The 72089-nt window shown below is 38.1% G+C and overlaps 1 protein-coding gene and 2 pseudogenes across 1 annotated transcript in view; 2 read left to right on the plus strand and 1 right to left on the minus strand.

The window, feature by feature from the left end:
• LOC118022375 overlaps nt 1-318 on the minus strand; it is a 657-nt pseudogene extending 339 nt beyond the window's left edge.
• A 13570-nt stretch (nt 319-13888) lies between these two features.
• Nucleotides 13889-52602, plus strand: LOC118022486 (annotated as a pseudogene).
• Nucleotides 52603-65518: 12916 nt separating this feature from the next.
• ADAM28 (ADAM metallopeptidase domain 28) overlaps nt 65519-72089 on the plus strand; it is an 82536-nt gene continuing 75965 nt past the window's right edge. Inside the window, exons 1-2 of the mRNA XM_035023228.1 lie at nt 65519-65623; nt 66163-66218. Of these exons, the coding sequence (XP_034879119.1) occupies nt 65519-65623; nt 66163-66218 (161 nt within the window). The remainder of the gene's footprint in view (nt 65624-66162; nt 66219-72089) is intronic.

A 72089-nucleotide genomic window follows, 5' to 3' on the forward strand; every position in this document is an offset into this window, starting at 1 on the left:
AAGTCAAGTTTGGCCTTAATAGAAAATGTGATAAGGTTGGTATCAGCCAGGATGTGGTAAGGTGGGTCCAGCTGTGTGTTATCTTGGAAGAATCAACAGAAAGGATGTTGAGGGTCTTCTCTTTCCTTGAGTGCACTGGGATCTTTTCTTTCTTTTTAGATTTTAATCTATCCTTCTCTTTAAGCCTCTGATCTTGGAGACTAAGCATTCGCTTCATAGTCATATACTTTCTTGCTTTCTTTTTTCCCCATGTTCACACCGCACTCTTGTTTCTTTTTTGAAGATGTTTTAAAGAGTAATTAAACTTAGCATGTGCAGAGCAAGCAATAGAACACAAATGAGGTAGAAATAACACAGACATCTCTGATCAAGTTTATGCTGTCACAGGCAATGGTAGATTCCCCCTGACCCCCACCTAGGCAGAAGCAATTGGGAGAAGAACAATAACCAATATCTGAGATGTTAAAATGTAAAAAAATAGTATCTTGGAATTTGGTAATACCAAAAGTGCTTTGCAACTTTTGGTAAACATCATCAGTGTTTTTATTATGTTGGATCAGTAAATCTGTACCAAACTATAGCCATAAAATTAGCTGTGTTTCTCAAAGTTCCAAAACAGAGACTGGCTAACTGTAACCTGTGGTCCATAACTGGCCCGTAGCCTGTTTTTTGAATGACCTGTGAGGTAAGAGTTATTTTTACTTTTTAAAGGTTTGTAAAAGCAAACAAGCAAGCAAATAAAGAACACCATGTGACAGAGACCAAATATAGACTGCAAAGCCTCAATATTTAATGTGATCCCTCATAGATAAATGTGCAGACTTCTAAAGTAGTACAGACTGGATTGTACTGATGGCTAATAGATATATTTTTTAAATGATTAATTCCAAAGTTCTCAGATATTCTTGATTCACTGCATCTTTTATAATCTGATAACTTTCATGGTGTCCCTATGACTAAAGAAATAACTGAAAGTTCTGCTTATTGAGTACTTACGTACAAACAACACAATACATATTATGTGTTAACAATTGATAGCAATTTGAAAAGCATGATACATGTAAATTAAAAGGAAAAGATGGTGTTTTCATTTCACTTTAAATAACCACGATTACTTATTAATGTGCGTGTGACTGTTAGACCTGGATAAATTTAAAGCCTGAAATGAGATTATCATTCTCGTTTCCTGCTCTACAGTGATTTTCACACCCTTTTTAAAAGAGCACCCACTGAAAAAACATCTTCACAGAGATATGTCATCAAAGGAACATAGCATAATCCATTACTGAAACTGTAAACTACCTCTAACTACTATATTTCATGTCAGAAGATATAGAGTCTCACTGCCCTTGCCTAGAAAAGGTAAAATGTACTGTGAGTTTTCTGTGGCAACCTCTTAAGCCCTGGCACACAGTTTGAGAACTTTAGGAAGAGTTGATTTATCCTAAAAAAGTATAAACCTCATAGCTATGCCTGCTGTAAGAACAATTTTTAGCATTTGTCTGAGCCATTTAATTTTTGTCACGTTATGTAAGTATATATGACAATCATAAAAATCTGTTATTAGCAACAACAGTAGCTAATCCTTAGTCTTACTGTATGTCAGGAGAATTGATATCGTAACAACTTTGCATCTTCCAATACATAAACATAGCTTATTTCTCAATTTATTTAGCTCCCTTTAATTTCTCTTACCAGAGTTTTATAATATCCAGTGTACCAATTTCATACATATTTTAAAAAATTTGTCCTAATTATTTCATGATTTTTGTTGCTATTGTATATTGTGTCTTTAGAATTTCATTTTGAATTATTTGTTGATATACATTTTGCATATATACCTCTTTGCTGAGCTTAATGTTAGTCATATTACTTTTATTGCAGATTATTTAAGGCATTATTTGTCTTCTTTAAATATAAATTTACTTCTTATTTTTCAACTTGCAAGCCTTTTATTTTTTGCCTTAATGCACTGCTTAAAACTTCTATGCTGCCAATAAATGTAAGCAGATATTCTTGGCTCATTTCTTATTTTAGGGCAGTATGTTAACTATAATGTTTTCAGAAATGTCCTTAATCATTGGTGTTACATTTTGTCAAATGTTCTTTTTCTGCATCTATTCAGAAAATCACATTTGTTTTCGTCTTCATTAATGTGGTGAATTATACTGATTGATCCTGGAATGTTAAACCAACATTGCCTTCCTGGAACAAACTGGGGTTGGTCATAATGTATTATTCTTTTTATACTAGGTTATATTATACTATTGTTAGATTAGATTGCTGATATTCTTTTTTTCCATTTGTGTCCATGAAAGATGTTAGTCTGAATTTTCTTTTTCTGTGGTATCTTTGTCTGGCTTTAGATCAAAAATAATTCTGTTCTCACAAAATGAGTTCGGAAGTGTTTGCCTCTTAACCATTTTCTGAAGGAGTTTGTGTAGGGTTGGTCTTAATTCTTCTTCAAGTGATTGGTAAAATTCATCAGTGATTTCATCTGGGTCACGCGCATGCATGCACACGCGTGCGCGCACACACACACATATTTATATATAAAGTGGTTTCAATTTCTGTAATAGATATAAGAGTATTTGGATTTCCTTTTTCTTCTTGTATCAACTTTGGTCATTTTTATCCTTCATGGAATTTGTCCATTTCATCTGGGTTTTCAGGTTTACTGACATAAAATTGTTTGTAATATTCCCCAATTCCTTTTGTGTGTTTATAATATCTGTGGTGCTGACATTTATTTGATTCCTGATGTTGATAATTTGTATCTCCTCTCCTTTTTCTTGATCAGTTTAGCGTTAATTGTATCGATTTTATTGATCTTTTTATGGATCAAAAACCCAGATTTTTGCCTTAGGGGATTTCTCTATTGGTTTACCTATTTTTAATTTTATTGACTTCTATTTATCATTTAGTATTTATCCTATTTACTTTGGGTATAATTGATGCTTGTTTTTCTAGCTTCTTTTTTAATTTTATTTTATTATTTTTATTTATTTTTATTATTATATTATGTTAATCACCATATATTGCATCATTAGTTTTTGATGTAGTGTTCCATGATTCATTGTTTGTGTATAACACCCAGTACTCCATGCAGAACGTGCCCTCTTTAATACCCATCACCAGGAGATCTAGATGATCAATTTTATTAATTTTCAGCATTTTATGGAAAGATTTGGTCACTAGGTGGCAGCAATATATAGGGAAGGACACAAGTTCTGACCCTTTTTTTAAAATAATATTCAGCTAGCCAACATCATTAGTTTTTAATGTAGTGTTCAGTGATTTATTAGTTGCATATAACACCCACTGCTCATCACAACACATGCCCTCCTTAATATCCATCACCCTGTTACCGCCTTCCCCCACTCCCTCCCCTCTGAAACCCACAGTTTGTTTCCTGGAGTCCACAGTCTCTCATGGTTCATCTCCCTCTCTGATTTCTCCCCCTTCAGATTTCCCTCCCTTCCCCTATGGTCCTCCATGCTATTGCTTATGTTCCACAAATTAGTGAAACCATATGATAATTGTCTTTCTCTACTTGACTTACTTCCCTTAGCATAATCTCCTCCAGTTCCATCCATGTCAGTGCAAATGGTGGGTATTCATCTTTTCTGATGGCTGAGTAATATTCCATTGTATATATGAACCACATCTTCTTTATCCATTCATCTGTTGAAGGGCATCTTGGCTCCTCCCACAGTTTGGCTATTGTGGACATTGCTGCTATGAACACTGGGGTGCATGTGTCCCTTCTTTTCACTATATCTGTATCTTTGGGGTAAATGTCTAGTAGTGCAATTGCTAGGTCATAGAGTAGCTCTATTTTTGACACTTTCCCAAGGAAGTTCTGACTCTTATAGGAAGCTAACTGTTCAACAGAAGCACAACCAGCTTCTCAGCCTCCCAGTAGATGGTAATGGCCTGAGTTATTTGCTAATTTTCACTTAGCATGCATTTTAAGGCTGGAACTAATGAAGCAAAGCAACAGTTTCCCTCCTTAAACACTCTAACAAGATTCTTAGTATGATATTTGAAAATTTCAAATGCTTTTAGTGAAAAATATTACTGAATGAGCAATAGACTTCAAAATGCTTCCATTGCACTTGGTGCTACCTCTGCTTCAGCTCAGATGGGCCTGTCTTCTACCTGTTTCTGTAGCTCTGTCAACGTCTAGTGCGTTCGGGTCCCTGGGTAAGGGTCTACAAAATCACCAGGACACAGGGGATGCAGAGCAAAGGCAGCACTTGCAACTGCATACTGCCGTTTATTTCTCACATAGCTATATACTCGCAGAGATCAGATAAACATAACAATGTATCAAGCCAACATCTGTGAAGTGAAATATACACGAAATGCAATAAGAACAAAATACATCCTGCTTATGCTTGCAGAATAAAGAATTCTCTTAGCCATCCTTCCTTTGGAGACAACATGTTCTTTGTCTTTAGAAAGAACATTTCTGATTAGAAAGACACACTTTAAGCGAGGCAAGAGCCACTTCCTGCTGATCCAGGCATTTAGGCCTTGCAACATGAGGTAAGGGGAAGAGAACATTTTCTCCTCCTGGCCTAGGCCTGCCTGGCCGACCTTAACCTCACTGCAGTCCTCAAATGACCCTGGCCTGCAAGGGGCCTACAAGCCTATATCATCTCATAGCTCTATCATAAGATCCTGGTGAGGAGTTTCTTTTTCTCCTTTGGCATTTTTAAAAATTCATATACTATCATCATTCTCCAAATTTAGTTATAGTTGTTTATAGGACGTATATTTTTTAACCAATCAGAACAAGAACACAGAACTGGCTATTTTTTAAACTTTTTTATTTTGAAATAATTGCAGATTTACAGAAAAGTTGTAAAGACAGTACAAGGAATTCCCGTACATTCTACTGGTAAGAGTATTTTACCTCCCTCTGTAACCCTGGCAGCTAGCACTATTCCTCATACAGTTGACAGAGAGTAAGGATTCAATAATTACTAACTCCAAATTTGGACTATTTTGAACAAGACTGAACTGATAAAATTAAAAAAAAAAAACCTGATAGGAAAGGAGAAATAGATCTGTAAGCTATATCTATTTTATTATTTATGTTTGTATAAGCCATCTTTTTTCTATTTTTTTTTACTTTTAAACGTATTTCTTTCATTACACTAGAAGTTAATTTCTTAAAGATAGCATACAGTTGGTCTTACCTTTATTCTAGTCTAAAAGTCTGACTTTTAATGAAGTATTTAATTTACTTAAATTTAATGTAATTTTAAAAAATTTTTTATTGTTATGTTAATCACCATACATTACATCATTAGTTTTTGATGTAGTGTTCCATGATTCATTGTGCATAACACCCAGTGCTCCATGCAGAACGTTCCCTCTTTAATAACCATCACCAGGCTAACCCATCCTCCCACTCCCCTCCCCTCTAGAACCCTCAGTTTGTTTTTCAGAGTCCAACGTCTCTCATGGTTCGTCTCCCCCTCCGATTTCCCTCCTTCATTCTTCCCCTACAGCTATCTTCTTCTTTTTTTTTTTCTTAACAAATATTGCATTATTTGTTTCAGAGGTACAGGTCTGTGACTCAACAGTCTTACACAATTCACAGCACTCACCATAGCACATACCCTCCCCAGTGTCTATCACCCAGCCACCCATCCACCCCATCCCCCACTCAAGCAACCCTCAGTTTGTTTCCTGATATTAAGAATTCCTCATACCACTGAGGTCATATGACACATGTCTTTCTCTGATTGGCTTGTTTCGCTCAAAATAACACCCTCCAGTTCCATCCACGTCGTTGCAAATGGCAAGATCTCATTCCTTTTGATGGCTGCATAATATTCCATTGTATATGTATACCACTTCTTCTTTATCCATTCATCTGTCGATGGACATCTTGGCTCTTTCCACAATTTGGCTATTGTGGACATTGCTGCTATAAATATTGGGGTGCATGCACACCTACGGATCCCTACTTTTGTATCTTTGGGGTAAATACCCAGGGGTGCAATTGTTGGATCATATGGTAGCTCTATTTTCAACTTTTTGAGGAACCTCCATACTGTTTTTCAGAGTGGCTGCACCAGCTTGCATTCCCACCAACAGTGTAGGAGGGTTCCCCTTTCTCCGCATCCCCGCCAACATCTGTCGTTTCCTGACTTGTTAATTATAGCCATTCTGACTGGTGTGAGGTGGTATCTCATTGAGGTTTTGATTTGGATTTCCCTGATGCCGAGGGATGTTGAGCACTTTTTCATGTGTCTGTTGGCCATTTGGATGTCTTCTTTGGAAAAATGTCTGTTCATGTCTTCTGCCCATTTCTTGATTGGATTCTTTGTTCTTTGGGTGTTGAGTTTGATAAGTTCTTTATGGATTTTGGATACTAGCCCTTTATCTGATATGTCATTTGCAAATATCTTCTCTCATTCTGTCCGTTGTCTTTTGGTTTTGTTGACTATTTCCTTTGCTTTGCAAAAGCTTTTTATCTTGATGAAGTCCCAATCATTCATTTTTGCCCTTGCTTCCCTTGCCTTTGGTGATGTTTCTAGGAAGCAGTTGCTGCGGCTAAGGTCGAAGAGGTTGCTGCCTGTGTTCTCCTTTAGGATTTTGATGGACTCCTGTCTCACATTGAGGTCTTTCAACCATTTGGAGTCTATTTTTGTGTGTGGTGTAAGGAAAGGGTCCAGTTTCATTCTTCTGCATGTGGCTGTCCAATTTTCCCAACACCATTTGTTGAAGAGACTGTCTTTTTTCCATTGGACATTCTTTCCTGCTTTGTCAAAGATGAGTTGACCATAGAGTTGAGGGTCCATTTCTGGGCTCTCTATTCTGTTCCATTGATCTATGTGTCTGTTTTTGTGCCAGTACCATGCTGTCTTGATGATGACAGCTTTGTAATAGAGCTGGAGGTCCGGAATTGTGATGCCGCCGGCTTTGCTTTTCTTTTTCAACATTCCTCTGGCTATTTGAGGTCTTTTCTGGTTCCATACAAATTTTAGGATTATTTGTTCCATTTCTTTGAAAAAAGTGGATGGTATTTTGATGGGGATTGCATTGAATGTGTAGATTGCTCTAGGTAGCAATGACATCTTCCCAATAGTTGTTCTTCCAATCCATGAGCATGGCACGTTTTTCCATTTCTTTGAGTCTTCCTCAATTTCTTTCATGAGTAATTTATAGTTTTCTGAAAAGAGATCCTTTGCCTCTTTGGTTAGACTTATTCCTAGGTATCTTATGGTTTTGGGTGCAATTGTAAATGGGATTGACTCCTTCATTTCTCTTTCTTCTGTCTTGATGGTGTATAGAAATGCCACTGACTTCTGTGCATTGATTTTATATCCTGCCACTTGACTGAATTCCTGTATGAGTTTTAGCAGTTTTGGGATGGACTCTTTTGCGTTTTCCACATAAAGTATCATAGCATCTGCAAAGACAGAGTTTGACTTCTTCTTTGCTGATTTGGATGCCTTTGATTTCTTTTTGTTGTCTGATTGCTGTGGCTAGGACTTCTAGTACTATGTTGAATAGCAGCGGTGATAGCGGACATCCCTGCCATGTTCCTGACCTTAGGGGGAAAGCTTTCAGGTTTTCCCCATTGAGAATGATATTCGCTGTAGGTTTTTCATCGATGGCTTTTATGATATTGAGGTATGTACCCTCTATCCCTATACTCTGAAGAGTTTTGATCAGGAAAGGATGCTGTACTTTGTCAAAAGCTTTTTCTGCATCTATTGAGAGGATCATATGATTCTTGTTCTTTCTTTTGTTAATGTATTGTATCACGTTGTTTGATTTGTGGATGTTGAACCAACCCTGCAGCCCAGGGATAAATCCCACTTGGTCATGGTGAATAATCCTTTTAATGTACTTTTGGATCCTATTGGCTAGTGTTTTGGTGAGAATTTTTGCATCCATGTTCATCAAGGATATTGATCTGTAATTCTCCTTTTTGATGGGATCTTTGGTTTTGGGATCAAGGTAATGGTGGCCTCATAAAACGAGTTTGGAAGCTTTCCTTCCATTTCTATTTTTTGGAACAGTTTCAGAAGAATAGGTAATAATTCTTCTTTTAATGTTTGGTAGAATTCCCATGGGAAGCCATCGGGCCCTGGGCTTTTGTTTGTTGGGAGATTTTTGATGACTGCTTCAATTTCATTAGTGGTTGTAGGTCTGTTCAGGTTTTCTATTTCTTCCTGGTTCAGTTTGGATAGTTGATACATCTCTAGGAATGCATCTATTTCTTCCAGATTATCTAATTGGCTGGCATAGAGTTGCTCATAATATGTTCTTATAATTGTTTGTATTTCTTTGGTGTTGGTTGTGATCTCTCCTCTTTCATTCATGATTTTGTTGATTTGGGTCATTTCTCTTTTCTTTTTGATAAGTCTGCCCAGGGGTTTCTCAATCTTGTTAATTCTTTCAAAGAACCAGCTCCTAGTTTCGTTGATCTGTTCTCCTGTTCTTTTGATTTCTATTTCATTGATTTCTGCTTTGATCATTATTATTCCTCTTCTCCTGCTGGGTTTAGGCTTTATTTGCTGTTCTTTCTCCAGCTCCTTTAGGTGTAGGGTTAGGTTGTGTATTTGAGACCTTTCTTGTTTCTTGAGAAAGGCTTGTATTGCTATATACTTTCCTCTTAGGACTGCCTTTGCTGCATCCCAAAGATTTTGAACAGTTGTGTTTTCATTTTCATTTGTTTCATGAATTTTTAAAATTCTTCTTTAATTTCCTGGTTGACCCATTCATTCTTTAGTAGGATGCTCTTTAGCCTCCATGTACTTGAGTTCTTTCCCACTTTCCTCTTGTGATTGAGTTCTAGTTTCAAAGCATTGTGGTCTGAAAATAGGCAGGGAATAATCCCAAACTTTTGGTACCAGTTGAGGCCTGATTTATGACCTAGGATGTGATCAATTCTGGAGAATGTTCCATGGGCACTAGAGAAGAATGTGTGTTCTGTTGCTTTGGGATGGAATGTTCTGAATATATCTGTGAAGTGCATTTGGTCCAGTGTGTCATTTAAAGTCTTTATTTCCTTGTTGATCTTTTGCTTAGATGATCTGTCCATTTCAGTGAGGGGGGTGTTAAAGTCCCCCACTATTATTGTATTATTGTCAATGTGTTTCTTTGCTTTTGTTATTAATCACCTTATATAATTGGCTGCTCCCATGTTAGGGGCATAGATTTTTTTTTTTTAAAGATTTTATTTTTTTATTTGAGAGAGAATGAGATAGAGAGAGAGCATGAGAGGGGGGAGGGTCAGAGGGAGAAGCAGACTCCCCGTTGAGCAGGGAGCCTGATGTGGGACTCGATCCTGGGACTCCAGGATCATGACCTGAGCCGAAGGCAGTCGCTTAACCAACTGAGCCACCCAGGTGCCCCAGGGGCATAGATATTTACAATTGTTAGATCTTCTTGTTGGATAGACCCTTTAAGTGGGATATAGTGTCCTTCCTCATCTCTTATTACAGTCTTTGGTTTAAAATCTAATTTGTCTGATATAAGGATTGCCACCCCAGCTTTCTTTTGGTGTCCATTAGCATGGGAAATGGTTTTCCACCCCCTCACTTTCAATCTGGGGGTGTCTTTGGGTCTAAAATGAGTCTCTTGCAGACAGCATATCGATAGGTCTTGTTTTTTAATCCAGTCTGATAGCCTGTGTCTTTTGATTGGGGCATTTAGCCCATTTACATTCAGGGTAACTATTGAAAGATAGGAATTTAGTGCCATTGTAAGGTGACTGTTACTGTATATTGTCTGCATTCCTTTCTGATCTATGTTGCTTTTAGGCTCTCTCTTTGCTTAGCAGACCCCTTTCAATATTTCTTGTAGGGCTGGTTTCGTGTTTCCAAATTCCTTTAGTTTTTGTTTGTCCTGGAAGCTTTTTATCTCTCCTTCTATTTTCAATGACAGCCTAGCTGGATATAGTATTCTTGGCTGCACATTTTTCTCATTTAGTGCTCTGAATATATCATGCCAGTCCTTTATGGCCTGCCAGGTCTCTGTGGATAGGTCTGTTGCCAATCTAATGCTTCTACCATTGTAGTTTACATATCTCTTCTCCAGAGCTGCTTTCAAGATTTTCTCTTTGTCTCTAAGACTCTTAAGTTTTACTATTAGATGTCAGGGAGTTGACATATTTTTATTGATTTGAGGGGGCTTGTCTGTGCCTCCTGGATTTTCATGCCTGTTTCCTTCCCCAAATTAGGGAAGTTCTCTGCTATAATTTGCTCCAATATACCTTCTGCCCCTCTCTCTCTTTCTTCATCTTCTGGTATCCCAATTTTTCTAATGTTGCTTCGTTTTATGGTATAGCTTATCTCTCGAATTCTGCCCTCATGATCCAGTAGTTGTTTATCTCTCTTTTTCTCAGCTTCTTTATTTTCCATCATTTGGTCTTCTATATCACTGATTCTCTCTTCTGCCTCATTTATCCTAGCAGTTAGTGCCCCCATTTTTGATTGCACCTCATTAATAGCCTTTTTGATTTTGACTTGGTTAGATTTTAGTTCTTTTACTTCTCCAGAAAGGATTTCTCTAATAACTTCCATGCTTTCTTCAAGCCCAGCTAGTATCTTTAAATCATGGTTCTGAGCTCTAGATCCGACATCATACTAATGTCCGTATTGAGTAGGTCCCTGGTATTCGGTACTACCTCTTGTTCTTTTTGTTGAGGTAATTTTTTCCATCTTGTCATTTTGTCCAGAGGAGAATAGCTGAATGAGAGAACAAAATGCTAATGGAGTAACAACATCCCCAGTAAATATATTCTAAACAAATCAGAAAAGACCTGAAGCAGTGGGAAAAGAAAGGGAAAGAAAGAAAAAAGAAAAAGAAAAAACATAAGATAAAAACAAACAGAAACATAACAAAACAAAACAAAAAAACAGAATATGATCAAATATGATCAGGCAGGTGCATAAATCAGTGCCACGCACTAGATTTTGGGTGTATTTTGGTCTGTTAGAAGAAAGTGCCTCCCAAAATTTTAAAGAAAGAAAAACTTATATATGTACAAAAATAAGGGTTGATCTGATGAAGGGATGGAATATGACTGTAAAGATGAATATTATAAAAAATTGTATAAAAGGAATTGATAAGAAGTTGTTTGAGAAAAGAAAGAATAGGTTTTTAAAAAAAAAGAAAAAAAAAGGGAGAGAATGTGATCAGGCAGGAGAGTAGAACAAAACCATACACTAGAGATTTAGGGCATATTTTGATCTGTTAGAAGAAACTATCTCAAAATTTTAAAGAGAGAACAACTTATATATATATGCCAAAAATACGGGTAACTACTATGAAGGGATAGAATATGACTCAAAATGAAAAATAAAAATGTTTTTTAAAACGGGATTGATAAGATGTTGGCTGAAAAAGGGAAAAAGAAAATTTCAAAAAAACAAAAAGACAGTTAAAAAAAAATTAACTTTGAAAGACTAAAGACCCATGGTAAAAAAGCCATGGATTCCATGTGCAGTATTCCCCTAGCGCTGGAGTTCTGTCGTTCTCATTGATCAGTAAACTTGGTCTTGGCTGGCTAGTCTCACTGACCTTCTGGGGGAGGGGCCTGTCGCTGTGCTTCCCAAATGTCTTTGCCGGAGGCAGAATTGCCCTGCCCTTGCCCATTCCGGGCTAAGTAATCTGCTCGGGTTTGATCTCAGGAGCTATTGTTCCAAGCTTTCTGTACAGCTTTGGAGGCCGAGAGTGAAAATGGTGGCCTCCCAATCTCTGCCCCGGAAGAGCCGAGAACTTGGGCCCCTGCTCCTCAGTGCGCCCCCAGAGAAAAGCAATCACTCCCGTCTCCCCAGTCTCCAGCTGCACTCCGTGCTCACCTGGCCTGTGATCGAGCATTTCTATCTCTGGCACCCGACTGGGTGTGGAGTCTCCAAACCCAGCAGATCCCTGTGGTGCGCTCCCACGCCGCTCCTCCCGGGGGCGGAAGGGGAGTCTTCCCGGATCTGCCACTTGTTGGGTCCCCGCTGGAGGAGCAGTGGCCCGACTGTGCTTAGGATCACAGTTTATGGCAACCCCGAGCCAAGAGTCTGCGCCTTGGCTCTGTCTCTGCAGCTGGCTTCCCTGCTCTGATACCTGGGAGCTCTGCCAGGTCTTTCTGTGACCCTGAGGGTCCTGAGACCACACTGTCCCCACAAGGGTTCCACTCCTTGCTTAGCCACTTGAGCAATGTCCCTCAGCAGAGCTGACTTCTAAAAGTTCCAGTTTTGTGCTCCGCGGCTCTATCACTTGCCAGAAGCGGCCTACGGAGGCCCCTCCCCCGCCGTCTATCCTCCTGAATATCGCCTCGGATTCACTTCTCCGCATGTCCTACCTTCCAGAAAGTGGTCGCTTTTCTGTTCAGAGAGTTGCTGCTATTCTTTTCTTTGATCTCCTGTTGAGTTTGTAGGTGTTCAGAATGGTTTGATCCCTATCCAGCTGAATTTCTGAGACCAGATGAAAGCCAGGTCTCCTACTCCTCTGCCATCTTGCTCCACCCCCCAAATTTAATGTAATTATTGATAGAGTTGAGTTTAACCTACCATCTTGATATATAAACTAGCGGAGTTGTTCTCAGTTGGGCACAGTTTTGCCCCAGCGAGGACATCTGGCAATGTTTGAAGTCATTTTTGGTGGTCATAAAGGGAGAGGGGTGGTGGTATTGGCATGTGCTGGGTAGATGCCAAAGGTGCTGCTAACCATTCTACAATGCTCAGGGATGCCCTGACAACAAGGCATTATCCATCTCCACTCAAGAGCATCATTGTAGATTATGGGACAGAAAAAAAAAGTTTTCCCTTCTTAGGAGTTTATGTTCTATAGTCTATGAGATTTGATGTGTATTCTTCAGGAGGGATGTGTATGTGTGTGTATGCATGCATGTACTTGAATGAACAGTTATTTGCTGAATAATTAGGAGAACAAAGAAATATATCTGTAGGGACACCTGTGTGGCATAGTCAGTTAAGCCTCTGACTCTTGGTTTCTGTGAGATCTCAGGTGCTGAGATGGAGCCCCATGTCAAGCTCTGCATTCAGCCCATAGTCTGCTTGAGATTCTATCTCTCCCTCTCCCTTTGCACCTCCCACTTGTGTTCTCCCTCTCTCTCTCAAATAAATAAATAAATCTTTTAAAAAAGAAATATATCTGTAAATTGCTGGGGTGAGATTTGGAAAGATTTGGATTTGCAATGCCACTGCCTTCCTTAAGTCCTTTGATAGACAAAGTTGGAGATTCCCACCATCACAACACTGCCCTGAACCTTTGCCACTAAAACATTTCCTAATGTAATTCAGACGGGGGAAAATGTACTTCTTAAGGGAGGGAGATGTATTGCGAGTGAAATGGTGATTCCCTAAATGAAGGTGAAATGAATTTTATATATATATATATATATATATATAATCTACATATATATTTATAATCTTCATTTCCTGCAAAACTCCTGTTTATTCCTGCCTGAATATTGGATGTTATGCTTCTCCTTTCAGGTGGATATGACTTCTTTGTTCTGGCGTTTCATCCAATCTTCATACAGTTCTTGACTTTAGTTTTATGGCTGACTTTCTAGGTTATTCATCTAGCTGCTGCTCATGTTTTCCTTGAGACATAGACAAAAATAGAAGTAGAGTCCCGCCTGGCCTTGTGTGGTTGGTATAAAGGAGAAGGTAGTAATTACATTCTGGATTGGTCCAAGTCTAAAAAGTGGAGTTGAGGATGAAGTCTGCCTGGAAAATGTGTGCTTATGGAGGTCTGACAGGTGTTGGAATAGAGGAAACCAAAAATATTTCAATCCAAAGAACAAATCTGGGTTGGAATAGTTTAAGGCTGTATGCTCTCACACCTGGCTGATCATCCCATCACCTGTAGACGTTTATAAAATACAGATGCCATGGCCCCACCAAAGACTTACTCAAAGAAAATCATCCAGATTGGGATCCAAGAATCTGTGTTTTCAAAAAACATCCCAGATGATTCTGATGATCAGTCGAATTTAAGAAACTGGACTCTGGGGATTTCTGGTGAAAAGCTGGTTTGCATGGGTGACTACATTTGGTCCTGCCATATCTGGGGATAGGCTTACAGAGTTTGTGAGATGCAGGATATATTGTTGGCCCCTGAGTTCTGTTTAAGCCTGACCAAATCTCTATCCATGTGCCCTCTTGTCCTCCACTTTGGGGCCAGGTCCTTATTGCCTGTGTTCCTGGCATTAGATAAAGTGCTGACCTAATTATATAGATCTCATCAATTTGGATTGGACCCTACTGTATTTCCCTTGGCTTATGCTAGTGGAACAAAAAGAAAAGAGATTAATCTTTTAAACATGTCACAATACCATATGTATTTTTTCCATAAAATTTGTTCCATAAGAAAGGAGTAGTGTCCAAGCCTGGGAAGCCTCTAACAATTGGCATGTGTGTTTTGGGTACTGAATTGCCTCTCTTGAGTGGTTTAGATCATCTCACCACTTGCTCCTGGAGATTTTTAAGCTGTTAGATATTTGTGGTATGATTTTCAGGAAATTGGTATAATTACACACAATGGGAACTCACAATTTAAAAATGATCGTACCCCCAATCCATTTGTAGTGTGTCTTCTTCCATTCATGATTTCTTCTAAAAATTTAACCATCTTCGTTTTTCTATTTACCACACATTCTTATTTTAAAAATTTTCCATTGTATTAAAAAAATCAGTTCTTACAGAATGTATGACTCAAAAGTACCAGTCTTCCCACAGTCTTTTCTGCTTTCGATATATTTAGTGTTCTTAGTTTGAGACCCTGCTATATACATTAAATGTAGTGTGGAAATATACTTAAATATATAAACACGGGCTCATTATTTGAAAACATAAAAATAAAAGCTAACATGATAGAAAGCAGACTTGGAATATGAATCATTAAGTTGATTCTGAGATGACACTCATATACTAATTATATGAGTCGATGAACAGAAAGATGAGCCTTCCCACAGCATCTCAGATGCATACTTTTTGAGTTTGGTATAAAAAATTAAGACTACGTGAGATTACAATGAAACTCCAGGGGTTCCAATCGTATTCTTCGGAATTTCAATTTCAGCCAAAGTATAACTGACATACAACATTATATTAGTTTCATGTGTAAAACATAATTATGTGATATTTGTATATTGTGAAATGATTGCCACAATAGTTACCATCTGTCACCACGCAAAGTTACAAAATTTTTCTTTTTTCTTGTGATGAGAACTTTTGATATTCTCTTAGCAACTTTTAAGTATGCAATACAATAAAATTGACTGTAGTCATTATGTTGTACCATGACATTTATTTCATTATGGAAGTTTGTACTTTCTGACACCTTTTCACCCACTTCACCCATCCTCCCAAACCCCTCACCATTCACAACCACCAATCTGTTCTCTGTATCTACAAGTTTTGTTTTACTTGTTTGGTTGGTTTTTAGATCTCACATATAAGTGAAATCATAATGGTACTTGTCTTTATCAGGCTTATTTCATTTAGTATAATACCGCTGAAGTGCATCCATGCTGTCACAAATGGCAAGATTTCATTCCTTTTTATGTCTGAGTAGTATTCCATTTTATACCATTTGTCTTTATCCATTTATCCATCAGTGTACACTTAAGTTGTTAACATACCTTGACTATTGTAAATAATGTGGCAATGACAATAAGGGTGCATATGTCTTTTCAAATTACTGTTTTTATTTTCTTTGAATAAACAAGGAGTGGAATTGTTGGATCAAATGGTAGTTCTATTTTTTTTTTTTTTTTGGAGGAACCCCAAACTGATTTTGATAGTGGCACAGAAATTTATATTCTCACCAACAGGGCACAATGTCTCCTTTTCTCCACATCCTCCCCAACACTTGTTATTTCTAGTCTGTTTCAAAACCAATCTAACAGGTGTGAATGATATCACATTGTGGTTTTGATGTGCATCTCCCTGATGATGAGTGATGCTGAGGATCTTTTCATGTGCCTTTGCCCATGTTTAATCATGGTTTGTTGGTTTGTCACTGAGTTATATGGGTTCTTTATGTATTTTGGACATTAACCCCTTATTGGATATATGACCTGCAAATATCTTCTCCCACTCAGTGGGTTGCCTTTTCAATTGATGGTTTCCATCACTGTGAAGAACCTTTTTGTTTGATGTCATCCCACCTGTTTATATTTGCTTTGCTTTGTTGCCCTTGCCTTTGCAGATCCAAAAAATCATCACCAAGACTGAGGTCAAGGAGCTCACCACTTATGTTTTCTCTAGGGAGTTTTTTTGTTTCAGGCCTTATGTTCAAGTCTTTAATCCATTTTGTGTTAATTTTTGCATATGGTGTGAGATAGTGGTCTAGTTTTATTCTTTTGCATGTGGCTGTCCAGTTTTCCTAACACCATTTATTGAAGAGATGATCTTTTCCCCATTCTATATTCTTGCCTCCTTTGTCATAAACTAATTAACCATATATGCAGGTGTTTATTTCTGGGCAATCTATTTTGTTCCATTAATCTATGTCTCTGTTATTATGGCAATACCATACCATTTTGATTACTATAGCTTTGTAATATAGTTTGAAATCAGGGTGCATAATGCCTTCAGCTTTGTTCTTTCTTAAAATTGCTTTGGTTCTTTGGAGTCTTTTGTGGTTTCATGCAAAATTTAGGATTTTTTGTTATAGTTCTGTGAAAAATGCCATTAGAATTTTGATAGGAATTTCACTGAATTTATAGTTTGCTTTGGATAATGTAGATATTTTAACAATATTAATTATTCTAATCAATGAGCATGGGATATCCTTCCATTTATTTGTGTCTTCTTCAATTTATTTCATCAATATTGCAGAGTTTTTAAGCTACAGATTTTTCACCTCCTTTGTTAAATTTACTCCTAGACATTTTATTTATTTATTCATTCATTCATTCATTCATTCATTCATTCATCCATCCATCCATCCATTTATTTGCGGGGGGGGGAGAGAGAGAGAGAAGAGAGGGGTAGAGAGAGGGACAGAGGGGAAATGAAGAGAGAGACAATATTAAGCAGATTCCACTGCCAGTGCAAAGCCTGACATGGGTCTCCATCCCATGAGCCTGAGATCATGACCTGAGCCAAAATGAAGAGTCGGACACTTAATCGACTGAGCCACCCAGGCACCCCCCTAGGCATTTTATTATTTTTGATACAATTGTAAATGGGATATTTTTGATGTCACATTTTACGTCTTTTTCTCTTGGAATCCCTTAACTCATTATTGTAGTTATAGTTATTTTTTCTTTTTGTCTTTTAACATTCATACCAGCTTAATAAACTTAATAATCCTTTACTCTATATTTGCCCTTACTAGTGAGTTTGTTTTATCCTTTATTTTCAAATGTTTTCTTGTTACTAATCAGGGCCCTTTTCAGTTTAACAAAGTTCCTTTGACATTTCTTTAAGGCTGGTTTAGTGGTCACAAACTCCTTTAGCTTTTGCTTGTCTGAAAAACTCTTTCTCTCTGCTTCAGTTCTGAATAAGCTTGCTGGGTAGACTGTTCTTGAAGAGTTTGTTGTGGTTGTTTGTTTTCCTTGTAGCACTTTGAATATATGACGTGCTCCCTTCTGGCCTGCACGGTGTCTGCTGAGAAGTCTGAAAATAATCTTAGGGGGGGCTCCCTTATATTTAACAAGTTATTGTTTTCTTGCTTCTTTTAATATTCTCTGTCTTTAACTTTTGACATTTTAATGATAATGTGCTTGGTGTGGATTTGCTTGGGTTCATCTTCTTTGGAACTTTCTGGGCTTCCTAAATATGTTTTTTTTTTTTTTCCTTCCCCAGCTTAGGGAAGTTTTCAGCCACTATTTCTTCAAATAAATTTTCTGCCCCTTTCGCTCCCTCTTTTCTTTCTAGGACCCCTCTAACATGAGTGTTATTCCACTCGATGTTATTCTAATAGGTCCACTGAGCTATCTTCATTTTTTTTAAATTCCTTTTTCTTTTTGCTGCTCTGTTTTGGTGAGTTCTGCTGCCCTATCTTCCAGATCACTGTTCCTTTCTTTTGCTTCATTTATCTACTGCTGAACCCCTCTAGTGTATTTTTCAGTTCGGTTATTATATTCTTCAGTTCTGTGACTTCTGTTTGATACTTTCTTATATTTTTTATCTCTTTGTTGAAGTTCTCACTGTGTTCATCCATTCTTCTCCCTAGTTCAGTGAGCCTCTTTATGGCCATGACTTTGAACTGTTTATCAGTTAAATGACTTATCTTCATTTCATTAAGTCTTTTTCTGGGGTTTCATCTTGTTCTTTCATTTGGAACATATTTCTCTGTTTCCTCATTTTGTGTGGCTCCCTGTGGTTTCTATGTGTTAGATGAAGTAGTTATCTTTCCAATTTTGGAGGAACGGCCATGTGTTGGAGATGAACCTTCTTATTTAATGTTGCCCTTGCTTTTGGTTGTCTCTCAAACCTGATTAATTTTTGATAAGTTATTCAGGGTGTGTGAAGACCTGTCAGTGTTCCAGAGGAAGGATGTCAGGCAGCACCCATTCTTAGGCTGATTGGAAGCCTATATATTGTCCTGAGAGGCTGAAATCATAAACCCTCCTCGCCTCCAGACCCGGTGTCCAGAGGTGTCTCCTTGGCAACTACTGGAAAAAATTCAAGTCTCCAAATGAGTGTATGAGCTCCTTTCTAGAAGAGACCGGTGAGCTATGGCAAGGACAAGGGAGAATACAAAGATGGTGTTCCCCAGCCTATGTTCCCTGAGAGGCTCAGAGGCTATTTCTATAATCTCTAGATATGTGGGAAACCTGAAGCCTGTTCCTCAGGGTAGGGCTTCAGGGCAAATAAATAGGCCTTTTTCATAGGAGTAATGGTGGTGTGTTTTAGTCTGCTGTCTCTGCAATGCCTTGGAGGTGATAGCCTGCCAAGAACTGTCTGTCTGGTTGTTTCAGACCCATCAGGCTCAGAAATGCAAACCCCCCTCGACACCAGAGCAAGGTGCTCAAGGGACATCTCTGTGTGGAATGCATGTGCCTACCAGCTTTAGTGGGGCTATAGGTGAACTCAGGGGTAGGGCACCCTTGCTATCTTTAGTGGGGCCATGGGCACAGTGGCAGGGCATTCTCATCATCCCTACCAAGGTAGAGAGAAATTGCAAAAATATAGCCACCAGTGCTGGCACCAACAAGGTAGAAGGAGAATGCAAAACCAGTGCCCACCAGAGCCTCCTTCCCCAGCAAGTCCCAACAGTCTTCTTTCCCCCCTGCAGATGTTTTAAGATTAGGGTATGAGTCTTCTTTATACACATTCTAGGTGCTTTGCAAGCTGCTGCTTTTACACTGCGTCCCAGGGCCAGTGAGTCTGTACACAGGCATTTAAGAGTGGAATCTACATTTTCTATAGCCCTATGGATCTCCTGGATGTAAGCCCCATACATTTTCAAATCCAGATATTTTGGAGGCTCATCTTCACTGTGCTAGTCCTAAGGGTAGGGGGTACCTGATGTTGGGCACAAACTCCTCACATCTCAGTGAGAAACTCAGTATTTGTGAGATCCCTCTTGACTGTGGGTCACTGTGCTGGGGGTAGGGTTTTGCTAAAACTGTGTCTCTGCCTCTCCTACCTGTCTCAATGTGGCCTTTGTTCTTTTTTTGTGGAGGATCAGTTCAGCTAGCTCTCAGGTCTTTTTCGGAGGGAAATGTTTTATGTGCAATTGTGGTTTTTGTATGTTCACAGGAGGAGGTGGGTTCAGGAATGTCCTATGATGTCATTTTGAACTACTTCCTCCCAGTAGTATTTTATACTTGGGAGTTAGTGCCTTTGTGAAAGAGGCCTCAGAGAACTTGCTTTCGCCTTCTGCCATGTGAGGATAGAAAAAGAAGACTGCAATTGGAATCGGGCCCTTACCCAACCATGCTGGTGCCCCAATCTCAGACTTCCAGCCTCCAGAACTAGGAGAAAAAATTCTATTTATTAGTCATCCAGTCTGTTACAGCAGCCAAAATGGAGTAAGGCACTTATTATAGTGGTCAATACCTGGAACCTATTGAATTTATTATATCATGTTCTCCCTAATACCATCCTAAGTGCTCATTATCCATACCAAATATTATAATTATTTAGTTTGGTATTCTCAGTAGCTTTCATGATCTGGCTGGAATTAATCTTTCAAGCCTCATTTTCATCCCATCTGTTCTCTGAACTCTCTGCTTCACCCAGACTACACAATGACCTCACTGCCAAGGAAAATACCTTTGCTCATGATTTTCCACTCTGCAGAAAGGGCAACCAAACTTTTTTTTTTTTCATACATCTATGTCCTACTTACTATCTAACACCCAGTATACATTGGACCTGAACCAGAAAGCCTTTCTTGACCCCCAAGACCAAAATGTTGTTTCCCAGAATTTCTATAATGTTAAAGGCCCTTTCATTCTTTTGGGCCTAAATATACACTATCTTCATTGTCAGACATCTTTATGTCTGTGCTTATAACTTGTTACCTCAGCTTTGGTGAAAGTCTCTAAATGTAGAAATATGGGTTTCCTCTCTGTATTCTCCCTTAGCATGCAACCAGTGCTTCTCACACTACACTTGAATGTGTATTTAATGGATTAGTACCCCCACAGAAGTAGATATAGTGTATATACAGTTGAATTTTTAATTGCTTATTTATACTAGTAATTTTTAATACATAAAGAAAAACATACTAATATTCATTCCAGTCAAACATTTGTTTCATTTTCATAATATCTTTGGATAACATCTGAGCTTCTCTTTTCAATTGATTCAATAATCCCTAACTTTAAATGTGAAAGCACAATTTTTAAAGATGTTAAATGTAATTCTGACTGAAAATAGCCTCACTGAATGGCTCTGTTCTTTGTACTAAACTTTGGAAAGAAGAAATTCAGTGTTTTTCCTAGAGCTTCTTGTTGGAAGCACAATAAATACTTCCAAAATTGTGAAGAATTATAGCACAGTTAAGTTTGTTTGCCCAGAAGCCAACAATTCAGGGGAACATATGTTTGCAAGCTAGTGGCATGTCAAATGATGGATTTAAATGATCATAGGATAAATCTGTTGCTAAGTCTCTTAGAAGTTTCCAGATGAATGGGACAGGAATTGAGGGGCTGAGGGAATGAACAGAGAGTGTAATTGTGGTCATTTATTCTACATTTCTTTACACTTCACTCTAATTATGTACTCTTCTTCCATAGCAAATAGGCATCTGCTCTGTAATAGTCCATCACCAGTTGGAAAATGAAAAGCTACACATTTCCAGGATTTTTCAGTAACATACTATATTAGAGCCACTCACCATAGCACATTCTGCCTTCAGAGTCAGTTCCAAGTAGGAGGCCATTACATACATTTCTAACTTAATACCCTGACAATTACTGAGGTGGTATTTTCCAGCTATTTGTACTCACCTAAACACCCTGAGAGAACCAGACAGAAGTAAGGGGACTTGCCTTACCCATTCAGTCTTCAGAGAGTAATTTGGCAATTATTTGCTTCACTCTCTGAATTCTATCCTTAAAAGAAAAAAGAATGAAAACATGATTTTGATTAAAAATGGAATACACACTTACAATAGATAATTTGAAAGAAAAAAAAGATAAAGGAAAAGAAAAAAATTTTCTCATATTTCAATCTATCTATAACTACTATTAATATTTTTTGTTTTTCTGTTTTTTCTTGGAATATATAAAATATTTTTATATAATTTGAATCACACAATACTATTTTGTAATTTTCTTTTTAATTTCAAAATACAATGTATTATACCATGTTATTTATTCCATGTCTTCTGTAATGCCATTTAAATATCTTTGTAGTATTTCATTATCTTACTATTCTATATTTTAACTAATATATTTTTTAAAGATCTATTTATTTATTTGAGAGAGAGAGCATGAGCAGGGAAAGAGGCAGAGGGAGAGAATCTCAAGCAGACTCCCTGCTGAGTGTGGAGCCTGGAGCGGGCTAGATCTCATGACCCTGAGATCATGACCTGAGCTGAAATCAAGAGTTGGATGTTTAACTGACTGAGTCACCCAGGCACCCTAACAAATATTTTAATAATGAATATTTATGCTTCCACTTGTAAGTATTATAAATACTTCTGCAGTGAATATCTATGTCTTTGTTTTTTGCTACATTTATGTTAACTTCCTGTTATATTCATATTGCATCAAATAGATAAGTTCTTTGTTCCTCTTTATTATTATTTCTTTCCTGGGCATACACTTTTATTCTGAATTCAGGAGAATTTCTCAAGCTTGCTTTTTAATTCCCTCTAATATCCAATCTAATGTTTCCTGCTCCCTATGCATTTTAGCAGAGATTATATTTTTTTATCTCTGAATTTTCTTTATTTGAGCCTTTTTCCCCTCTCAGAAAGGGCTGGTCTAATTTCAGGATGTAATATTTTCTCAGATAAACTGATAAAATTTAAATGTCTGCTCCCACTTTCTTCCATCTTACAATATGTTTCCTTAGGGCTATTTGTTGATACCTTAGCTCAATTCCTTTCTTTGAATAGCTCAGTCTTTTAATTTGTAGCTAATCTCCCCTCCCCCATTATCTTATGTAATAGGCCATAAAATGAGACATGGGCTCTGAAAAATATTTTAATGCTACTTCTGGGTGACAAAAAGCATACTAAGAGGTCTACCCTAAATGTTACAATTTCTGGGGCATCTGACCAAGTATGCTCTTTAGGTATGGACACTGTCAATCAAATAGTTTTCTGACACTAATGTTTTTATTAAAAAATGTACAGGATTGAAGTTTATACATGAGATTGTAACTGAATCAACATGAGTTTGTTCCTTGGTGAGTTAGAAACTGTGCCAGGTTGAGTTATCCCATAAAGAAAACTTTTATTTGCAGCAAGTAAGGAGATCATGGGAAAGGGCTTCCAAAGCCATGACTCCCCAAGAGAGGGTGAAGGGTTCCTTTTGTTTAGGGTTAGGAGGGATAGTCCTCCTATGTACAGGCGGGCATAAGGTCAGGCATGCACCTTAAGGAAACATGCCTTTACCTCATTCTTGGGTGGAGATTTTAGAATTACAATGAGTAAAGGTAATTGTAGGTCATTCCAGAGTTCACTCAATGGTCTATCTGCACAGGTGTGAGTCAGATTTAGTTCAAAGGGTCTAGGTAATTGGGCTGGTGGGAGGTCTTGTCAGGGCAGTCCTGCCATCACCTGGGGGGTGGTTTCAGGTTTCCTTTGCCTGAGTCAAGAGGAATGAGCCAGAAAGAAGGGCTTAGGGAAAAATGTAAGACAAAGGTTAGTGAGTATAAGCAGGTGGGCAATAAAGGCCAGGTCTTGGGGTCTAGATGGTGACATGATCACTAAGGTAAATAAGAAGAATGATTATTAATGCCTGTTACTAATTATGCCAGCAAATTTTGTGAAGTCTTTTACTAACATGGCTTATGAGTACAATATCACAATGGTTTCCAAGGGGTATGAGCTTTTCATAGAAGAAAGCAAGAAATCTATTCTACCTTGTTAGGAGAATTTTTTTTTTTTTTTTTTTTTTTTGCCAGTTTCACGACCATCTTATTTTAAGCTCAAGACAGTTTTGTTTTGTTTTTAACTTTAGGGATAGAGAAAGAAAAATCTCTATTAATGACTATCATTAGCTACAAATTTCTGAAGTTTTTTTTTCTGTTTTGAGGGGAGAGGGGCCATGAATGTATGTGTCTGGGGGGTGTGTATGTGTGTGGGGGGGTAGATGAGTGTATGTGTGCTTGCACACACACATAGGAGGGAGTAAAAGGGAGAGAGATGTGGAGCGGTTGTTAAGAGAAGCTCTAGTAGAGAGGATCAATGGAAAGACATACTTTTACATTGAAATCATCAGGAATGGTAGCAACTAAAAGTGAATGAAGAGAACAGAAATGACTTGGCTAGCAGTTAAAAAAAACAATGGAGCAATGAATACTCACTGAATTATAACCTTTGGGGGAAAGCAAGTTGACTCAGACAACCAGGCCTGTTATCCAGAGATCAGGCTCTGGATAGCTAGTAATAAATAGTTTATGGTTTACCAACAACAAACAAAAATCTTTCCTATTTTTATTAAAACTCATTTGAGAAAAAGTTATATTATCTCTCTATCTTGCTGTAATATTGTGATATAATAAATATATCTTGATTTTTGTCCTCAGCTTCTGGCCAGGAGCTCCTAAAACCCCTGTAATATACTAAGTGATAAGAGCAAAAGGAGCATCTTTGGTTATAATATTTGTTTTTGTCTCCAGCGCCTGAAATTGCTTTGGAGCTACAAAGGTGAAAGAACGTCTTTTTCTATGCACCACAAGCCTCTTTCCAACCAAGTTTATGTTAATGAAGTGACTTTGGAAAACCCTTCAGGGTGGGAGTCTGGTGGCCAGGATAATCAACCATGTGATTGGAGGGTTGGAACTTTCAGTTCCACTCCCTGACCTCTGGGGTGGGGAGAAGGGCTAAAGGTCCAGTTAATTACTAATGGCCAAACAACCTGAATAGACATTATTATTCAAGAGAAGACATAAAAATGACAAATGGGTATATGAAAAAGTGGTCAACATCACTCATCAGGGAAATGCAAATCAAAACCACAATGAGAGATCACCTCACACCTGTCACAATGGCTATCATCAAAATGTAGGAGAAATAATTATCAAGGGTATGGAGAAAGGTGAGCGCTTGTGCACTATTGGTGGAAATGTAAATTGGTACAGCCACTATGGAAAATAGTAGGAAGTTCTTCAAGAAATTAAGAGTAGAACGTGGTCCAGCAAACCCACTTCTGGATATATTAATTTCTAGACTGTAACTTTCCACCATGCTATTAAATCTTTACTACCTGTGGGGTAGCTAAACAATATATTACCATCCCCATTTTACAAAGAAGAAATGACACTAGAGAATGGGAGTGACTTGTCCAAATCACCCAGCAAGTCAATGGTAATTCCTGGAATAAAGATCCAGTAACTTGACTTCTTAGCTAATGCCTCTTCACCACCTCTTCAAAACACACACGCACACACAGAATTACAGAACAAACTTTCTTATGCTCAGTTCTATTACTGTTCCTATGACTTTGTAGGCTTTAAGCACACTACTTATTTCTCACAGTTCAATTTAAAGGATATCTGAATCATAGGGTAGTTCTATTTTTAATTTTTTGAGGAAACTCCATACTGTTTCTAGCCTTAGTTATCTGTATTAACCAGTAATTTGTTGTGTCGTCTGCACATTACTCTTTTGCCTGGGCCCAAATATTCTAGCCGGAGGTCCAGGTATATACAATTTTCAGTGTTATCAGACATGTTAATTACAAATGGATTCTGATGAGAGACAACCGTTCGCTTGAGGCTAAGCCTCTCAAACATGTGCTCTTTTACAATAAAAATCAGTTTTTGAAGTGACACAAATGTGTTAATCCTTCTTAGTTCCTCAGAAGGTAGGTCCAAGGATTCATGTACAGTGTAAATCAACAAAGACACACCAGTTATCCACACTGTGATAAGCACTATGGGGCAACCTAAGCTCTTAAAGAGTCTTCAGTCTAATTTGCTACCACTAGTATTACTACAACAATGGCTTATGTGAGGCACTGTGTGCCAGGCTCTGTTCTAAGAGCCTGACAGAGAGTAACTCATTTTATTTTTACAATAAACTGATGAATCAGGTATCATTATTACATCCGTGAGGAAATGGAGGCAAAGAGAAGTTCTATAACTATAACTAGTGTGTGATGGAGCTATAGGAAGACACACCCATGGAAAGATCACTGATCTTAAGAAACAAATTGTTCTAAATGCCAAATGAGCATTGGAGGCAGTAAGTCCTTTAGGTATTCATTAGAGGAAGAAATCAGTGTGGGCTTACATGGTCAGGGAATGTGTCTTGGTAAGCACAGGATGTCAATAGGTCTTTTAAGTACACTGTGAATTTACTGAAGCATATTGATTAAAACAATGTGAAGCTCAATTATTTTTAACCTAACCACTCATTTATGGTGTGAATTCAAAGATGGGGGGTGGGACCTGCATTGAGGGCACCTGGCCACTACCCGTACTTCCTGTTTATTCTGCTTTTTTTGGAGATCATGCTCTGTTCCGTGATTTTGATGAAGAAAACACCAGAATCTTAAACAGAAATCAAGGTGAAATAGAGTAGGTTTGAATATGGGAACATGGTGTGTAAGGATCAGTTAAGTTTTGTTTCCCTTCATTCTCTGTGAAGGCTCTAAATAAATCTGAAATAACTTCACCTGTACCCTTTATGATTACCTGAGATTTCTCCTCAGAGAAAAGTGACTAAGTCCACATGGAATGTACATTATAGATGCTAAATAAATACTTATTATCTAGTAAGATGAACTATTAGATCTTGATATTATAGACTTATATAAGGCTGTTGATTGGACCGTATTAGAGAAGAGAATACTTGAATCTTTTTAAATCCTTCTCCTCAAAGTATTGGTAAACTTTTCCTATAAGACACTTTGGTCTTTTTATTTATTGAGATCTAATTGAAATACAACATTATATTAGTTTCAGGTGTACAGCATAGCAATTTAATACATGTATATATTGTGAAATGATCATCATAGTAAGTTTAATTAACATCCATCACCACATATAATTATAGTTTTTTTCCTTGTAATGAGAACTTTTAAGATCTACTCTCTTAATTTTCAAATACACAATACAGTATTACTAAGTACAGTCACCAAGCTTTACATTACATCCCCAGGACTTGCTGACTTTATAACTGAAAGTTTGTACATTTTGACCATTTTCGTCCATTTCACCCACCCCTCAACCCCTGCTTCTGGCAACAGCAATCTGTTCTCTGTATCTATTTTTTTCTCTTTTTAGATTCCACAAAAAATGAGATCACATGGTATTTGTCTTTCTCTGTCTGACTTACTTCACTTAGCGTAATGCCTTTATGATCCATCCATGTTATCATAAACAGCAGGAGTTCCTGCTTGTTTCCGTGTTTTATATGGCTGAATAATATTCCTGTGTGTGTGTGTGTGTGTGTATGTGCATCACATTTTCTTCATCTATTCACCCTTCAATGGACACAGGTTGCTTCCATGTCTTAGCTATTACAAATAATGATGCAATGAACATAGACGTGCAGATATCTTTTGGAGTCAGTGTTCTAATTTGTCAGATAAATTCCCCAAAGTGAAATTGCTGGATCACATGGTAGTTCTATTTTTTATTTTTTTGTGGAAACTACATACAGTTTTCCATAGTGGAAGGTCCACGAGGTTCCCTTTTCTCTACATCCTCACCTACACTTACTATTTCTTACCTTTTTGATAACAGCTATTATAACAGGTGTAAGATGATATGCCATTGTGGTTTGATTTGCATTTCTCTGGGGACTATAGTGATGTTGAGCACCTTCACACACACTTGTTGGCCCTCTGTATATCTTGTTTGAAAAAAATCTATTCAAATCCTCTCCCCATTCTTAATAAGATTGTTTTGTTTTTTTGCTATTAAGTTATATAGATTTATATATCTTTATCAGATATATGATTTACAAATATTTTCTCCCATTCAGTAGGTGGCTTTTTTGTTTTGTTTGTTTCCTTTTAGGTGCAGAAGCTTTTTAGTTTGATGCGGTCCCACTTGTTTATCTTTGTTTTTGTTGCCTTTGCTTTTGGTGTCAAATCCCAAAAATCATTGCCAAGACCTGTGTTAAAGGAGCTTATTGCCTGTTTTCTTCTAGGAGTTTTATGGTTTCAGGTCTTATGTTCAAGTGTTTAACAGCTTTTTCTACTTTAAACCCGACGTTCTTACATTTTGGTTTTCAGTTTCCAAGGGGAGCGTTTTAAGAAACGCTAGCAGGGCTTAAAGGATAGGCTTTTTCTTTATTTGAACACTTATCACAATTGGATCACTTCCTGGGGGACCTGGGTGGCTCAGTCGGTTAAGTGTGTGACTCTTGGTTTCAGCTCAGGTCATGATCTCAGGGTTGTGGTTATCAAGCCCCAAGTGGGCTCCAAGTTCAGCTCAGAGTTTGCCTGAGATTCTTTCTCTGCCTGTCCCTCTGCCCCTCCCCCCTGCTCTCTCGCTCGCTCTCTAAGATAAATAAATATATAAAATCTTAAATAAAATAAAATAAAAATTAAATCACTTCCTATTATAAAACTCTTTAACAATACTCAGGAAGAGAGTCATAATGGCACAATAGGAAAATAAGAACAATTTATCGAAGGAAAAAGAAATTTTTACAAAGGGAAAGGTGTAAGCAGAGAAATAAGACAACCATCCAAAAGGAAACCTCCTCTTACCCTACTTTGTTTTTTTAACCAAGCATATTTATGAACCAAATGGCTGAAATCAATGGTTCCTCAAGACTGGCTGAGCAGTAGAATCATCTAGGGTGCTTTTAACAAACACCAAAGTCTGGGCCTTACCCCTAGAGTATATGATTTAACTGGGTTAGGGTGACATCTGGGCATTGGCATTTTTAATAGTTCTCCAGCTGATTCTAATGTGCAGCCAGGGTTGAGAACCACTAGCCTAGAGACTGTCTCAACTTCCCATTTGAAATATATAGATAACATAATCAGAAGTATATTTTAATGGTAATTCTACTCAAAGTGTGAAACTTAATTGATCTTCAATTTTTTTTCATTTTCGGGAAACATAGAAGTTAAACGCACCTAGGCATAGTAAGACACCATACTGAGTCAGATCTTTGGAGCAACAGAGGCATGGTCTTTAAAATGGCCTTTTTTTTTTTTTTTAAGATTTTTTTTAGAGGGGGGGAAGAGAGGGCAGGGGGAAGGTGTTGAGGGAGAGGGAGAGAATCCTCAAGCAGACTCCCCATTGAGCCTGGAACCCTATGTGGGTCTTGATCCCATGACCCTGAGATCATGACCTGAGCTGAAATCAAGAGTTTGACACTTAACAAACTGAGCCACCCAGGCTCCCCTTTAATATGACCTTTAAATACTATTGCTCAAAATCTCCAACTGGCAATAACTATCATAGTAATAATCACTGGTCTTTAATAAAAATAGAATTGCACAGTTTGTGCTCCTAAGATTAAACATTAACCAAAGCTCTTAACTATAGTAATGTACACATAAATTGGAAAATTCTTTGGAAGGGGCTGTCCAGTGTTCTTTTACACACTCTCTCGGATGTGAAAGGGGTAACACATGAAGAGTACAAGTAGGAATGTGGGGTGGGATGCAGCCCGCATCAAAATTTCCTACACACTGAGAAAACTGCTATAGTTTGAAATGGTGAGGCTGAATGTGGCTGAAGACCCCTAGAGAACATGTCCATAAGCTTCTCTGCTAGGAATAGAGCTGCAGGACTCAGCACGATGAAGAAGGAGGCATGGTGTCCCTACTCAAAACATGAAAATATTTCTTTTATTAACTCTTTATTACTTAATTTTATTAGATGATCCTATTAATTTAACATACTCTGAGGGGTTAGTTGTAAGTCAGCACTAAATATGAATGGAGCATTGACTACGTAGCAGAGTCCCGGCAAATCACCGCTTGCACCAATATATTAGAAGCCTTGGTGGAGGTTGACGTCCAGTTCTTTCCACATAACTTCCTCTTTCCCAGTGATTGATTAACATGAGAGGACCTCCCAGTCTCCTACTCCTCAGATCTGCTATTGCTACCTGAGCTTGTAATCCCTCCTTCCTCTCTGTCCATATCTGAATCCTTCTCAGCAATTGTCAGGGTGCCTATCAAAAATCTCATCAAAATTCTGGCTCATCCAATTAATACTTATGTGACCTTGGCAACATCAGTGGGTAAAGTGGAAGTGATATTACTTGTCTTATGGTTTTTATTAGGACAAAATTATACTAATTTATGGAAGACTATACTATAAACTTGCCACTCGACCCTATGAGAGCTCAACCTAGAAAAATTCACATTGCTTACTTTCTTTGTTTTTACTGTCAAATATCATTGTGGGATGTATTATAAATATACCAATCTCACTGAAGTATTATTTTTTTTCTGTAGAATTTTATTTTGAAAATATTATTTCACCTAAAGATTGATCTAAAAAACATTTTAAGATATGAAAATGTTATACAATTTATCTATTACAAATTAATCTGATAATTAATTCTGCAATTAGGTACATTGTGTTAGTTCACCTACATAAAAAATATTGCACATTTTCATTTTGTCTCCACATGTGACTGATGTCTAAACTGAAAAGAATTCCAAACTATTCCAAATTCTACGAAATACCAACTTTATAAATGTCAGAACTAAATGCACTGTGAAACAACCACTTTGGTAAACATGCATTTATTCACAGTTGATTCATTTCCTCTACATAAATGCATAACTGCTCAAAATTATTTAAGCACCTATGTAGAGGTAGAAGAGCACACTTACAAATCTATTTCTATCTTCATCTTGAAGAAACACTGATCTTGGCAAAAATCTGGCTTATTTTAAAATGAACTATTGTTGGTAAAAAGGCCACTTTTTCATGGCCTGCACCTGCTCTTTTCTTTTTAAATTAAAATTTAAAAGCATTTGTTGTCAGAGATGTATCTGGCTACTGTGGCATAAGTGAATAATTACATAATTACATAATTAGCCTTAAATAGCTAGACCACTCACTGATCGTAATTGTAAAAAATTAACAAAACCAGACCATTTCATGTTATGAAAACAACACAAACCTGCATGATACAGTATTCTTCCACTGAGCTGAGATTATGTTATATTTTAAAAATACAAATAAATATACTGAATTGTGTGTCTTACTTCTGTAATACCCCCAGTGTTTAAAATATGCTTCTAAAACAGAAGTGGATAACTGCAGAATATAGGTCCAGACTTGACTATTACCCATTGACGTGTTCAATGCCAGTCTGTACCTCATTGCTGTTCCACAGTGTGTGAATTTAACGTTTGCAGTCTCCCCGTTGCATTATCTAACATGGCTATTTCATACCTATCCACTTACCTCAAATCTCCACTTCCCCCCCGTTTTAGCTCCTGTGAATAGATGCCTTCTCTCTGTTAACAAGAATGGTTGGGTCCATCCACTGGGGGAGGGGGGTGCTTTAGTTTTTTTCTACATTTTATCTGAATATTTCCCTGGATTTTTATCTTCCCCCATCTTTCTTTGCTCCTGCCCAAAAAGCTCTCTCTCAGATTAACTTGACCGAATCTCATCTCCTGCTCCTAAGTCATCATACTCTCTCTGCTCAGCTTCTTCCCTCTCTCCCTATTCATTGACTTGTTGCCTTCAGACATATTCAGGCCACACCATCCTGATATAAATTCTCCTTCCCCCTGCTTCTACCTTCTATCACTATGATACCTGCCTCTTTCTTGGGCCCCGAATTTCTTAAGTGAGTAGTATTTCCTCACTCCTCTTTCAATATTTTACCTCTTATTTCTCTTCACCTCCTATTTTCAAACTTAATTTTCTGTGGCTTTTCAGTTGTATTTCCTACAGTTCATAATTCCTGTCTTTGTAGCACTAGCACCCTCTCTGGTATCTGTGACAATGGCTGTCCTCAGTTTTGTCTCGTATCTCATGCTCTTTCACTGAACTCATTTTTCTTTCTAGTCCTCCAAGTTCAGTTTTTACACTAAATACATTCTCCAACTATCTTCTCTTTTTACAGTTTCTCACTTAAGATTATCGTCCATTCTCACAAAGTCTAATATGTATGTAACTCTCAAATTTGTTCAATGCCAGTCCTATCCTTGAGTCCAATTCTTGAATTTTCAATTGTTTGATGGTCACCATCACCAAACTCATATATAAAACTGAACTCATTATGTTTCCCTCAGGCACATTTTTTCCAGTACTTCTTATTTCTATTAATGGTATTACCAGCTATATAATGTTAGCACTTTGATTTCACTCAACTACCTACTCAACCATATTTAGTCTAAATGAAATTAGATTCATACTTAAAAAGCATTTATGCAGTCTAGCCATGCAGTAAAAAAAAATCTCCTAAATATACGCTCCTTATGTTTTCTTTATTGTCATTTATTTTCGTGAATAATATGAATATTTAGTAAATATTAGTGTGAAATGGGTTATTATATATTTGATGGAACTGTATTGGTAGAAGAAAGGAATGGATTTTGGTAATCTTTTTTTTTAAGATTTCATTTATTTATTTATTTGACAGAGAAAGACACAGCAAGAGAAGGAACACAAGCAGAGGGTGTGGGAGAGGGAGAAGCAGGCTTCCTGCTGAGCAGAGAGCCCGATGTGGGCTCGATTCCAGGATCCTGGGATTATGACGTGAGCCGAAGGCAGACCCTTAATGACTGAGCCACCCAGGCGCCGCCCCCCATTTTTTTTTGGATTTATGGTAATCTGACATACAACTGTTGTCCAGAAACTAAGCAAATCTGATGTCTAGTATGGCATGAATCACTTTTACAATAATTATTGCATTCTGCCTTTAGTATCTTTTCAAATTTGTCTTATTTTCTATCTTAGATTGTAATGTTAAGTGACAGTAGGGATTATGTACCATTAATCTCTGTTTTTTTTTTTTTTTTAAGATTTTATTTTTAAGTAATCTCTATACCCAGCGTGGGACTTGAATTCACAACCCTGAGATCTAGAGTCCCATATTCCACCGACTGACCAACCAAGTGCCACATCTTTGTTTTATCTATAGTCTCTAGAACAATGCCCTTATATAATGGGCAATCAATAAATATTCACTAAATTCACAAAGACACTCAGTTCTTGAGGTATTATGGAAAAAGCCACCCCAAAAATGGAATGGCTGATGGGAAAACTGCTGATAACAGTAAAGATTGCAAAAAGCAATCTTGGCTTACTTATACATTTTCTCCTAGGCCCAGACATAGCCACGCAGCTTCAGCAAGAAACGGGAAATTAATACACGAAGTGCACATAGTTAGGCCCTACATTACCACCATGTGTTTCTTATATTCCATTGGTTTCCTTTGTGATTGGCAAGCTCTACATATTTAGCTTAACTATTCATTCTGGGAATTCTTCCAGAAATATCATGAGATTAGCTCACTTACGAAACTTGAGCAATTTTACTACATGATTATTACTAGTAATAATAATAATTAGTTAATAAAGAGAAACATTGATTCAGAACCAACAGAGCTCTATGGAATCACTTACTGTTTGAAACATGATTGGAGATGGTGCCTGAAGAGCCAGTGAGCAGAGTGTCGACATTTTAAAGCAGGTCTGAGCCAAGAATTATGGTAACAAACCTTAGGGGAACTAACTTCCAACTCTATAAATTTCCTCATAAATTTTCAGAGTGATTTTTCTGAAAATTTTCATAAAATTCAGCACTTTCCTTTTCATTTTGGAACTGGATTGCTTTAGGATCAAGCCACTAATTTTATCAGACTTCTACAGTTGATTTCATACTGCCTTTTCATTAGTTTTACTGGTGCTGGCTCTAGCACCAGGCCTAACAATGTGGGCATGTCAAGAAAATCCAGTTTTTTTGTTTTGTTCTGTTTTTATTGCCAGCATGTGAAAGCATATGCCCTCACAGAAAACTTAGCAAGTAGTGGATAGTCTCCACTCATTGTGGCAATTGGAATTATTTTCAATACAGTCATTTGCTGAAAATGAATGTGCTGGTGTAGGCTACTGCTTATGCCAACAGGGCATAAAATTAGAACCACATTATAAAAAACCTTAGAATATGAAGACTTTAAATCTTCTGGAGTTTTAAAATTCATAGTTCGATATTTGATATCTTAGACTCACACATGATGTATAGAATGTTTACCAGGAAAGAAGTGGTGGTGGGGGGAGAAAAAGAAAAGAAAAATATAAAAAAATCTTTCCTTTGAATTTTCTTGCCTTTTTTAGCCTATATAGGCAAAGCAAAGTTCATAATTCATTATCAAATATTTATTCTGTGAACTTAAGTCAAATTAAATGAAGACATGCTAGTATAAACATTTTTAAAATTATAAACAGCTAAATAAATTGAATAACACTTAAAGTAATATTAGGCAATAAAGATCAGAAAATGTTTGAATTTTATGACAGATTGTAAGATCCTCAATGCCAGGAAAGATGTTTTGCTTTATCTTTGTACCTATTCAGGAAGTTGGTCTATTTGAAGTGAAGACATAAATGTGAATATATTAATATATAATATGATATAAATGTGTATAATTTATATATAACTATATTTATACATGTATAAATAATATATAAATATATATATGAAATTTACAAAGAAGTAGTACCAACTTAACAAATTTTTATTTTCATCACCTTAATAGTCAACAACTGTGTGCTTCTTTTGTTCTGTGGAAACATAAAGAGTTAAATTCAGAAAAGTGAGATAAAACAGGAACCCAAAATTCTCCAATGTGACACACTGGGAATATTCCTACAAAACAGAAATGTCTATGGCTTGATGTGGCTTACCTAAAAATACAATCCTACAGAGATAATAGAATGAAGAAAACATCTTGGTGGCTTGTTTATTTTCAATAGGTGTTCTACAGTGTATTATAAATGGAAGGCATTCCTGCTCCAAAGTAATACACCCACATTCTTTAAATGAAGTTAACTTTATATGTCTGTTTTTTTATAGAAAATTTTAAAGCCAACTCCTAACACACTTTGGAGACTTAATACAGGTTTACCAAAAATGTAGAATTGACTTTCTCCCCTCTTTATTAATCCTGCCAGACCCTCCAGACCCAAGTCTTGTCTCACCTTCTCTTAGAGGCATCTAAATTGCAGAAAGAAAAATTAAATATCATCTTACTGGCTTAGTTATTTTCCACATGAGAAAACTGAGACATAGAGAGGTTAAATGAATTACCTAAAGCCCCACAGTCTGTTGCTCTGAGGCCAGAACCTAAAACTTCCAGTCAAAGTCTATTTCATTTTCCTGGCTTCCTCACCATCCCTACTGAACTTCTCAGGCTTTGAAAATGACCAAATAGATGCAATATAGAATGATAGTGTTCTAGGAAACGGATGAAATGTTCCAGGACCAGCTGTCCCACCTCGTCAGGAAGTGGGTCTTCCTGACAAAGAAAATAAATGTAGGAGGCCCGTTAGAGGCAAGGCCTCCCTCCGTGCTGGCTGGTTAGTTCGAGGGGGTGATGATGGCAATTACAGCAAGGTAGGAACAACCTCCTTGTCAACATTATTATAGTTTACCTTTAATATCAGGAATCAGTGTACGTTCTAGAACACTGATTTTGAAACTGGATCTATAAATGGACTTCAGGGAGTCAGTTTTCCCTGCATAAAAATCTAGGCAGAACTTTTTTTTTTTTTTTGCATTTATCTGGGATAAAATTCACAGATGTCCCCAAACTTTCTGAGGGGTTTTGTGAACTAAATAAGAGTTAAAAATCACAGATCTAGACTTTCAAAAGAGGTAAATGCTAAAATAAAAATGGTAATGTTGGTATTTATCTTTGGTATTTCCAGCCTCTTCTTTCTGTAATATTTTACCTTTATTAATAATACTCTGTTTCTATCATCCCTTACCATTTTATGTACTCAGCATTCTCACTGTCCTTTTCTCTCTTTTAAAAGAAAAGAAAAAGTACCCCCAAACTCTGGATGCCCCACTGAGATGTATGCCTGATAAGGCAATCATCCATCTATTCTCTTCTGTTTAGTTGAGCTAGGGTTTGAGGAGGGCCACCTACTTCCTGCTTTGGTAATGAGAGGATGTCTTCAACAATCCTTGGATCTTTGCACACCAGCTTTAATGATTCCAGATGGAATATAGTTCCCTTCCTGTGTTTATCAATTTAACCTTCTGAGAACATAGAGTTTTGTCCATGGGAGCTAGGTAATATTTCTAGTATCATTAAGTTCTAAGAATTCTCTAATTTCCCTTAAGATTTGTGTTTGTTTGATCTTCATTTGTTTAGAAATCTGGTTTTAAATTCCCAATCATAAGCCTCCTATAAATTCAATGCAATCTCTATCAAGATTCTAATGGTATTTTTCATAGAAATAGAGAAAACATTTCTAAAATTTATACAGAACCACAAAAGACCCTAAATAGCCAAGGAAATCCTGAGAAATAAGAACAAAGCAGAAAGAATCACACTTCCTGATTTCAAGCTATACTGCAAAGCTATAATCATCAAAACAGTATAGTACTGGCATAAAAACAAAGAGACCATGGAACAGAATGGAGAGCTCAGCAATAAACCTAAATATATATATACAACTAATATTTTACAAGGGAGCCAAGTATACTCAATGGAGAAAAGACAGTCTATTCAATAAATGGTGCTGTAATAATTAGATATTTGCATGTAAAGGAATAAAGCAGGAGGACCTATATCTTACACCATTCACAAAAACTAACTTGAAGAAGATTGAAGATTTAAGTGGAAGACCTGAATCCATGCAGGTCCTAGAAGAAAATATAAAAATTAAACTTCTTGATATAAATTTTGGATAATTTTTTTAAGATGACATCTAAAACAAAGCAATAGCAACAACAATAAAAAAGTGAGACTACATCAAACTAAAAAGTTTCTGCACAGCAGAAGAAACCATCAACAAAGTGAAAAGATAACCTACAGAATGGGAAAAAATATTTGCAAACCATACATATAATAAAAGGTTAATATCCAAAACATGAAAATACTCATATAACTCAATAGTAAAAAATCAGTAAGCTAATTAAAGAATGGGAAAAGGACTTGAATAGACTTTTTTTAAAAGATTTTATTTATTTATTTGCCAGAAAGAGAGAGAGGGAGAGTGGGGGGAGCAGCAGGCAGAGGGAGAAGCAGGCACCCCGCTAAGCAAGGAACCCAATGTGGGACTCGATCCCAGGACCCTGAGATCATGACCTGAGCTGAAGGCAGACGCTTAACCATCTGAGCCACCCAGGCACCCTCGAATAGACATTTCTTGAAAGAAGATATATATGAAAGGCCAATGGGTACACGAAAAGATGCTCAACATCATTAGTCATCAGGGAAATGCAAATTAAAACCAACATGAGATATTCCCTCACACCTGTTGAAATGACCATAATAAAAAAGACAAGAGATAACAAGTGCTGGCATAGATGTGGAGAGAAGGGAACCCTTGTCCACTGTTGTTGAGATTGTAAGTTGGTATAGCCACTATGGAAAACAGTATGGAGCATCTTAAAAAAAATTAAAAATTGGGTGCCTGGGTGGCTCAGTTGGTTAAGCGACTGCCTTCGGCTCAGGTCATGATCCTGGAGTCCCGGGATCGAGTCCCGCATCGGGCTCCCTGCTCAGCGGGGAGTCTGCTTCTCCCTCTGACCCTCCCCCCTCTCATGTGCTCTCTCTCTCCTCTCATCCTCTCTCAAATAAATAAATAAAATCTTTAAAAAAAATTAAAAATAGAACTACCACATTATCCAACAATTCCATTGCTGGTGAGTGCTAGATACAAGGTATTGCTTTGGGACTCACCAGAAAACTAAGCCATGAAAATTTTACAGTACAGATTTTCCTTGATTTACAATGGGATTATGTCCCAATAAACCCATTGTAAATTGATAATAGCCCACGTTGAAAAAAATGCATTTAATACATCTAACCTACCCAACATCATAGCTTAGCCTAGTGTACCTTAAATGTTCTAAGAACACTTACATGAGTCCACAGTTAAGCAAAATCATCTAACACAAAGCCTATTTTATAACAAAGTATTGAATATCTCATAGAATTTATTGAATACTGTCCTGAAAGTGAACTACAGAAGAGTTGTATGGGTACAGAATTGTTGTAAGTATATCAGTTGTTTGCCCTTGTGATCTGGGTGGCTGACCAGGGCCTGTGGCTTGCTGCCACTGCCCAGCATCATGAGAAAATATTATATTGCATATCAGTAGCCCAGAAAAAGATCTAAATTCAAAATTCAAAGTACAGTTTCTATGGAGTGTGTAGCGCTTTCACACCATTATAAGTCAAAAAAATCATGAGTCAATCCATTGTAAGTCAGGGATCATCTGTATTTTGATGGTATCTAAGTAGAGGAGGTAGAAGGATAAGTATGGGTAACAATGTATAAAGTTTTTTTTTTTTGCTTATTTTGATTTTATTAGTTTTTTGACAAATAAAAATTGTACATATCTAAGGTGCTGTGATAGGTATCAGGACATCTCTCCCTACCAAAAAGTTGACAAAATCCCAAATCAAAAACACTGGACAGTGGACTAGGCCAACACTTGGTTGAGTTGGAAAAGGAGTTATATCAGTCACATAACTTGCCTCTAGAACTCTTTTCTGGAAATACAAAGATCTAGACAGCAAGAAGGACTCAGAAAATATCAGAAATCTAACAGGTATGACTGGACCATTTATTCTTGAGTCTAGAAGGGGTAACAATTCCTACTAATAAAGTCTACTGGGGAAGAATAGAGACTATAGTTTACACCTTACATCCTATACTATTTAGGATTAACACAAATGCTGGTATGAGACAGATTGAGTCTAAGGGTGGTAACACCAATAAAATTGCTGTGAAGAGCTGGGGTGGCTAAGGGGAGGGGAAATTTGTGAAGACTACAAAAAAAAAAAAAGACAGAAGTCATGTTTTAGAAAGATCAGTCTAAATGAGAGATGCAAAGTATTCTATAGGAGAGAAAGCTCAAGCTTAGGGGAGCCAAATTTATACACTGGAACATTTCAGAAGTCCAAGCATGATAATAGAAATTGAGAAGGGGGTGATGAACATACCAAAAACTATAGGTGAATAGAAAGTCTTGCAAGTATACGATTGAGAGTTTGGGGATAGATGAGTTACTATATGATTTACCATCCAAATCAAGCCATATTGAGAGTGAAAAGTGGTAATAGTTAGGCCAAGACAAGAGGAGTAAATGGGGGCTTGTCCCAGGTGAGCTAAGATGTATGGTCACCCTGGGTATGGGGTGAAAGTACAAGAAGGATTCTCAGGTTTGCTCAGCTCATGGGAAACTCCAATCCAGCATACAGGGAAGTAGCACTTTACATTCACTCACCCTTTGTATGATGTGGGATCACAGAGGTGTTAAATCACCTAAGTATGTGTTATTTTCTTACTTTTCAGACCCAGGTGAGGTTATAAACTTCCTTCCAGGTCTCAGAGGGAGTGCTCTGAGGAAAAGTTCAGGCTCTGTGGGGAGACCTGGTGTGTGTGATTCAAGCTGATGCCAGACTTGGGTCCCAGGCAACAGCCAGCGCTAACCTCCAGACGTGAGAAAATGAACCTTCAGGTGTTTCAAGCCCCAGCCACAATACACTGCAATTGTATGAGAGATTCCGAGCAAGAACTGCCTAACCCAGGCAAATCCCAGAAACGCGAGGGATAACAATACTCATATATTATTGTTTTGTAAGTAATGAGGTGTGTTAGATGGTATGTTATGCAGCAGGGATCACTGGAACAGATGGTCACCATTCTTCCACCAAAATTAGTTTCATGACCAAATATCTTCTGGAAATTCTAGATAGTATCTTGGCATATAAGCAGATATAGTAACATTGAAGTTCCTGATAAGTCTTTCAGTAAAGAAAGCCTATCTATCATAACAGGTATACACCTCTGCCCCACCTTTTTTGGTAGAAACGGCTCTAAAGATTTTCACAGAGAATACTGAAAAAAAAAGAAAAAAAAAAACTAGAAAAACTCTCTGTTTCCACTTGGTATTGCAGATTGTTACTAAAATATCTCATTAGGGGCTAAATTCATGCTTTTATGAGCATTGCTATGTTTCTAATTTTGCCAAAATAGATACTGTGCAACTGAATAAAAGATTTGCTCAAATTCATCAAATGTCTTTTATGGACCAGTAAAGATCTTTATTTCAAGAATGGGCTAGGGGCACCTGGGTGGCTCAGTTGGTTAAGCATCCAACTCTTGATTTTGGCTCAGAACATGATCTCAGGTTCATCGGGCTCCGCGCTCAGCACAGAGACTGCTTGCTATTCTCTCTCTCCCTCTGGCCTTCCCCTCGCTCATGCTCTCTCTCTCTCTCTCTCTCTCTCTCTTAAATAAATAAATAAATAAATAAATAAATAAATAAATAAATAAATAAATAAAATCTTTTAAAATAATGGGCTAGACAGAACCCAGGGGTGATGGCACAGATTATTAGGTGGAACAGAATAAAACTCAAGTTTGTGGGTAGCCTAAACTCAAATTATCTACCTGGATGTCTCCTGAATCTCTATCCTGATCTCAAAATGCCATCTGAAGTTTTATCAGAAGTGAAGATTAGCAGGCTGAAACAATGCTAGAGCAACAGTAAGGAGAACAGAACCATGACTAATATATACGTAGGGTCTTTGGAGAAGATGGTGAGCAATACACAATTCACTCTGATACGAAGCTTTTTTTTTTTTTAAATATTTATCTATTTGAGAGAGAGGAAGAGAGAGCACAAGCAGGGGGAGGGGCAGAGGAACAAGCAGGCTCCCTGCTGAGCGAGGAGCTGAATGCCAGGGCTCGGATCCCAGGACCCTGAGATCATGACCTGAGCTGAAGTCAGACGCTTAACTAACAGCCACCCAGGCACCCCTCTGATATTAAGCTTTAACAAGAAATGATAAAGAGAAGTATAAATTAGTCATGACTCACTTTGTAATCTGGTACAGGCCGCACCCTCTTACGTAAAATACAGCAAGCCTGTCCCTCTTTCCCATACACAACTACTGGGAACAGATGGCTTCGGAGAAATTTGTTTTGTACGATGAGCTTCTGAATGGTTTAATGCACTTTTTTACACAAGCTTTACCTCTAAACACAAGACCTTCAAATCCTTTATTTATCACACGATTAGGGGATGCCAACTCCTCTCATTCTACACTGACAAATCTCATGCCCTGGCCCTGGTCCATTTCTGCCTAAATTAACAAATGAAAAATGCTATAACTGGAGAAGAGGTTTGAAGGAAAAAAAAAAAAAGCTCTTGATTGAGAGGTAGGAGAACCGAGTTTATTTCCTTTTTTGGCATGAACTGATAGTGGGATTTTTTTTTTTTAAAGTAACTTGGCCTCACTGACCTCAGCTTTCTTAGGAAAATAAATGGGTTTGGCTCAAAGGCTTCCTAAGGATTCTTCCCACCAAACTAGTTACGCAGTAGCTCAGATTCCTGATCCATTCAGCAGCACCTCTATTGGGGTTAAAAAGGGTGTGTTCTGCAAAACAGGTTTGAGTTTCACAGCTCAGTTTTTCACTTTCCTGGTTGTATTTTCTCCCTCTCCTCCACCAATTTCCAATTATCTTCTCACCACACACATTATCAGCTAACTTTGCTTCAGCTAGCATCCCCAGACTTCCTGTCTCTTTTACCTTTCGTTAGTTCTAAATTCTAATGTTCTCTCCTCATTTCTTCACCAGCTCCTTTCTCTCAGCCCTCAATCCTGTATCCAGGTTGTTAGCAATCACTAGAACTGTTGCTTACGTCTTCAGCCTGCCACTTATCTATTTCTATTCCTGTACAAGACTTTGAAATATTGTAGTTTCATGATTGATTCTAACATCTGCTGAAAATTGACCCCCACTAGTTCTCACTTTAATGAAGGTTGTTTACTAAAATAAATAAAGAAGTATTAATCAAGAAGGTCGAGAACATGAAGAAGACCATTCAGGGGCCATTTACAAAGTTTTGACAGGTAAACTGACAATGTATTTCCTTAGGTCTCTAGGCCAGTAATTTCATTATGACTTGTTTACATACATAGACAGTTTTCATCTGCAAATCAGTGCTTCTCCTAATCAGCTTTTCTGCTATAAATTTCCTCACTCCCTGCCACTCAGCTTATTTCCTAGGAACAAGCAATAACAATGTAGAACCTCATAGAGCTCTCTGTATTCTGTGGTTCATGTTTCATTCTATTTATTCTACTGCTCTAGTCTCATTCACAAGGTATCACTATTCCTGATAAATACCTTTCCTACAGTAAACATGTTCTAAGGTGTGTACCCAGCAGCTAAGGTATGTCAAGCAACTCTGGCAATGATTCATTAGGAAATGTGTGCTTTAGACATTTAAGATTGCTTTTGGAAGTTTCTGTGATACACGAAGATAGTTCAAAACAATGTATGTACATGAAAACTCTCATTTCCCATTTCTGCATTCTCCTTATTTTTCTCCTACAACTGTATCTTTTTTCCTAGAATTGTACCTTTTTCTTTCAAGTCCTGGCATCCTCGGTTATCTTTCCAAATAGAAACTACTTTGGTAATTTTTTTTTCTCTAGTCTTCTCTAAAAAGTTCTCTGTTCTTCCTAGGCTAACTTGTCACCTCGCCACTGCTCTGTCTTCCAGGCAGCCTAGTGTGCCTTCCAGAATGTTTCATTGTTTACAAAACCTGTATCATTTTCAACATCTCTTCACCTCATTCATCTACTCCAAGGATAGCATACACCTGTAGTTTTTTTGTAGACAATCCTCATTCTATCACCTCCTAGGAATGGAGAAAGCAGTGGTTAGTTTCCATAAGTTTCCCACTGACATTCACATGCTTTTTTCTTCTACCTGCTGCAAGGATATCTTTTTCCTTGTAGTCAGGCAGCTCTCCCCATTTGCTTAGTCCCCAAGCTATTTCTCCGTACTTACTTAAAATTTAGCACATAGTTAACAGGTTTTCCTCTTTCAAACCCTAGTTTCTGCCATCATCCCTCATGATTACAATGTTCAAGTCATCTGATAGAAAACCTTAACTTACCTTTCAGTTTCTGGACATTCAGTTGCAGTTATTGTCTCTCTTCTTATGCCATTTCCAGAAATAGCTTCATTCTTGACCAGTTCATCACTCTAAAATTCTTCAGCTTTGAAAAATTAAAAAAAGAGTTTTGATTTCTTACTTATTTTATAAAAATAACAGTGTTCATTTTAGAAAATTCTAAGAAATCACAAATATATAAAGAAAATACAAATTCCCAGTAAGTTCATGATACTGGTAATTTGTATATTATATATGGACCTCTATATCTATCATCTATCTATCATCATCTATCTATCATCTATCTATCTATCTATCTATCTATCTATCATCTATCATCTATCTATCTATCATCTATCATCTATCTATCATCTACCTAATCTATCTATATCTATCATCTATCTATCCATCTATCATCATCTATTTATTATCTATTGTATGTATGATATCTGGCTAGTTAGTTATTATCTAGTGATATAGCTGTCTAATTATCTATAATTCTTCCTCTTCACACCCACAGCCACACACTAACACACCTATACTAATATATAGGTATACATACATAATTTTGTCTATGTCTTCGTGAAGTGGCATAGAGCCTATTCTGGCCCAGCCTGCTAGGAATAAGCATGTGCTCTGGAAAATGACTGGGTAGATGAATTTTCAAAATTGTAATGGTATGGTCCAAGCCAATTTGAGCAAAGAGCACAAAACTTCAGACATACTAGCTCTCATAGTCTAAATGGAAGACCTCTTTAACTGTCTATAGCTCTTAAATAATTGCCAATAGTGTGACCAGCAGTGGCACAGCAACTGTCCTGAAGGAAATCCAAGCTACACTATGTTCTGTATATCTCCAGAGGACTTGGAGTGTCTGGAGCAGAAAGAATAGGTGCTTATGCTCACGTTGCCATCTTACACATTTGTCTCATTACAGGCAGCTCTCTCTGCATGTTTAAGTGTGGTTCCTTCTCATGCCTTTTTCTTCCTGCTATACAGAGATTTAAAAGAAATACATTTTGGAGGGCAACATACGCCTCCTAAATTTTTTATGTAGTTTTCATAAAATTATTTTAACATTCGTGCTTTTTGATTAAATTTGAGGGTGACGTTCGGTTGCCTTAATTCTGCACATATTTCCATTGACTCCAAGTTGGTTATTTTATCTATATTCAACTTGGGTGGAAAGATATCCTTATAGTTCTGGTGTTTCCTAATAGGCATGTTGATGGAACTGCACTGCAGATTAATGGATCCCAACATCCAACATGCTTCTCAAGTCCCTCACCTAGAGCAGGTTACTTTGCTCTTTTTTTCTTGGAGAAAATACTTTTTATAGGTGTGTACTTCTTTACTAGCTGCCAATATTTTTTACACTTTTTTTAAAAAGATTTTATTTATTTATTTATTTAGAGAGAGGGAGGAGGAGCAGAGAGAGAGGGAGAGAGAGAATCTCAAGCAGACACTGCTGAGTGTGGAGCCCAATATGGGCCTTGATCTCATGACCCTGAGATCACAACTTGAACTGAAATCAAGAGTCAGACGCTTAACCAACTGAGCCACCCAGGTGCCCTTTTTAGATGTTTCTATACGTGTAACCACTTATAATCAGTAACTCCAGTGTAATCCATTTATAAATCCTCACATAAGTGGTCAACTACTATTTGGGAAAGGAACCAAGAATACTCAATGGGGAAAACTTAGCTTCTTCAATTAAGACTGTTGGGAAAACTGGATAATTACATGCAGAAGAATGAAGATGGACCCTTATCTTACACCAAACACAAAAAAACTAACTCAAAAAGTATTAAAGACACATATGAGACCTGAAACCATAAAACTCCTAGAAGAAAACATAGGGAGAAACTCATTGGTCTTGGTGATGACTTTTTGGTTGTGACACTAAAAGCACCATCAACAAAAGCAAAAATAAATAAGTTGGACTACAGCAAACTAAAAAAACTTCTGCATAGCAAAATAAGCAATCAACAACATTGTTGGTTTGTAAGCTCCTCGGTAGCTTCCTGGGTCTAATCAGAAACTGGCCCCTGAACATGGAGGGCAGGGAGAGACCAAAGAAAGAGGCAGGCCAGTCCATGTTCGTAGGTGGTGGCCGTTTTAAGAAGCAAAGGGAACTTGCATACAAGTCTTGTCTGGGGCAACAGCAAGACAAATGGATCCTTGCACCTGCCCCCTACAAATCTTAAAAGTCATCTTTTCAATGTTGCCCCCCAACATTCCACCCCTTGCAGCCAGCTCTTACAATCTCACATACTTCCCTCTTCTGCCATGGGCCCTGAGTGGTCAGCACGGGTTTCACTAGCACGGAAGTGGCTCTTTTGATGGCTACCTGGCTGCACTGAAGGCAGCGCTACAGCCACAGATCAGGCACATGCAAAAGAAAACAGACTAGACCACGATTCCCAAAATCAGTGACAACTTTTTCTATTCAGAGCTCCATGATCTGAACCCTAATATGCATATTGATCAAGTCCCCTAAACTGAGGGTCAGATCATTCAGGGTGTTTACATGTGTTCTCATGTGACTTAATAAAAAGGATTCATTCACATATTCATCAGGTATCAACACAACACTTCAGGTGACTCCTTGAGAGGGAATAATAATGCCTTTGGCTCTTAATTTTGGAAGACAGCTTTTCTCATGAGATACATTTTGGTGCTCTTTAAGGACAGGTTTTGTTGCTATTAGCTAAGGCTTGCTCAGTGAATTTAGTAAAGGCTTCTATGTGTGCTATCCCATCCTCCAGGCCAATCGAGGAGACAAAGATGGCTGCCAAATGACTGTAGGTGGAAAACAGTGTCCACCTGGCCTTGAAAAGAGGGAGGTTGGTGGTTTTAGGAGCCTGACCTGGTTTTACATACTGTACACATTAGCTGGGGGAGGCACCATTATCAGGCATAGATAAGCTGGGAATGGGATATGCCAGACCAAGACCCCCATCTTTGCCCCCTCTTTCAATAGAGTGTGCTCCATTTCAGGTATAACACATTTTAACAGGTCCAGCTTGAAGTAGGACAATGGGATACTAGTGGAGATTGAGTAGTTCCCCTTCACCCCGAGGTGTGAAGTAACTCACCCACCTTAGCAAGACGTCCCATTGTAAATTCCAATGTGCTCTCAGTGGCATAATATGTCGATCCATAGTGAGAATAAGGGGAATGGCTGTTTCCCACAACTTCCACACTTTCACAGTATTGGGTGCCTTGGCAGGGGTCCCCTGTCTGGCATATGAGGGAACAGGACCTACAAGTTGATCATTCAAGTGTATTAAAGCTTGGGACAATACTTCAGTCTACCTGGCCAAGGTGGTTTTATGTGTTAATAATTTAATCTGCTGCTTTAATTTTCCATTTTTCTTTTCTACCAACCCTTTTGCTTGTGGGTTAATAGGGGAGATGAAACCACCATTCAATGTCATGTTCTTTTGCTCAGTCTTGCATGCCATGGCTTTTGAAATGTGTTCCCTAAAGACTGTCTTGTCAATGAGGGTATCCATAGATTTTATTTCATTTTTTTAAGCACCTAATGGTGGCAGTCTGGTTTGCACACTAATAGGGAAAGTTTAAGTTAGGCCAGATGTAGTGTCCACACAAACCTAAGCATATTTAGAACCCTTATTCAGAGGGAGGGTGCCAATATAATCAATTTGCCAATCCCTCACTGGTTGGGAACTCAGGATTCTTTTGGTAGTAGCTTTGGGCACTGTTTAAAACACACAAGACATGGGGCGCCTGGGTGGCTCAGTCGTTAAGTGGCTGCCTTCGGCTCGGGTCGTGATCCCAGAGTCCTGGGATCGAGTCCCACATCGGGCTCCCTGCTCAGCGGGAAGCCTGCTTCTCCCACTCCCCCTGCTGTGTTCCTGCTCTCGCTGTCTCTGTCTCTGTCAAATAAATAAATAAAATCTTTTAAAAATAAATAAATAAAATAAATAAATAAAACACACAAGACATGCTGTTATGGCATTTACCAAGTCACTATTCTTTAGGGTCAACTGGCATCCTTGGCAATATGCCATCTTATTTAGGCATCATAGTAGCCACTTCTTTTATGTACCTAATCTACTGTACCTACTGAAGGGTCAATACCCAAGTCTCATACCTAAGCTAAGGCATCTGCTTCCTGATTACCAGAGGCTGTCAGTGTCTTATGAGCTGGGACATGAGAAACATTGAGGTCTGGCTGCCTTAGGTTCTTGCAGATGGACCCCAATGTCTTTCCACATATCTTACCCCACAAGGGCTTATTTATGATCATCCACTCCCATTTTCTACTGTCCAAGCCATAGATAGGGTTAATCCCTTTAAAATAGCCCAACTGTCAGTGCAAAGGATTAAGGGCTCATGAGTGATCTATCTCCAGCCAGACAGTTCTGAGCTCAGCCCACTGACTGCTGTGTGAAAGGCTTTAGCTGGAGAAGTTCCATATACACTGCCAGGGTATATATTGGGTTTCTGCCCCCTTTTAGAGCTTGGACCCCAATTCTAGGGGCATTCTTCCCTTATTGTGTCTACCACAGTGTCTGGCCCATACCTTCTAAATTCATAGACACAACTCACTCAAATAGTGGCCCATGCTTAGGAGATGCCCAGAACTTTAATCTGCTTTACTAGTATTTTTGCCTTCTCAAAGGCAGCTTGTTGCTCTGATCCCCAGTCCCACACATGACCTTTCTTTATCAGGCAGTACAAAGGATGGGGGCACTGTGCCAGGTAGGGATTAAAAGTCTTCCCAAACCCCCAAATCCCTACAGAGGTCTGCACCTCTTTCACATTCTTACGGGTTAGATGAGCTTGCACCTGATCAATCACAACTTTTGGGTTGTACCCATCTTACCTGTCCAGATGACTCCCAAATCTTTACAGTGGTGCCTGGGCCTTGAATTTTTCATGGGTTTATTGCCCAGCTTCTCCCTCACAGATGTTCCACCAAAGCCTTCAGTTTGTCCTGCAACAGAGGCAAGTCTTCACTTGTTAACTTTATACTATCAATGTAATGGGCCCATTTTACTGATGTGGGAAAGAAGAACAAGGATGGATCCCTAGCTGCCAACCCATGACATATTGTGGGGCTCTGCAAGTAGCCTTGAGGAAGCACTTGAAAGATTTATCACACATGAAGGCAAATTGATTAGTTATCATCTACCTGTACTTGTCAAAGTCGTTTCCATGAATATCTTTGAAGATTAAGCACTTTTGGAGAAACACATTTTTTTTTGCTAAAGGATCAAAGTGAAACTATAATTGAAGACTTAAAAATGGCCACGATTGAAGATGTGGTGAGAGTTTGTTATAATGCAATTGACAAAGGAACTTGATTATTTCTGCGACATACATACATATATTTTAAAATTATGACTGACATTATAGCAGGACAAATGAAATGGAACAGGTCCAGCTCAAGGGTCAATTTGTGGTTATGTCTTCTCAGTGACCTCTCCCAGCACTCACTAAAAAACAAAAGGATTAAAAACACAGCTTCTAACCATGCAAGTCTCTTTTGGACCACTTATATGCAATTGGTATTTAGTTAGCTGTTGTAGCAGAGTGCATTACAATGAATTGACAAGGGCACTTCTTTTTTTTTTTATTTTTTTTTAAAGATTTTATTTATTTGACAGAGAGAGACAGCGAGAGAGGGAACACAAGCAGGGGGAGTGGGAGAGGGGAAGCAGGCTTCCCGCAGAGCTGGGAGCCCAATGCGGGGCTTGATCCCAGGACCCTGGGATCATGACCCGAGCTGAAGGCAGACGCTTAACGACTGAGCCACCCAGGTGCCCCGACAAGGGCACTTCTATAGCAGTCTGTATTTTAAGAGGTCTCTCTCCCGCCTTCTTTTTCTTCAATCTCTGTGGGCAGTGTTTTTGTTATATTCTGGGGTGTTTACATTTCAAAGACAAGGAAAGATTTACAACTTTAAAAGACAGAGAAAGAATGCAAGTTTTCTCCTATGAGTTTTAGGGTAATTACTATTTTAAAGTTTTCCTTTGTATGAGGGGTCAGAAGTCCTGGGGCATTTCAGCTGTTTCCTCATCAATTACAATACCCTCCTCTTCATTTTCATCACTTACTCAGAGGTTCCACCTCTTAGCATCTTAATCCAGTGTGTCACAAGTGCCTGGAACTTAAATCCAGGCATTTGACTCCTCCTAGTTTTACAAAACAGCACGTTAAAGGCTCTAATTCATTATCCTGCTCTCCCACCTTATCTGTCAGCCTCCAAACTGGTTGACTAGTGGACATCCACACATCCTTCTCTAACTTTAGCTCGTCTTCTAACTTCCTGACCTGAGCTTCAGCCTCCAGTTGGGCATTGGTGGCCAGCTGAACTGCCCAAAGACGAGGCCAACCCACTGCACATACCATGTGCTTCCCTCTCCTTCTGCAGTGTGCTATGTATGTGTAGTTCCTCCAACAAATGCATGAGACTGGCTCATGTTTGGGGAAGTGCCCCTGTACTTACATGGTGATCCACAAGCATCTAATGTGCCAGTCACCCCTCCCCACATAGAGGTCAATGGCCACCTTAGGATTTCCCCTGAGGATGCCTTATTCCCATTTCTTTGGTCTCCTGGCAAGCTCAGCAGCTGTTGGTTTGTAATCTCTTTGGGAGCTTCTGGTAGAATCTGAAACTGGATCCCTAATAGAGAGGGCAGGGAGAGAGAAAGAGGCAGCCACTCCGCTTTGGTTGGTGGCAGTTTTAAGAAGCAATGTCCACAACAGCCAAACTATGGAAAGAGCCAAGATGTCCATCAACAGATGAATGGATAAAGAAGATACCATATATATATACCACACTATATATATATATATATATATATATATATATATATATATACACCACATTGTATATATATATATATACAATGGAATATCATGCAGCCATCAAAAAAATGAAATCTTGCCATTTGCAACTACGGGGATGGGACTAGAGGGTATTATGCTAAGCGAAATAAGTCAATCAGAGAAAGACATGTATCATATGATCTCACTGATATGAGGAATTCTTAATCTCAGCAAACAAACTGAAGGTTGCTGGAGTGGGATGGGGGTGGGGGGGATGGGGTGGCTGGGTGATAGACATTGGGGAGGGTATGTGCTATGGTAAGCGCTGTGAATTGTGTAAGACTGATGAATCACAGACCTGTACCTCTGAAACAAAGAATACATTATATGTTAAAAAAAAGAGAGAGAGAAGATAGTAGGAAGGGAAAAATGAAGGGGGAGCAATCGGGGGGGAGATGAACCATGAGAGACTATGGACTCTGAAAAACAAACTGAGTGTTCTAGAGGGGAGGGGGGTGGAAGGATGGGTTAGCCTGGTGATGGGTATTAAAGAGGGCACATACTAAACGGAGCACTGGATGTTATACGCAATGAATCATGGAACACTACATCAAAAACTAATGATGTAATGTATGGTGATTAACATAACATAATAAAAAAAAAAGAAATACAATTGGCAATAGAAAAAAAAAAAGAAGCATAGGAGGTCTGTCTTGGGTGACAGCAAGAGAAAAGAATGCACCTGCCCACCAAACCTTAAAAATTTATGAAGAGACCTTAACTGGGTTCAGTCATGCGTACCATGCAAGTGTTCTCCACACATATCACTATCTCAAGGCTATGTCCTTGGAGCCGTCGATGGGATCAGGAAAGGCAAGTGTAACCCATATTCCAAGGATAAGGGAGGGGGTGAGGAGCCTCCAAGTGCCTGGGTTCAGCTCACAGGTCAATCAGTGGTCACAATGATGAGGGAAAAAAAGGCAAGAGAAATGTAGCTTAAATTAATCTTCTTACAGCTTGCAGCCCACTGATAGATACCCGAAACATGCAGAATGTGACTTTCCTCAAGGAACTCATGGCTGCCTTAGTGCCTTAATGTTATGTTTTATTAAAGATTAAAAGTAACCTTATCTTTACAGCAGCTAGCCCCTCAAAGTCCTAAAACACTTGCTTCCAAATTCCTTGGAGACTTGCTATCCCTAACCCCCACTAATTAAAAAGTATATAACCAGTCACTCATTACAATCCAGTGCCGCTCTCTCTGCCCACAGGTCCTGTCCCCATGCTAAAATAAAAATCAACTTTTTGCACCAAAACATCTCAAGAATTCTTCCTTAGCCATTTTCTCATAAGCCCAAAACTTACAAAATTCATCAGCATCATTTTGATGACCCCCTCAACAAAAATAAAAAGGCAACCTACAGGAGGCACCTGGGTGGCTCAATTGATTAAGCATTGGACTCTTGATTTCGGCTCAGGTCATGATCTCAGGGTTGTGAGATTAAGCCCCATTCAGGCTCCACACTGGGTGTGGAGTCTGCTTAAGATTTTCTTCCTCTGCCCCTCCATTCTCTGTCTCTCTCTCTACCTCTCTTAAAAAAAAAAAGGCAACCTACAGAATGGGAGAAAATAATTACAAATCACATAAGTGGTTAATAGCCAAAACATAAAAGGAACTCGTACAACTCAGTAGCAAAACCCACACAATATAATTTAAATGGGCAAAGGACCTGAATAGACATTTTCCAAAGAATACAAATGGCCAACAAGTACATGAAAAGGCGCTCAGCATCACTAATTATCAGGGAAATGCAAATCAAAAGGACAAGATATCACCTCACATTTGTTAGAATGACTATCATCAAAAAGATAAGAGATAATAAGTACTAGTGAATATGTGGAGAAAAGGGAGCCTTCATACAACAGTGGTGGGAATGTAAATTGGTGCCTCCACTAAGGAAAACAGTATGGAGGTTCCTCAGAAAATTAAAAATAGAACTCTCCAGAAATCCCAGCAATCCTGCTTCTAGGTATTTATCCAAAGGAATAGAAATTAGAATCTTCAGACATCTGCACTCCCATGTTCATTGAAACCTTATTCACAATAGCCAATGTATGGAAACAACCTGAATGTCCACTGATGGATGAATGGAAAAGAAAATTTTGTATATTCATATGATTCAACCTTAAAAAAGAAGGGAATCCTGCTATTTATGACAACATGGATGGACCTGAAGAAGTTAGACACAGAAAGACAAATACAGTATAATCTCATTTACATGTAGAATCTAAAATAGTCAAATTTATAGAAGCAGAGAGTAGAATGTTGGTACTGGGATGGGGTGGGGAGGGGAAAGAGGGAGTTGATGGTCAAAGGGTACAAAGTTCAATTATGCAAGGTAAATCAATTCTAGAAATCCACTATACAGAACAGTGCCCACAGCTAACAGTACTGTATTGTATACTTAAAATTTACTAAGAGGATAGATCTTAATGTTAAGTGTTCTTACCACATGAAATAATAATAATAATAACAATAATGATGATAATAATAAAAAAGGGGGCTTTCTTGGGTGGCGGTGAGAGTGGAGAGTGATCCCTGAAGGCCTGGAGCACACTGCAAGAGTACAAAGTGGTGGGGTGCTGCCTACTTACCCCCAAATGCTGCATTCCACCCCTCTATTGCATGCCAATCTTTGCATCTCATATTATTGTCAACAAGTCCTGCTTCCGGAACTTTGTGTCTCAGCTGAAGAAGATGAAGTCTTCAGGGGACATTGTCTACTGTGGCCAGGTATTCAAGAAGTCCCCCTTGTGCACCCACACATGGACCCGACCCTGGCTGCGCTGTGACTCCCCCAGGGGCACCCACACATGGACCCGACCACTGCAGGCGCTGTCAGCCGGTGCTACCGAAACTTGGGCGTCCTGCGCCACACCCAGGCACACTGCATCCAGATCATGAAGGTGGAGGAGATTGCAGCCAGCAAGTGCCGCAGACCAGCAGTCAAAAGATTCCACGACTCCAAGATCAAGTTCCCATTGCCCCACTGAATCCTGCATTGTCAGCACGAGCCACGCTTCACCACCATGCGTCCCAACATCTTCTTTTAGATGTACAGCCTCCCTGTCCAAATAAACTCCTTGGGAAAAAAACAAAACAAAACAAAACAAAACAAAAAAACAGTAATAATAATAAAGGGGATGGGAGGAAATTTTAGGAGGAGTTAAGATATGTCTATGGCCTTGATAGTGGTGATGACTTCACAGGTGTATACTTATATCCAAATTCATCAACTTGTATACATTAAATATATACAGCTTTTCACATGTCGATCATACCTCAATAAAGTGGTTTTTTAAAAAGTCTGCTGATTTAAATGTAAACCTCATAAAAAAACACCTTCATAGAAGCATCCAGAATTATATTTGACCAAATATGTGGGCATTATGGCAGCCAAGTTGACACACAAAATTAACCACCAACATATATGTTATATTCTAAATTTTACTTTCTTCAAATACTTTTCTCTCAGTTCCTTGACATTTAGTTACACTTACCTTCTCTCTTCTTAAGCCACTCTCAGATATGCCTTCGTTCTTGACCTGTTAAGCAGATCTCCATCTACTTAATCCAAAATTAATTGAATATATGAATAATTAGATGGTTTTCATTCATATATGTAGTGTATAAATGATCACACATTAATAAGAGCATGGGGTAACAACTTTGCTTGGATGAGAGAGAAATCAGAAAGGATTGCCAAGCTTGTCCTATATTTTAATCCTATCAACCTTACTGAGCACTTCTTATGACCCCAGAAGCATGTGACACAGGAACAGAATTTGTAAAATGACTTAGCTATACATAGATAAGTTGGCTGAATGTTACTCTTGTCAAACAATGTTCTTCCATCTAGTTTCTCTGAATGTAAGAACACCACCATTAGCCTCAGGGTTTTTGTTTGTCCTGGCTTACATGATCCCACCTGGTGAAAAGATGAACATTTGGGTCTAAGAACCTACCCAAAAACATTGACTCAAGAATTGCAATCAGCATCTTGATTTCAATTCTAGGTGTTTAGAGTTTATTTTTATTAACCTGTCATATCTTCAGGCATGTGGGTATCCCTTATTTTGTAAAATGGGTTTAGGATTTCTAATTCAGAGAAACCGATCCTCTTTGTCTTACAAAGGATCACTTGAGGGCCTTCTTTGGTATGCAAACGCAGGGCACACATTTTCTAGGATTAGTGGATTCGTATATAACAAGGTCTTTTTTTCTCTCTCTCTTTTTTTGATGGTCAGAAAGTCGCAATGCCTATTTGGAATGCAGTAGATCTCTGTGGAGAAAGTGACAATTTAAATAAATTTATTTAAATAAGTTTAAATAAAGAGCCCTGGGTTTCCTAGGAAGAAAAAGTCAAATCTCAATCTACATGCCATGTGATGATTAATTGTATGTGTCAACTTGACTAAGCCATAGAACCCAGATAGTTGGTCAAACAATATTCTATTTCTGTGAAGGCATTTTTTTAGATGAGATTTGCACTTAAATCAATAGACTTTAGTAAAGCAGATTACCCACCATAATATGTGTGGGCCTCATCCAATTTGTTAAAGGCCTTCATAGGAAAAAAGAGTGACAGAGGGCTGAGAGAGAGGGCATTTTGCCAGTAGACTGCTTTCAGACTTTCAGACTTGAGCTAACATCAGCTCCTCTGGCTCTCCAGCCAGCCAGTGTACCCTCAGACTGTGGACTAGCCTGCCTCTACAATTGTGCGACGCAACTCAGGGAAACTTTCAGACCTCTGAATTAAATAACATGTGGAAAGGGAATTTAAGCAGCAACTAATGAATCATTGAACACTACATCAAAAACTAATGATGTACTATAGGCTGGCTAATTGAACATAATAATAAAAAATAAAAAAAATTAAGTAAAAAGGAAGTTAAGCTGGAGAACTGGGCTTTAGACAAAGATATAAGTTCGATTGAGAAGAACAGGTTTGAAGCAATATAGAGCTATTAACCCTTTAGATCTAAGCCACTCTGAGATAAATGAGCCAGTATGAACAGCAGCTAAGTCAACATGAATTAAGAACCCTAGAGCCCGGCGCCTGGGTGGCTCAGATGGTTAAGCGTCTGCCTTCGGCTCAGGTCATGATCCTAGGATCCTGGGATCGAGTCCTGCATTGGGCTCCCTGCTAGGCGGGGAGCCTGCTTCTCCCTCTGCCTCTGCCTCTCTCTCTCTCTGACTCTCATGAATAAATAAATAAAACATTAAAAAAAAAAAAGAACCTTAGTGCCCTATCTGGGAGCACCTTCATAGCCTAGGGAGGGTCCAGGGCCTGTAAAAGTACTTCTACAGTATGGACCAGTTTCAGTTCAGTAACAATAAAATTGCAATAACAGACCAGTCAGAATCTGATCCTTATTCTATGCCTAATATCTTGGAAAGGCATGCCATTCTTTCAACTATGTAAAACTGTAAGAGTTATTGCATGATTTTTGAGAATGGGTATAAAAGAGAAATATGATGGATTTCTGGCTAATAGTGTGTAATGAGGCTCAAATGGGCTACTGAAAACTTTTCTAAAGTTAAAGATATATATCAAATTCTATGTTAATAAATGAAAGAATTCTCACTACAAAAACTTTTTTAAAAATCCTTGATTTAAATGTACTCATTTGACAAATATTCACAAATATTTACTGGGCTCTTACTCTGAAACATACACAGTTATAAGTGCTAGGGCATGCCCTTGTGGAACTTAAGGTTCAAGTGGGCAAAAGACAGACTGTAAAAATGAATAAATAAGTAAACAAATGCATACTGTAGAATGCTAGTGTTTGATAATTTCAATGGAAAAAAATAGAACAGTGAGGGGATAGTTTGTGCTAAAGAAGAGAAAAATGGAAATTACGGTCAGGTTACCTTTCACTGAGAAGGAGATCTTACACCAAATACTTGAACTAATTGATCATTCAGGTAGATATCTGAGGGAAGCATACTTCAGGAAGAAATGACAGTCAAAGCAAATGCTGAGGCAGGCATATGTCTGACATATTCAAGGAATATGAAATAATTCAGTGTGGCTAGATTAGAGCAAGCAAGAAGATGAGGTCAGAGATCAGAAGGGAAAGAAGAGTGAATGCAGAACATTGGACTCCAGGTCCTGTTCAGCCCGAAAGTCATTGCAGTGGATGGAATTGAGTTTAAGAGAGATGGTGAAGATTTTTTAATCACTCTGGATTTTCATGTGTAGGCAGACCATGAGTAAACATAAGAAACCTCTCTCTATTCCTGATTATAAATAAGAGGAATGAATAAGATTTCCCTGAGGGAGTTTAACTGTGAAATAAAAACATAATGAATCAAAGCAGATATAAACAGAATAGTTCTCAAGGCCAAGGACATGTAACTGTGACTGGAGGTATCTCTGTGCTGGGGTGCTTAATGCCTACTATGTACTCCACTGGTGAGGGAGTGATGCCTGCCCTAGTTATGAGGATGGCTGAACACACAACCCCCTACACTGGACAGATGAGATCAACAAGAGTTCATGTCTCATATACTCACAGCCCAGGGTTGGAGGATGCCCAAGCCATGCATGCTACACCCAAACACCCAAGGGTTGCACTTAGGAACAGAGTGAACCAGGGACTGTGAGAGGTAGGCTTGGTAGTATCAAGGAGATGAGGTGACCCCCCGGTTCCCATGGAAGCATTTCATTGGCTTGAGTAATTCTATAAGTTGGCAAGGAACTGAAGCCTGCTATTCAGGAGATAAGCAGGAACTGGGCCTGGTCCTGTAATTAAGACTGGTGTTTAACTAGGGGCCCTGACCTATGGAAATAGGGTAGAAAGGGAAACTCATGTTTAGGCCAATCCAGGCCCTCTTGTTTTTCCCCAGATGTTAAGGAACACATAATATTGGATCTTAATTTTAGTTCTTATACCAGATGGAGGGCTGGGGAGAGTGTGGGTCAGCAACAGAACACAGAATTGAAGGATCAGATATAAACATGGACAGTATCTATCTTTGCTCTATCTGGATGATGAAGTACGCTCCTAGTCCTTTGTACTTAGTAAGCCCTTGTCTGATTGTTAAGTACATTAGATTATGCAAATGGTGAATCAGTTGATTGGACCCAATAAATCTCTGCTGATTACCTACTGCCTTTTGATTTAGATTTTGCATGATGAGAGGAAAGCCCACTTCATATTGTAGGCATACCTTGGAAATATTATGGGTTCAGTTCCAGAATACTGCAATGCAGTGAATATTGCAATAAAGTGAGTCAAATAAATTTGTTGGTTTTTCAGTGAATATAAAAATGATGTTTACACTGTACTGTAGTCTATTAAGTGTGCAATAGCAGTATGTCTAAAAAAAAAAAACGTACAGACCTTCATTAAAAAATACTTTAGGGGCACCTGGGTGGCTCAGTCGTTAAGCATCTGCCTTCGGCTCAGGTCATGATCCCAGGGTCCTGAGATCGAGCCCCACATCGGGCTCCCTGCTCCGCGGGAAGCCTGCTTCTCCCTCTCCCACTCCCCCTGCTTGTGTTCCCTCTCTCGCTGTGTCTCTCTCTGTCAAATAAATTTAAAAAAAAAAATACTTTATTGCTAAAAAATGCTAACCATCATTTGAGTTTTCTGCCAGTCATAATCACTGATCACAGATCACCATAACAAATAAAATAATAATGAGAAAGTTTGAAATACTGCAAGAATTATCAAAATGTAACATAGAGACAGGAAGTGAGCAACTGCTGTTGGAAAAATGGCACCAATAGGTTTGCTGGATGCAAGGTTGGCACAAACCTTCAATTTGTGAAGTGCAATAAATATGAATAAACATATCTGCAAAAGGAGATATGCCTGTACAAAGAACCTAATGGGATGTAGCAGACCTTAAACACATAGCTAATAATTCAATGCCAGCGGTTATTGGCTGATTATAGTATTAAGACCTAAATAAGAAACTAGACTCTTAGGTAAATACAGTACCTGAAAGGTGATAACAAAATCTCTTGGCTTTCTTATGTAAAAATGTATTTACTAAGCTTAAAAGCAAATAGCTTTCTTTCATTTGTGTCACACTATTTACTTACCACAGGTAAGAATCTGATAAGGTAGAATAGGGAACCCTAAGGCTTTAAAGTGGTTTTAGTTTTAAAAGACTACTAGCTATTTCTCTCCCTTTTACTCTAAAACTCAGCTGTTCATGGCTTGTGGTTCAGAGACTCTGCCTGTTTTTTTAAGAGTGATCCTCCTCCAACCATTAATTCAGCATGCAAACCCATATTTAGTAGTCACTATTTTCAAAGCACTATATTGGGGTCTTGGGGATACAATGACGGCTGAAATATATCCTAAAGGAGAGCTCAGTTTAAGGGAAGGAAGGCCTGTCAATAATTTTGGAACATATTTTGATTTTTTAGTATTTATTATATAATTTTTAAATTATAAAAAAATAACAACCACTACTTAAAAATCAAGAAATACAGAAAGAGGTAAAAACCCTCAACTTCCCAGCACATACAGAAAAGCTTCTCCAAATATTTTGATTTTTTTTCTGCTTTGTTTTTCACTCTGAAGAGGTTTGTGAAGGTTTTATTTAGTTTTGATCATTTTGTATACAACTTTATTGCTTTACTTTTGTTCTAATATTATAATGTAGAGATTTCTGATAATATTAAAATTCATTACATAGATCATTTTAAATAATGGTTTAATATTTCACTCAGTAGGTATGTAGCAGATTGCAGAGCCATCTCCTTATTTAGGGGATATTTAGCTTTAGCTTTTTTCCTTTATAAATAATATAATTAACATCTTGATGTATAAAATCCATTTTATATTTTAGACAATTTTCGTAGATTGATTCTCAGTGGTGGAATTCTTTGTTTAGTATATGTGCTGCCGAAGCGAGCACGGGGAATTCTTTGTTTAAAATATAAGAAAATAGTTAAAAATGTTGAATCTGAGGACTAGTCTTTTTGGAGATTACTTTCAAACTCTAAGTTTGTATTTTTGGTTGCTCTGTTACCCTAAGTAGAGGTAAGAGATGTGATTAGATAAAATGTCAACATGTGTACAATGTGTGTATAGAGCAGAGAAGGAATTTATCCAGCCATGTGAAAACCTGAGCTCCTCATGCCCCTCCACACACATTTTAATGGCATGACTGGAAGCACTGAATCAGTGCCAACTCTGTGCTGTTCATTTCTGGGTGCAGGGTAAACAGTGGAGGCAATGCCTCAGAATTCAGTCACCTTATAGTCTGTGTTTGGTTTGAAGGAGTGGTATGTCTGTGTCTGTTCCAGAAGCAATTGTAACAGCACAGCGGTTTAAAAATGTTTTAATTAAATAAAAACTTATATTAAAGATCCTATCCCCAATGGTACCAAGATTTGTCACATATGCTTAGAAAAGATCAACTGTCTTTGATATTTCAATGCTACTTCTTTCTCAAGGTGGTGGTAGAGATGGGTCCATGCTCATGTAAAGATCCTGGCACATTCTAATCACCCAGTAAGGCTTTGCTCCCTTCTCTCTTCCTTTTAAGAAGACCTTGCATCCTTAGCCTAACTGGGTCCAAGTGGGTGGTGACTGAATTATCTTTTTCTTTCATTTCCGGTACTAACACCATTTGCTCTTCTTTCTACATGACAGTCTTTGGAATAATTAAATTGAAAGCAGAAAGGATAGTGAGAAGTATGGGATGAAAAGAGATTTTTGTGAAGTGAGGATATATAATCTTCCACATGTGCAATTCCTTTTCTGCCCTTAGTGAATAGAATAAATGGGATTGGAGTCACTATGGTCCTGGGGGTGAAACAGTTACAATGAGGTCTTCCTGGTGCTTTAGTAATAACACACCTTGGATAGAATGATCTCTCATTCATAGAATTTGGTGGTTCTGAGTAATTATTTCTGAAGATATTTTGAAGCCCTTGAATGAAATATATTTACAGAGAACAGAGCAAAATAATTATGTTTATTTATTTAATCAGATCCAATCTATGAGTCTCCGGAAACTACCCATAATTGGGTCCTTTTTTCTCATTCTCATACTCCCAAGTTTTAGGTCCATCCACTCCTAAGAGGGAGAGGTCATCTACCATAAATATAAGGTGTTTTAAACCTTGAACACCTCCCCCTCTCCATTTATATGTATCTGTTTTATCCAGCACTTTCTTTCTTGAGATGTGCACCAGAAAGAAAATAGGAGAAGGTATCATACCTTGATATAGATACTCGGCTCTAAGAAACACCTCACAAAGAACCAGTAAAAAGGCAGTGCTCAGGACCAGATCTTCCTTGAGACAGTAATCCTCATTACGTCTTCTGCTTGGTGCTGGAAGATTCTTTTACTATCAGTCTCTCCCCAGTAAGCACCCCTGAAGGATTTTTCTCTTTCTAACAAGTGAGCTGTTTCCCCTGAGGGATGGAGCTAGGATCTGGGCAAATCCTGTTGGTGAATGTCACCACCAAACAATCATCAAAAGCTACACACTGCTGGCGTCCCTGAGACAACCCTAATACCTCTGGGCCTCAGTTTCTTCAGATGGAACTTGAAGTTGATGATATCTACATTGAAAGGTTTTTATAAGAATTAGGGACACTAAGTACAATGCACTTCAAATGGTATCAGACATATATTAAAGGAAAAGGGCTTTCCTGATATCCCATAAATTAAAATATATATGAACTACACAATTTGGAACACTGGTACAAAACAGTAATGCTCTTACTGCATCCAAATCAGATTTCATAGCCCATTATTTTTAATCATATGGTTAAAAACGGATCACCTTGTTGGGGTGCCTGGGTGGCTCAGTCAGTTAAGTGTCTGACTCTTGGTTTCAGCTCAGGTCATGATTGCAGGGTCATGAGATTTAGCCTTGAGTGGGCTCCGCACTCAGCTGGGAGTCTGCTCTCCTTCTGCTCTTCCCCCCCATCATGCATGCAATAAATAAATAAATAAATAAATAAATAAATAAATAAATAAATAAACTTTTAAAAAATGGATCACCTTGCTAGAACCCTCTTTTTTAGCTGATATTTAACTAAAAGAAGTTTGTGTAGAATAGAAAACAAAATAGACATTTTACACATGTGTTGGAAAGGAGGGACAGGAAAGCATCCTTCAAACTGAGAAGGCACTTTGAGACCAAAAAAAAAAAAAAAAAAATGAAGCAGGAGACTTCATACAGTTTACAGAGAATTTTATTCATGTAACTTACTGACAGGGGGATCAGGTGGATTTCACGCCATTCTTCCATGATGACTGTACATCCGAATACTGGGAGGTGACTTGCATCATTATGCCACAGCAGCAATATAAACATCAACATGAGATTATTATGCATATAAGACAAAAGAAAATACTTAGAACTAGAGTTCCCTCAGTGACCTGGTTAAGAGATGAGCTAAGTAGTGAAGGCATCAGCAAAAGAGATCTTTTCTACATGATTAATAAGCTTCTGCATATGAGGCATTAAGTTCAGCATTCTGCAGATGCAGCAGTGGAGCGATTGTGAATTTCAGCATAGACGGCAGCCCATGACAGCACTAGGTTGAGCCCTCATCCTTTGTAGAACCATTATTTTGGAACTCTCATGTACAGGTATAGAAACATCTGTCCATTGCTGTAAGTGGGGTGTTAAAGTCCCTTACTATTGTTGTATTATTATCAATGAGTATCCTTGAGATGGTGTAGGCTTGTAAGCCCCTTGCAGGCCCAGATCATTTGAGGACTGCACTGAGGTTAAGGACGGCCGGGCAGGCCTGGGCCAGGAGGAGAAAATGTTCTCTTCCCCTTATCTCATGTTGCAAGTTCTAAATGCCTGGATCAGCAGGAAGTGGCTCTTGCCTAGCTTAAAGTGTATCTTTCTAAACAGAAGTGTTCTTTCTAAAGACAAAGAACATGTTGTCTCCAAAGGAAGGATGGCTAAGAGAATTCTTTATTCTGCAAGCATAAACAGGATGTATTTTGTTCTTATTGAATTTCCTGTATCTTACTTCACGGATGTTGGGTTGATACTTTAAGTACACATTGTTATGTTTATCTGATCACTGCGAGTATATAGCTATGTGAGAAATAAATGGCAGTATGCAGTTGCAAGTGCTGCCTTTGCTCTGCATCCCCTGTGTCCTGGTGATTTCGTAGACCCTTACCCAGGGACCCCAACGCACTAGACGTTGACATATCCTTATGTTTGTTATTAATTGATTTATATATTTGGGTACTCCAAAGTTGGGGGAATACATATTTATAATTGTTAGATCTTCTTGTTGGAGAGACCCCTTAATTATGATATAATGCCCTTCTTCATCTCTTGTTATGGTCTGTGGTTTAAAATCTAGTTTGTCTGATATAAGTATGGCTACTCCAGCTTTCTTTTAACATCCATTAACATGATAAATGGTTCTGTATCCCCTTACTTTCAATCTGCAGGTGACTTTAGGTCTAAAATGAGTATTTTGTAGGCAGCATATATATGGGTCTTTTTTTTTTTCTTTTTTTTTTTTATCCATTGTAATACTCTGTGTCTTTGGCTGGAGTATTTAGTCCATTTACATTCAGAGTGATTATTGATAGATATGAATTTAGTGCCATTGTAGTACCTGTAAAGTTGGTGTTTCTGGAGATTTTCACCGTTTTTTTCTAATCTTTGTTGCTTTTGGTCTTTCTTTCCCACTCAAAGAGTCCTGTAATATTTCTGGTTTAGTGGTCATGACTCCTTTAGTTTTTGTTTGTCTGGGAAACTCTATCTCTCCTTCTATTCTGAATGACAAACCTTCTGGATAAAGTATTCTTGGCTGCATTTTTTTCCCATTCAGCACACTGAATTTATCATGCCACTTTCTTCTGGCCTGTCAAGTTTCTGTAGACAGCTCTGTCCCGATAGGGCACTTGGAGACCAAAACACAAAGCAGGACATTCCATACACTTTACACAGAGTTCTATTCAGAGTAACTTACTGATGGGGGAATCTGGTGGTCAACAATCCAGACAGTGACACAGCTATTCCCCACAGAGTCCAAACATTTGTCTACGGATTTTATAAAGTGAGGAGATATGCAGAGGTCAAAGAATCTGCAGGCATTTACTTGATCGCTAACACTTAGCAGACTTTGTGGGGCTATTTGGGCAAAGGAGTAGGGGGGAAACAAAATTATCTCTATTGGTTATCTAAACAACTTTAGGGAAGACCAGAATAAGCCTCCCTGCCTTTCGGTCAGGGCACACATTAACCTCCAATGGGCCTGGAACCTGTAGCCCAAAGGGAGGTCATCCCATGAGCATGAACAAGATGGAGGGCCAAATATGGAGTCAGTATTGTCAGTACTTGCACACTGACAAAACCAGACATAGGATCTCTTCCCATTCCTCCAGGCTGTCTTTGCTCCAACAACACTAAACTATTACCATAAACTAGTATGTTATGACATAATGTCCTCACCTTTTCTCACAGTTAATTTTTCATTGACCTCATTATTCCTGCCTCCAGGAAGTCTTCCTTGCCCTGCTAGGGGTAGCCTCTGACCTCCATGCCTAAATCTTTCCTAGACCTATGCACAGTGTCTCATGATACACAGGTAGCACTCACTTTGCACATCTTCATGGTATCTCCCTCACCAGACTGTAAGCATCTCAAAGGGAATGACTATTTTCAACTGTGATCTCAGTGTCTTACATGTCATAGGTACTAACGAATGTGCATAGAATTAATGGGGGGAAATCATGTGACAATTAAGAAATGGGTATAACCTTTCTATTCTCTGAAAAAGACAAAGCAGTAGAACTTGGATTAAAAGAAAAGAAACCTGTGATATTCCTAATCTTATGGCTGAAATGCTCAGTAACTAGATTTATTTTTATTTATTTATTTATTTGTTTTTAATCAACATATAATGTATTATTTGTTTCAGGGGTACAGGTCATCAGTCTTACACAATTCACAGCACTCACCATAGTACTTACCCTCCCCAATGTCCATCACCCTGCTACCCCATCCCTCCCACCCCCCACCACTCCAGCAACCCTCAGTTTGTTTCCTGAGATTAAGAGTCTCTTATGGTTTATCTCCCTCTCTGGTTTCGTCTTGTTTCATTTTTCCCTCCCTTCCCCTATAATCCTCTGTCTTGTTTCTCAAATTCCTCATATTAGTGAGATCATATGATACTTGTCTTTCTCTGATTGACTTACTTCGCTTAGCATAATACCTTCTAGTTCTATCCACGTCATTGCAAATGGCAAGATTTCATTTTTTTTTAAAGATTTTATTTATTTATTTGAGAGAGAATGAGATAGAGAGCATGAGAGGGGGGAAGGTCAGAGGGAGAAGCAGACTCCCTGCTGTGCAGGGAGTCCGATGCGGGACTCGATCCCGGGACTCCAGGATCATGACCTGAGCCAAAGGCAGTCGCTTAACCAACTGAGCCATCCAGGCGCTCCAAGATTTCATTTTTTGATGGCTGCATAATATTCCATTACATCACATCTTCTTTATCCATTCATCTGTTGATGGACATCTAGGCTCTTTCCATAGTTTGACTATTGTGGACATTGCTGCTATAAACATTGGGATGCATGTGCCCCTTTGGATCACTACATTTGTATCTTTGGGGTAAATACCCAGTAGTGCAATTGCTGGGTCATAAGGTAGCTCTATTTTCTTTCTTTTTTTTTTTTTTAAAAGATTTTATTTATTTATTTGACAGAGAGAGACTCAGCGAGAGAGGGAACACAAGCAGGGGGAGTGGGAGGAGAAGCAGGCTTCCCACTGAGCAGGGAGCCCGATGCGGGGCTCGATCCCAGGACCCTGGGATCATGACCTGAGCCAAAGGCAGACGCTTAACGACTGAGCCACCCAGGCGCCCCGGTAGCTCTATTTTCAACTTTTTGAGGAACCTCCATGCTCGGTAACTAGATTTAAACATTCCCTTGTGGTAGTTAGTTGATGCTGTATGACATTTTGAGAAATCCCTTTTCATCAAAATCACTCTATTACAAAAATATGCTTTGGAATCCATAGAATAATGCATAATTTTAGTGGACCAAGAATTGGTTAACACCAATGTCATAACCTCAGGATTGTTTCATAGAACTTGTATTTCATAGGATTAGGACTTGTATTTCATAGGTAGATACTATATAATTTCTCAATAGAAATAAGACTGGGTGTATAAATCAGCTATTAGAATGTGTGACTAAGAGCTCAGACAATACTGAGTTCAAGTTCCACTCCTGCCACTTACTGGATAGATGACCTTGGGCACAATGCTTAGTCTTATTTACTATATAAAAGGAGGACAACTGAATCTTAATCTTTTGAATCCTTTATCTTTTTAAATCCTAATTTTTTAATCTACAAAATAGGGGTAAGGTGGCATTTATCATACAGAAGTGTCATAAGAATTAATATAGTAAGTATAAAGGACCTGGAACTTAGTAAAGCAACTCAACTTTAGCTATTTAATTCGTTATACAGTGTGATATCTGGACATGATGGCTTAGCCTCACTCCACCACACCAATGACAGCTCCTAAAGTTTTTCTGTAATTACATCCTTTGGGTCTTGAAGGCTTTCCCCAACTCCTGGTTTTTAGTGATGATACAACTGCCCTTGGGGATCTGAAAAACCTTGAGCTTGTGTTGTCATACATTCTTATTTCAGGATAGTTCAAGGTCCCTGGAGCACTGTTGTGTGAGAAGAGAATAGGAGGTAACTGGAAAAGAGAATTTTATGTAATAATTGGATTGGATTAGAAATTGTTTCACTGACTGCATATGTATGTGAGGGAAGAATAACATTCGCAACAACTTGTTGCCAACATAGCAAATACATATATATATAAATATATTTATATATACTTATACATAATAAATGCACACACTTACCAAGGTTCATCAGTCAGTTATGTCAAGGTAGCTTATTGGGCTACAGGAATATACTGGAAACGTACTACTTCTGAGTGGGGAATAAGGAGAAGCAAGAAAAGAGAAACAATGGCTTATGGTAAAGGAGTCCTACAGCTGGGAGGCGGCCAGAACTTCCGTCTGCTGTGCCATTCCATCACAGGACCACAGCTCCAAGGTTGTGCAACACCTTTAGTAAACACTTCCTGAAGCAGAGACAAGAATGAACCCGGGAGTTTCATTCTGTCTCACTTGAGAGGAGGCAGGGACAGACCAGACCAAGCCCTGCTCTCGGAGCGAGAACGGCAGGAGCTGCTGCGGCCCTAGGCTCCCCCAACATGTTGCAGGGGCTTCTTCTGACCGCCACTTTCCTCCTTTCACCAGTTCCAGGTTGGTGTCTAATTCCTTTTCAGGTTCTGGTAAATATGTCATTGAACTGCTTACTTTTCATCTTCTCTCAATAGGGTTTGTGTGTGTGTGTGTGTGTGTGTTGTGTGTTTTTTAACCAATTTTACTAACCAGTTGGACTGGTTTTAATCTGTTGCTTTGAGGGGTCTGAGACTGATGTAAACTCTCAATGTAAAGGAGAGGCAAGGAGACCTCTTGAATCGATAGGTCTGATCCGAGACTACATAGAAATCAAAGGGAAAACTTCATACAACTTAATTTAAATAGTGAATATGATCTTAGAGTCAAAAATTGAAATTCGTCAAGTCCCACTTTATCGTTTTTAGAGCAGTAAAGATGCAGCGGATTTGACCAGCTATCGCTGTGCAGAAGGCTTTCGAAAGTATCTGCTATTATTATCCGGACCAGTTTGGCTGGTCCTATTCCTTTTGAGTGCACATTTTTACGTTTAGTCCTTCCATAACTGGTGATAATAAATATGTCTAATTAGAAATAAATAGTTGACCGATTCGATACTTATAAAGCATTGTGCTATTACTTGATTAAAACAATGTTGCTGCTAAGCTTAAACTGATAATTCACTTCCACCTTGAATTTAAGAATTCAAAAGTAGAGGAATTTTACTTCCCAGTAATAAATCACTTCTAGCATGTCTCTCCATTTCTGAGAAATTCACCAATTAGATTTTAGTTAAGTTCAATTGGGTAACACATTTCCTTAGCTTATTTCTATTTCTAGAGCTTATTTAAGTCACCACATTAGCTTCAGTGCCTGGGAATCCTTCCCGAGCAAGCCTTTTCTTGGGTTTTAGAATGCTTGCCAGCACCTAGTAACGGGAACAGATTATCAACAAGAAGTATAAGGTTAGGGAGGGAAAGATTCTCCTCCCTGTTGCACTCACTCAGCACTCTGTCACTAAAAGTGATATTCCCCACCCCTGGTTTCCGATTTGTTTTCCAGACTTGTGAAGTTTTAGTTAATATCATTAAATATAGAACTGTACTAGGCATTTACATTATTGACTCAAAATTTCTACTTTGTGAGTCAAACTTAATAGAAATCTTTTTTCCCTACATTCTCCAAAAGTGCTATCCCTAAAAATTCTTTGGGATCCTTTATTTAGTTGAAACATAGGAATTGCTTGGGAACTAGCTTTATCCAACAGCATAAAGATCAAGCAGGATCTATTAGCAGAATCACATAGCTAACCCTGGAGTCCACCCACATGACAGCATTTTCAGTAAAATAGGGCATATGATGGGGTGCCTGGGTGGCTCAGTCGGTTAAGCGTCTGCCTTTGGCTCAGGTCATGATCCCAGGGGCCTGGGATCGAGCCCTGCATTGGGCTCCCTGCTTGGTGGGGAGTCTACTTCTTCCTCTCCCACTCTCCCTGCTGTGCTCTCAAGAGCTCTCTCTCTGTCAAATAAATAAATAAATAATATCTTTAAAAAAATTGGGCATATAAGGTAATTGTTCCCCTGTCTTTGCATTCACAACATGGCACCAAGAGACAACGTCCTTAGAATTATGCCTCAAACTGTAGATCTTCAAGTACTTGGTGGCGGGGACAGAGGTTCTGCAGTGTCTTTTGTGAGAACAGGGTGACATATAGACAGGTGTCCCTTATCTTTCACCTTGAACAGAGAACCACCTCCTCTCTTTACATTCCATCTTGTATTTTCAAGACTGTCTCCTTGGTATTATTCCCACTGATATTATTACCACATGGATTTATTTCCCAGCCAGAATGTAAAAAATAAAGCGATTTGCATTTTCCCATCTCTTCCTTTTTGTTTATCTGCCCCCATCATCCAAAGGAAAAAAATATGCACCTCAGACCATGACTTGTGCTCAGTTTCCATATACATGAAATGAAAGAATGAAACATAATTAGGCCAGCTGTTTGTTTGCCCTTCACCATCCCCTGAGAGAAATAACTTATAGGATTTCATCATAGGAAAAAAAAAACCCAAATATTTAAAAGGATGTGACAGTTGTTTGGGGGTGAGGATGTAAGTGCAATGACAAAAGAGAAAGGTCTTCAATATATTCCAGCAGGATATCTAGGGGATACAGTACTTTTTGAAATTATTTTGTTTCAAATTAGCAATGCTTTCTTGTCTTCATAAAGTGACTAGAAAACCCTCAGAAGTATTTATAATTTAATCTTAATAGCCAAAATGATAGACTTAATCGGTTGTATTTTCCCTTGATATTTGTACTCACTTATATCCTACACTAAATTTAAAATCACCAGATAGTTTGAGGGGGTACAGTGAAGCCCAGATCTGAAGTCAATTTTGAATAAACTCTGATCCAGGTCTTAATGTCATGTGTCTAGTTTGGAAAGACATTCTTTAAACAGTTTGGAACAAATGTGAACAAAAATGAAAATGCCAATATTATTTATTATGGGCTAAATTCCAAGAATGCTCCAAACTCATTAAAGAATAAAGGAGCAACCCAGACCAGTGCCTGTTATATTCATCTTGTCAATGAGTTTTAACTTTTCTAAAACTAATAAGCAGTAAAATAATTATCTAACCCAATCCAAAATAATAGTTTTATTTTTCTTCATCTAAGTTTTGCTTGTCAGATGTAAACCACCATGTGAGTTCTGTGGGAGAGAGAAAGCAAGTATTAAAATGATTTAATAGAAACATATTGTGTTACATCTCAGATTTGTATAATCCCTGGATGGCAGTTAATTGTGTTTATTCCACAGGCTTCAAAATAATTAACCTGATGTTATTCAGCTGGGAGGAGGCTGAGTCATTTCCATCAAATTTAAGGATGAATGAGCCAAACAATATTTAGGTCTGTCGCATTTCTCTAACTGCTGTCTAATTTGTTCTAATTCAAGTCTCTTTCAGAGGCCTTCTTGGTTTCATAAAAATAAGAGCCATTAAAAGAAATTCTATCTGTTTCTTTTAGAGAATGTACTCTGTTGCAAGAGTTTGGGAAGAGCTGAAAATCTGTTGATTTCAAACCAAAGAAAATGAGAGGTTGCTGGAGGCTTTTTAAAAAACACTCTGGTTCATTTGTTGATTTATTTTGTTTGTCATTTGGAAGTGCTCAGCTATCAAAGAGTTGGGAATAAATTTCTCCACTAATTTATGTATTTGACTCTATATTTAAGTCAATTGGTAATTTCTGATTTCATGAAGCATTGATTTAGATATTAACTAGAATCATGGAGATGAGTGTGTATAGTAAGAAAACTTGCAGTGGTTGGATTGGCCTGTTTCCCTCTCCACTTCTGAATGGGAAATGTGTGTGGGGTATCATTTTTTGCTTTTATAAAAGAATCAGCTATAATTAATTATTTTATGACCCCAGGGCAACTTGGACTAATATTTACTCTCAGAATAATGTGTGTATTGTATGAAACCATTTTTCATGCAGCATTTTTAGAAGAGTTACTATGGTTGCAACATTGGTGAATATACAGCTTCAAGAACTCCATATTAGTGGGACTAATTGCATTGATTGGACACAATCCACTAGACAGCATGTGGTTGCCTTATGTATGCTTGTTTGGTATTATGGGTTTACAAGAAGCTCCAGGGAATTGTGTCAATACCATCAGTTCATTTCTGGCAAGAGTAATTTTCTTACTTCATGGCATCTTATTATTTTGAAATAATTACGATAATTATGAAAATTTTAACTCAAAGTTAAGAAAATCATTGTAATGTTCCTTTAGGCTTATGAATTTGTTATAATTTTTTATAAAGTGATGTTATTGTTTTCCTTTACCAAAAATTAATTAAATAGAAATAAAAATGCCCAGTGGATTATCTCTGTAGCAGCACGAAGTCATTGAGGTACCTTATGCTTGAAGTCTTGACTATGTAATGAGACTTATTTTATCATAACCAATTAAAACTTTATCCAAATGATCATCACCTTTTCAAAGAGATTATGGGGAATTCTGTATTTATTTTCATAAAATCATAGACTACTTGAACTGTCCTTAAAGATCATTTAATCTGCCCTGTCTGTTCCAACAATTAAAAAATTAGAAGCAAACCCAAAGTTCAAGTATTCTAGGGTTGAATCCATGGTTTTAAGGGGTTTTGAAGAGTAAATCTTGAGGCACATGCACCCCAGTCTTTATAGCAGCAATGTCTACTGTAGCCAAAATATGGAAAGAGCCCAGATGTCCATCAACAGAGGAAAGGATAAGGAGAATGTGGTATATAAACACAATGGAATATTACTCAGACATCAAAAAGAATGAAATGTTGCCATTTGCAACAACGTGGATGGAACTAGAGGGTATTATGCTAAGTGAAATAAGTCAATCAGAGAAAGACAAAATGAAATATCATATGATTTCACTCATATGTGGAATTTAAGAAACAAAACATGAACGTAGGGGAAGGAAAGAAAAATAAGACTAAAACAGAGAGAGAGACAAACCATAAAAGAATCTTTTACTTATTTATTTATTTATTTATTTATTTATTTATTTATTTATTTAAGAGAGCACAAGCCAGGGGAGGAGCAGGCAGAGGGAGAAGCGGGCTCCCCATGGAGCAGGGAACCCAATGCGGGACTCAATCCCAGGACCCTAAGATCATGACCTGAGCCAAATGCAGATGCTTAACCAATGGAGCTACCAGGTGTCCCAACCGTAAAAGACTCTTACTATAGGAAACAAACCGAGGGGTGCTGGAGGGGAGGTGGATGGGGATGGGGTGACTGGGTGATGGGCATTAAGGAGGGCACTTGATGCAATGAGCACTGGGTGTTATATGCAACTGATGAATCACTAAATTCTACCTCTGAAACTAATAATACACTATATGTTAATTAAATTGAATTTAAATGTAAAAAAAGAGTAAATCTCAAGCCAGTGAAAGAGAAGTTATTGCATCCCTTTAATTGTTCATTTTTGACCTAATGAGTTTTTAGCCAATTTAATTACTTTTCCTATTCTTTGAAGTTAAAAGTAAATGGCTCTTGAGTGGTCAAGTGCATTTAGCCATCCTAAAATGATTTTAAAAAATGACATAAATAGGAATTTTTTAAAGATTCTGATTTAATTTCTAAAGAAAAATTTTAAAAATAAATATTCTCTGGAGCATTATTGGGATAACTGTACAAGTCATCCAAGATGACTAACAAAAAAATACTCACTTTTATTTGTTAAAAGAACAATAATAACATAAAGTTATATTACCATAGAATTTAGGTTTGAGTAATTTAATAAGCTGGGATTATCTTTAGAGAGAACTCTAGTCATGACACAGAGAACTAAAGCCTTTCCAGTCCACAGTGTTAGTAAATTGCTAGGCTGGGCCCATACTTTGTTTCCTACTGCATGTATATTCTGGGTAGACCAGTAGCCTCCTGAGAAACCAAAGAGTCGGTCTATTGATATTTCCTTACACACTACTCTACCCAGAGCAAGGACTCGATCAAGTGGGCAAATAAAAGAGAAAATAGAAAATTAAGTGTTAGCTTTGGGAAAACTCTGAATTCCTCTTAAAAATAACTTGTAGAGGGGTGCCTGGGTAGCTCAGTCGGTTAAGTTTCTGACTTCTGATTTTGGCTCAGGATCTCAGGGTCTTGAGACGGAGCCCCAAGTTGGGCTTGTGCTGGGCGTGGAGTCTGCTTGGGATTCTCTCTCCCCCCTCCCTTTGCGCCTCCTTGCTTGCTTGTGCATGCCCGCACATGCTCTCTCTCAAAAAAATAAAAGAAAATTAAAAAAAAATAACTCGTATTGAATGGAGCACTGGGTGTTATATGCACACAATGAATCATGGAACACTACATCAAAAACTAATGATGTAATGTATGGTGATTAACATAACATAATAAAATTTAAAAAAATAATAACTTATAGAAACAATGTTGACTTGAGAATTCAAAATATAGATAGAAGGTTGGATGAGATAACTGTTCAATTCTCTTTCAATATGACTGCAGGCTCAAAAATTTTCCTTCCAGACCAGTAAAAATGTTCTAATTGTTTGCTTCTTCAATTTTCATTCTTTTCATGCTCTGTATGCAAAAATGAAAGTTTATCTGTATTGTAAAAGCCAAGCATTCTATGGAACTGATATTGAAGGTTTTCTTATTGTGTCTTAGTTTTATTCATTACAATTGGAAAATATAAGAAAAAAATATTAGAGTCAGAAATGGCACACATTAGTTATTTCATTTTTGTAACACTGTAGTTTTCAGAATACTTCTACTCAATTATGCTGACATTGATTAGCATCTTAGAAGATTAGGTTGGCTT

The sequence above is a fragment of the Mirounga leonina genome, unplaced genomic scaffold, assembly GCF_011800145.1.
Source record: "Mirounga leonina isolate KUSES-001 unplaced genomic scaffold, KU_Mleo_1.0 Mir_176, whole genome shotgun sequence".
NCBI lineage: Eukaryota > Metazoa > Chordata > Mammalia > Carnivora > Phocidae > Mirounga > Mirounga leonina.